This window comes from Pinus tabuliformis, chromosome 1_1 (assembly GCF_031772625.1).
Source record: "Pinus tabuliformis cultivar Carrire ecotype Pingquan chromosome 1_1, CPIR1, whole genome shotgun sequence".
Classification (NCBI taxonomy): Eukaryota; Viridiplantae; Streptophyta; class Pinopsida; order Pinales; family Pinaceae; genus Pinus; species Pinus tabuliformis.
Genome location: NC_142297.1, coordinates 844,707,886 through 844,779,974, shown reverse-complemented (window position 1 = coordinate 844,779,974; position 72,089 = coordinate 844,707,886). Strand labels below are relative to the sequence as shown.

Genomic DNA, 72,089 nt, shown 5'->3' with positions numbered 1-72,089 from the left:
GTGATATCCGTTGAATCTGGAGAAGTGAGATCAATGACGTAGATTGAAGCGCTTGATAAAAGGAGAAGTCAACGAGGGACCGATAGTGATTGGTTAGATAAGTGGGACCCTCGGGGGGAAAATCCGCGTACATAACCGGATTTAATCACAACTGATTGGTTATAAAGTTGACCAGTAGTCGAATTACAGACTACCACCTCATTTTCATCAACCTCATGTGTCATTTTTTTTACTAGCAGAAGAGCGATTTTCTTTTACACAGTACATATTTTAAAAATGCACTCATTGATATCTGTTGTGGGAGCGGTTCTCAATGGGAAGGAGAACTATCCTGAGTGGTCTCCAAAAATCAAACACACTCTCATTTATAATGAGTTGTGGAAAGGAGTGTGCATTGGAAACAGAGACAAAGATCCAAAACAGCCTACCTCAGACAATGAATTCGCCATTTGGGAAAATAAGAACAGCAAGGCTTCTGCATTGATTGCAACATCAGTAAATGAAGAGGCGAGTCGCCATATTTTTCCATTTTCAAATGCTTTCGAAGCCTTACAAAAACTGAAGGAACTCTATGACTCACACTCTGCACTTGAAGTTATTCAACTCATGATTAAATTGTTCACACTTGAATTACAAAATAATCATCCTCTTGCTCTTGCATCAGAAGTCAAATCTATTATGCATGATATCAAAGTCACTTATGTTGAACTGGACATTCCTCTAATAGCTTTTCTCAAGGCACTTTATCCCACTTACTCAAATTATCTTGAGTCATTGCAAGAAAATGGAAACCTCAAAGATATTACCTTTAACTCCCTTGTGAAAAAAATTGCTAAAAGAGGGAAAGCTTTTGGGAAGAAGACAACTCCTCAGTCTTCTAAAGAGGTTGTGTGCCTTGCACATAGAGAAGAATCTTGCTCAAGATTATTTGAGAGGAAGAGGTGGTCGAAGAGGAAGAGGAAGAAATTTCAGAGGCAAGGGGGGCAGACACTCTCAAGGAGAAAAGTCAGATTTGCACTGCATATGTTGCAAAAGAGATGGATCACATGATGCATCCACATGCAAGTTGTCTTGGGACATAATTGAGCATGAAGAAACCAACCCAAAGGCAAAACTAATGACAAAGAGAGAGGTATAGCACCTGAATCTGCTCACTATATTGTGGCACTCTGTAATATTGGAGTAAATGAAGACTTATTTAATGCTTCACTTGCTTCTTGGAAAAATGATTGGTTGCTTGATTCAAGAGAAACTTACCACATGAATTTTAGAAGATATTTTTTTGAAGAATTTATTGACAATGCTGATGTAGCAGTATACTTTGTAGACAAATAAAAACTCAAGCCATCAGGGCTTGGTACAATCAGGCTTAAATTGCCTGGTCTTCCAGACTTTCTTCTACATCATGTTTTATATCTCCCACAACTGAGGAGAAACTTGCTATCCTTGGTCCACATCCACCAACAAGGACACTCCATTCATATGTTTGAGGGCAAGCTTGAGGTGAGAAAATCATTAGACCACTCAATTGTCATGACAGGGATAGAAGAAGAAAGGCTTCTCAAGTTGCATGGTACCTCTGCTCGTGCACAAAATTTCTCATACAATTCTCATTATGAAGAAGGTAAATTTCCATCAATTTTATTATGGCATGCTAGATTTGGACGAACTATGACAGCCTCCACTTGTTGAAGAAAAATGGTGTTACTGGTTTGCCTATAATTCCTAGGAAACCTAAGCAATGTGATGCTTGCATTCTAGGAAATCATAGAAAACAGTCTTTTCATGATTCACATTCTAGAGCACATAGAAAACTTGAACTCATTCATTCAGATTTATGTGGTCCAATGCCTTTTCCTTCTGCAAATGGAAATAAATATATGATGACATTTATTGATGACTACACCAGAATGTGTTGGGTTTATTTATTGAAGAACAAATCTGATGCTTTTCAAACATTCAAGAACTTTCATACATGGATTGAAAATGATGCACAATCTCATATTGGCTCTATTCACATTGATAATGGAAAAGAGTACACTTCAAATGAATTTGAAAACTATCTTTGCCAACATGGGATCAAACATCAAACGACCGTGCCTTATAATCCACAATAGAATGGAGTAGCTGAAAGAATGAATAGGACAATCTTAAATATGGTGTGCTCCATGATGTTTTTCAAAAATGTAAAAATGATGTTTTGGGCTGATGTAGTTCTATGTGCTGTATATGTAAAGAATAAATGTCCATCTAATGCTATTAGAAACAAGACTCCTTATGAAATGTGGTATGGACACATTCCTTCGGTAAAGCATCTTAGGGTCTTCGGTTCCACATGTTATGTCTTGATACCAAATGTACATAGAAACAAATTTGGTGCAAGAAGTCGTAAGTGTATCTTCCTGGGGTATTCAAACACCTCCAAAGCATACTATCTCTATGATGAAGTCAATAAAAATTTTGTTGTATCTAGAGATGTAATCTTTATTGAGTCATCCAAAACTGACAATGTTTTTGAGCGGCAACTTGATTGCTTGGATAGATTCACAAATGCAAAATCATTTCAATAATTTGATAATCAAATTCCACATCTTGAAGGGGGGATTCCTATACTAGATCAACTTGTGGAATCTTCTTCTGAAGAACTCTCTCCCCCACATGAAACTCCAACAATGAATGATACTTTGAGTGATGTGATTGATAGAATTGGGAGACTCAATCTTGATTCAGTCCCAACTCAATCAACGGAGCAGCCGGACCATCTCAGAAAGGTCCCACATAGTGGTTGACAAAGACACTTGAAAGTGTTCATCCTTATGAGGTTGGAAAGATAGGAACTAGAAATTCAACCCGACAAAATGGAGGTGATGTAGATGACTATGATTCACTTGTTGATATGGATGTTTCTTATGATTGTGAATTGAATTTGTCTACAGATTTTGAACCAACTTCCTTCAAAGAAGATGTTTCTCATGATGAATGGAAAGAAGCAATGCAAAAGGAGTATGATGCCTTGATAAAGAATGGAACTTGGAAGTTGGTTGATCCTCCATTGGGAACCAAACCAATTGGCTGCAAGTGGGTCTACAAGAACAAGTATAAAGTTGATGGCTCACTTGACAAGCACAAATATAGGCTTGTGGCAAAAGGTTTTGCACAAAAGGAAGGGGTCGATTATGAGGAGACTTTTTCCCCCACAACAAAATGGGCTACCATCCAGACACTCTTTGCCCTAGCAGCTCAGAACAGTTGGAAAGTCCATCAAATGGATGTAAAAACTGCTTTCTTGAATGGAGATCTAAAAGAGAATATTTTTATGTCTCAGCCTGAAGGATTTGTTGTAGAAGGACATGAACATAAAGTATGCAAACTTTTTAAATCCTTGTATGGCCTCAAAAAAGCACCGCGATCCTGGTATGAAAAACTAACTGAGCATCTTCTGAAACACAATTTCAAACATTATGATCTTGATGATGAAACTTTGTTTGTCAAGAAGGTTGGAAAAACAATTGTATATCTTGTGGTATATGTAGATTATCTTTTGATGACAGGGAACAATGAGAGCTACATTGCATCCATAAAGAAGGAATTGAGGAAAGGTTTTGAAATGACTGATTTGGGCTATGTTCATTACTATCTTGGTATTGAAGTAACTCAACATCCGAAGTCCATATTCCTTTCTCAAAAGAAGTACATTGGAGATCTATTGAATAGGTTTGGCATGACTAAATTCAATCCTTTGACTACTCCAATGGAACAAAACTTAAAGCTCACGCCCATTGAAGGAAAATAATTTGAGGATGCAACAAAGTATAGACATCTTGTAGGAAGTCTCAAGTACCTAACTACTACCAGACCAGACATTTTGTTTGTTGTTGGGATCCTCTCCAGGTTTATGTAAAAGCCTTGTGAGGGACATTGATCTGCTGCAAAAAGAGTTCTAAAGTACTTGAAGGGAACTCAAGACTTTGGAATCAAGTATACATTGGTGGGAAACTTTAGCTTGATTGGATACTCTGATTCAGACTTCGATGGAGACAAAGAAACTATGGTATCTACTTCAGGTTATGCTATGAGTCTTGGATCAGGAGCTGTATCCTGGAGATCACGCAAACAATCAGTTCTAGCAAATTGCACAACAAAGGCAGAATATGTGGTAGTAGCTGAGGAAACAAAAGAAATTGTGTGGCTCAGGAAAATTATGGAATATTCACAGGTAAAACAAGTGCAATTGATTGCACTCATGATTGAAAATACCTCGGCAATAAAGTTGGCCAAGAACCCAAAGTTCCATGATCAAACGATGCACATCAATACAAAATATCATCTCATTCAACATCATGTTGAGGCCAAAACAATCCATCTTCACCATTGTTCCATTAATGAGTAGATTGCAGACATCTTCACCAAAGTGCTTGGAAGAGAAAAGCTTGAAAGATTCATAACGATGCTTGGACTCACCAACATCCCTTCAGATTAAGGGGGGGGAATGTTGACACCTAATCATACGGATTGGGTGAACAACTGTAATTAGTGTAAATAAATAATAGAGAAAATGGAGAGTCATCGAGAGATGAACTGAACAGTCACTCCCTCTTGTATATAATAATGAACAAGTGAATGAATAATACAATTACATTTGAGGAGTTACCTCCTGGTCTGACAGGAATTACCTTGTTGTCTAATATGTATAAGAGACATTAAATTTATTTGAAATTGTGGAATGCAAAGGACATCCTATAGAACATAATTTGCAAGCTTTGATATCTTCAAACGAATGGATCCAATTCCAGAAGGCTTAATTAGAGATGTGTCAGCAAAATATACTACTCCATCAACTTGGTCACTGAACGTTTCAAAAAAATATCTCCTAAAATTCATACGGCACGTGGCACCTTAATCCAAAATCCAACTGTCTTGCCAAGAAGAAAACGTTGTACTAAAAATAGCATTAATATTAAAATTGCAATGAGAAACAATGTAATGTGCAAACTCTGATGATTTTCCTTTATCTGGTGGTGGTTGATTTTTCTTTTCATTCAATTGTTCTCTTCTTTCACTGACTTTCTCCCAAGGAATTCTATAATTCGTAGCAGCGTGACTGATTTTAGCACATCTAAAACATTTGATAGCTATTTTATCATTAAAATTTCTTTGTTGTCTATCTCCCTGATTATTCCCCCCACCCTCCACCTTTATAATTTCTTCTACCATGACCTCTAGTAATTTAATCACCTCTAGAAGTTTCACCATGAGATTTCTGATCATTTTGTGCAAGGTATAAAGTTTCTACGTTGGAATTGGTTGGAGTTTCTTTATTTCCAAAGGCCTTTTCTCTCTCAACTATTTCGATTACTAGTTTATCAAATGTAATGTCTTTTAACTGCCCACTAGCTTGGAGAAATTCTAAGTAGTGTGAATAGATAGGGTGAAGGACTTTTATAAAAAATGTAAGTTGTAAATCGACTTCAATTCCAATGGATTTTATATCATGAAAAATGGATTTTATTTCAGAGGCACTCTTCAAAGGATCATTATCCTTCATCTCCAAATTAAACAACTTCAACAAAAACTGAATAATTTTTAGTTCTGAATGCGAATCATAAAGTTCTTTCAAATTTTGTAACACTTTAAATGTTGAATCACAAGCAACGATATATCATCTCACCCCCTCTGTTATTGATGCAGTGATTAATGCATATGCCTTGTTGTCTTTTGTCTCCCAACGTTGTTTTTCACTTTCAGGTGACTCTGACTCAATTTTTTTCGTCATTATCTTTCTTTCCTTGATATACTTCCCATAAATCATTAAAAACAAGGGCACTTTTAAGATTGTGAAACCACTCTTGATAGTTCTCTTTTCCGTTAAGCACAACTCCAACTATGGAAACTATTGAAGTCATGATGACAGAAATATTTTACAGTCAAAAGTAAAAAATAAAAATAATCTCTGTAAATTTTCTTTTACCTCTGTGAGTCTTGTTGTGCTTCTTTCACCACACTAGGGTTCTCTAAGAAAAAATATCAACAAGCCAAAAAAAAATCTGTCTCCTTTATAAACGTATATCTCTACAATAAACTTATCTCTCCTCATTCACAAATTCACTTCAAAAGATCAAAAAATGTTCCTTTAAATAATATTATTAATATCTATTTTTTGGCTTGCTCTTAATGTCTGTGATATATATATATATAACAAATCGTCATGATTTTGGCTTTCCTCACAACTTATATTCCTTGCCTTTGAAAGGATTATTGTAGCAACATTGGTAGTTGCAGCGACACCAACAAGAACAATGATAGCCCCTGTGAAAAAAAATTGATTCTAAATGCATGTAGTTTTGGAGACAGTAGATTCCTTCTCAGCCCACTGACTAGTCATTGATGCCTCTTCTAGAGATCACAATTTTCTACTTCGATATAACTTATCGAGAAGCACCGAGATCCATATCAAAAAGGGAACAATTTACACAACATCAAAACACTAAGCCTAGGGACAGTTACGATCAACAGAATCATTACAGAACCAAAACATAAGACTACTTGCAGACAAAAATAAACCCTAGCACAACATTAAATAGTTTATCTCATCCAACCACTTCAGTATGATCCCTCATTACTCATCTTAAGTCCACAATTCGCCACTACCGTAATGGGCACCACCGCATCGGAACCACGCCTCACTTGACTGACAGGGATTTGAATATGATAACATCTCCTTAAAAAAACCACAACGACATGGTCCACAGACTAGGATAGGACACAACCCTCCTCTGTGCCTAAGTTTGTGCAAATGGAAACGGTTCTCCTCAAGCAATTTCTGACAGGAACTTCTTGACAACGTCTTCTCTCAACGTTCACGTCCTTAATAAATCATGGAGTTTATAAACAACTCAATTGGGTTATGATACCACTGTGTAGGCCCATGTAAACTACACAATAATAAATTTGATACCTTATTGATGAAAGAAACAAATATTTATACCATCATAATCTCGGTACCAAATAGTTATGTCTGGATGGTAATAAAACAAAATCTAAAACTAACTATTTACATTTATAATCCCAAAGGATTAGTTAACAGGTTGAATGAAGTTTATATGTGGTAGAATTTATTAGAAGGTTAATTTTGGGAATATTTTGAATCATATAGATATACATTTTATTTATTTCAATTATTTTTTAAATTGACAATCAAAATAAGAAAATTACAAATTATTAATGCATCAAAGTTTGCAATTGGAGTCTGAAATGAAACCATGATCACGTTGAGAAAAATCTTACTGCAAGATACGACATGACGATAACTAATAACCATGGCATGCCATTTTGAAATATTGAACCTACAACTAAAGTTTGAAACGAAACCATGATCGTGTTGAGAAAAATATTACTACAAAATGGGACATGGTGAGGACAAATAACCATGGCCTGCCATTTTGACACAATGAGAATTAACAAGCATGGATTTCCATTTTGAATTATTGAGAACTGTGGAAAGAATGAAGCATCTTCCAAATGTGTGAACAAATAATTAGGTATATGAGTGTACTAAGTTATTCAAGGAGTAATGGTAGAGTGCCATAATGAAAATTACATACAAATCAAGACTAAATGATGTAACTACAAATTTAAAAAATTGAAATAAATAAATAATACTAATATTCATAACTTTTAATACAAAAAATGATGTTTTATAAACCAATATTCAAACATAATATCACAATAAATCATAATTCAAACTTAAAACGTCAAGTTATTCGCAATTTATTTATTACAGAGGATAATTCATCTCTCAGATATTTGGAGGAAGTTGAGAGAAAACCTTTTTATTTTAGGATCCTAGTTTCTAAATATATCGTTTCTAGAATTTTTAATAATCTTAGGAGCCTACTTTCTAAATATAATTAGTTTTCATTATATAGATTTTCTAGAAATTTACATAATCTAGAAATTTTATAGACTTCCTAGACTTATAAAATTACATTTTGAAGATCCCCGGCTACAAAAATTTCAATGATTCTTGTCCATGAGTCTCCATCCTTGTTTCGTTTTACTTGGATCCATACTTTATGTTGTCGGTATCCACATGCCTTGCTTACATAATTCCTTTTATCCATTTGTATCTCTTCTTTACCTCATTGTACCTCCACCTAGGGATATTCAACAAAATCTTTCATAACTCACCCAACTCATTATCCAATTTTATTATTTGTCAGTTTATACTACTATCCTACAATTGTTGCTTCATTCCTATGTAAAAACTCATCATGGTTGTTGCCATGGATTCATCCTCTGCATCCTTTGTCAATTGCTTAATCATGTTATCTTATTCATTTATTGCATCTTCCCTTATGTTATAATTTTCATCTATCTTGGGTTTTGTTATCCACTCTTCTAGAAGCTTTAATTCCTTATCATAATCAATTGCCATTATATATGAGTGTTGTTCTTTTGCTTCAATATTGACATTCTTTTTCTTTGTCAAAAGTTGTTACCTTTCATTCCATATGCTAAGATATTATTACCTCTGTCCTTTTCACTTTTGCCTACTTGAGACAATTCTACATTTTTCTCTTCCTTTATGATAGCCTTTAGTGGTTATCCATATTCATAACCTGCATATACACATAAATAATTAGTTTCAAAATCATGAAACTCCTTTGTGTTTGGTGATGCCTCTAGCATCTCTTCCTTGTGTTGGTCTAAATCCTCCCAACACTCCATAAAACTTTCATCAAGCCTCTCATCTTATTTGTCATCTTCTCCTAGCATTGCTCTCTGCTCTAGTTCACATATCAAAACTCCTTCCATTTTCATGGATCTTTGTCTGTATGCATCTCTATTAAGTCTTTTCTTTATTTTAGCCCATGTTTTCCCCATGTATGTCACCTTTATTGCATATAATTGCACAATAATTCATTTAACTCTTGTTTTAAAGAATCTAACCATGATTTAGGCTCTCTCTTGGTAGCTTCATCAAAATACTAAGTCTCTCCTTCAAATCAATGATTTCTTTTTCCAATTCTTCATCACTCATATTCTTCCTAGCAACTACCTTGGCACCTTCACTCATCTTGCTACTACCTATATGTCACTTTCTCTCATCTCGTTGCTACCTATACGTCACACAAAAACACACATCATTTTTTATCCACAATCTCTTATCTACTTCAAGATAGTATTGTCCCGCTTTGAAACCAAAATGATCAACATAAGCTACACACAAATCAAAACTAAATTATACAACTATAAACAAAAAATTTAAAACAGATAATAATACTATTTAGGACCTATGATACAAAAAATAATGTCCTACAAGCCAATATTCAAACATAAAATCACAATAAACCATAATTTAGACTTAAAACACCAAAGTATTCAAGATTTTCTTCATTGAGAAGATTGGGACCTTTGCCCCTGCTTGCTTAGCACAAAAAATGCATTACATTCCTATTTATATTTAGAGAATGAAAAATCTAGAATTTCTCAAGGGGTAATACCTCTCTTAGATATTTGAAGAAAGTTGAGAGAAAACCTCCTGATTTTATGAACTTACTTTCTAAATATATAATTTCTAGAATTCTTCAAAATAGTAAGAGTACTTTCTAAATCCAATTAGTTTCTATTATATATAGTTTCTAGAAATTTTCATAATATAGAAATTCTAGAGACTTTCTAGATACCCATGAAAATGTCCATGCATCATAGAATGATTCCCATGACATTGTGAGTTGATTAATTAAGAATTTGAGATGAATGGTGGGTAGCGTTCTGATGGTCATCACATAGATTTAACAAATATAACTATCTCTACATATCAATTTAAAATACAAATTTGATTAAAAAATACTATTAAGTACGGGACAATTGAAAATGTTTCTAAAACAAGGGGAAGTATTTCAGACCTAAAACATTCATTAAAATTTTATTTTATTTTATTTTTTTATTTTTTATTTTTTAATTTCAAACCTAAAAAATTCATTGAACTTAATATTTTTTACAATTTAATGTCGAATCAATTATTTTAACAAAATTACAAATTACTAATGATAAATATTTTACTATCAAAATATATCCCTGATCTAAATGGACAACCATTTATCGAATCATATCAAAGAGCTCAATTTTCGAGGACCAACGTTAGTCGATTGTCCTCTGGTGCCTTATCTATCATGTTCATGCAACAACATTGGTCCACATGAAAATTTAATTCGAAGGTCTATAATTCATTTGATCATATGGTGGAAACTTGAAAAGCATCCAATCGATGAATATTAAGGCCAAAATACTTCTTTCTCATAGGCCTAATGCATTGATAGGCATATGGGTGAGATCTAGTTAGGAAAAAGCATATTCTTCTCATGGTTATAAATCGAGAGTTAAGATTACAGTTAGCAACTCCCAAAATGTAATTGAAAATGTTTGACTAAATGTCCATCCGTCCATTTAGATTTTTAGGAATCACATGATAGACACATAAATTGTTTCAATTCAGGTTTTGATGGATGCTTGATTGGATGGCTTGATCACACATTCCTTTGTTCTACTTCTTCACACAAGTTTGATCCTTATCAGACAGCTGAATAGAGTTGTGCCCAACGAGCTCAAGATGATCTTGACAATGCTGCCCATGCTAAGGGAATCAACCTACCATTAGAGGAAATCTTAGCCTAAAAGTGACCTCGTAAGGAAACATAATAAAATAATAGTTAAAATAATAAAATAAGAGTTATGAATTTTGGAAGGAAAAGAACAAAACTACTTTTTTTTTTTTACTTGTATTTTTGGCTTATCTCCTTATCGATTTTACTCAAATTTTAAGTGTAGACACTCATTGCATGCAGAATAAAATTCCACATCAAACAAGTATCCATTATGTATACTTTTGAGAAGACCCACATTGATTAAAAAAAAATATAAGATACATTAAAAAAACACGTTCAACGCGTTTTTTAATGTATCTTCAATTTTTTTTAATCAATGTGGGTCTTCTTAAAAGTATGCATAATGGGTACTCGTTGGATGTGGAATTTAATTCCACATCCAATGAGTGTCTACAATTGAAATTTGGGTAAATCTATAAGGAGATAAGCTAAAAATACAAGTAAAAAATGTAATTTTTTTTTTCCTTTTTCTTCCAAAATTTTTACATGTACCTTTTTTAAATTGAAAGGATTTTGATTGGTTTACATATTATGACATGGAAGTTACGTGAACATTTCATGGGCACTTTTAGGCTGAAATTTCCTCTATTGTACTAGAAAGAGAATGTTTTAGTAATGGCGTTGTCTTTGTTGTTGTTATCCTTTGTTATGATGGTTGTGATGAGATTCTATCTCTGTCTTGTCTAGTATGTTTCATTGCACTATTGAATGCCAGAAAGAAGAAGAGTGAAGAGTGGACTTCACAACACAAAGGCAAGGAGCGCAACTGGGTGGTATGCCTCGAGCAATTCTAGATCAGTGATTGGTGCTAGGTGATCTTTTCATGCAACTGCAATTTCCATGTGTTGGGTGCCAATGTGTGGCTCTCACTGAGCTCGGTTTGTCGAAACATGTGCTGAGAGCAGACGTCAGAACAAAGTCATATCAGGATGAGCATGTGACCAAGAGTTGGAGCACTCGATGTTTGAGTCATCAATGGTGGAGGATTAACCAGTGAATGAACAACAGGGATCACATTGCACGATCCCCTTTGTGATGTCAACGGGGAGCGGGTAGCGTTATTGCACATGGACCGTAGGATGATCAGGACAAGGGAGAATCGTCAGATGAGTGCTTAGATTTTTATACCTGCCTTTATAAATTGTGATTATTTTATAGTCAAAATGGTTTGACTTTCAATTAGTTCTTAAAATTTAAAAAAAACTATTAAATTGAATATTTTGAAAATTAGAAATAATTTTTGAAACTTGAATTTCTATTTGCTTATTGGCTCATATAGGTGAAATGAATAATTTTATGGTGTCATAAATAGAATTTGTCATATATATATATATATATATATATATATATATATATATATATAGATATATGCTACAAAGTCTCATAATAATACACACATCAAATCTCAATATTTATGCAAATTTTATTTCTAGGTAAGTTTCAAACTCATGTTTGACGTTTAATTAATGTTTAACTGTTGAAAATCATTTCCAAAGATTACTCAAGTTTTTAAACTTTTTAACGATCACATTTTTATTATATATATATATATATATATATATATATATATATATATATATATATATATATATATATATATGATATTTTAAATGTGGAATCACTTTATATATAATATTGACATATATAATCTACTTAATATAAGAAAAACATCTAAAATTATTATGTCACTACTTAAATAAAATATTCCTAAATTATAATGGGAAATCTTTAACAAAATCTCTTTTAAGCCTTACTACTAGGATTCCAATACTATTGCAACAACTACAAAAAATTTCCAACAAACACATTTATGATATTCTATCACTTCCTATATCAATATAGAGATATTTTTGAAAATGCAATCTAAGTTCTTCCTCTAAACTCTTGCTACATTTGAGTCCCTTCCTACATTAATACAACTTCTTTAGATTGATGATCAACATTTGAGTTGAATTATATATATATATATATATCATCATCATCATCATCATCATCATAATTGCTTTTTATCTTTATATATTGATTTCTAATTGGAGCTAATATTATACTCTCAATTTTACATTTATTGCATATCTAATCTATTAATAACTTAAAGTATCCCAATACTTATAAATATTTTTCTATTGTTTTTCATAAAATATAAAATGCCTAAAACTTAACTATTCATTTACTAACAACATATTTAAAAATAATATAATGTATTGACAAGAAAAATCAATGTCCAATTTTTATAGTTCTTTGGTATGCCCCTAAGTCAACATGTATTTTCATAATTAATTATGTGTTCCTTTAATATTATATAATTCTTTTCTTTCAAACATTTTTACCTAACTTGGCTAGAGTCATATAAGCCATGGAATATCAAGTTGTCAAATAACGCAATGTAAATACCTATAAGCATTTATAGATGTATTAGTTATTTAAGAATATAGACATCAAACAAAAGTCAATTGATGCCATTTGTTGTGGAAATTTTTGTTATAAATGATTTTAATGCAAAATAAAATTTTCATTGTTAACTAAATGCTTTTGAATCTTAATCTTTGTCAATTCAACTATAAAAATTTCCCTACTTAAAAACTTTAACAATTCTATTTGTTTTAATATTTTGAAAATTTGTTTTAATCTTTTGAAGTAGAAACCTAAATCCAAAATTTGAAAAAGATCTAGACTATTATAATTGGTCTACAAAATGGAACCTTGCAAATCACAAGTTTTAATAATTAAAGTTTATGCTTTTGAATCTTAAACTTTGTGAATTCAACTATAAAAATTTCCCTAATTAAAAACTTTAACAATTCTATTTGTTTTAATATTTTGAAAATACGTTTTAATATTTTGATGTAGAAACCTAAATTCAAAAATTGAAAAAGATCTAAAGTATTATAATGTGGTCTACAAAATGGAACATTGCAAATTACAAGTTTTAATAATTATTTTTTATAAAGAATTTTATAGGAATTTTTATCTTTCAATAATAACTTTTGCTAGCATAAAAAACAGGTACTAAACAACAACGTTACATATTACACTTGTTTATTTTGTATTTTTAACATAAAAAACAGGTACTAAACAATAATGCTACATATTACACTTGTTTATTTTGTATTTGAATTTGAATATTAATTTTTATTATTAAAAAAATTAGTATTTTTTTATTAAAAAATAAAAATAAAAATTTGTATAAACATAAAATTGATAAATTTTATAAATTTTTATTTATGTTTCAAAACCGTAGTAAATTAATACCTATAATATTTAAATTCATAAATGCCATGTTTTATAAATATTTTTAATTTTTAATTTTATAAATCACTATTATAAATTTATATGAAATTAATACTATAATATTTGAGATTATGAATTGTAGTATAAACAAACACTTTTAATTTTTTTAATTTAAAAGCAATGCTATAAATTTATATAAAATTAATATTCATAGCATTTGGTGTGAGAGTTTCTTTATATATTTTGTCATATATATATATATATATAAATAATTAAATTTGTATGAAAAAAATCAATATGTATAATCTATGTGATTCCAAATTATAATTTTTATATATATACACATATATATAAAATCAAAATTAAAATTAAAATTATAGGAAAAAATCAATATGTATGATCTATGCAATTCCAAATTATAATTTTCCTATTTAATAAATAGTGCGTAAAAATTAAATTTCAATCTCGAAATTCAATATCAATAGTAAATTATTAAATTTAAAAGTGATGAAACTCTAACCCCCTGAAAAAAACCACCTGTGAAATTACTACTACGTGACTATTGTTTTAAATGACATAATTTTCTTAAATAATGAAAATGATTTAGCATATACATTTAACAATAGCAACAACCACCCATTGGAATTTAACTAATGATAAGTACAAGAAAGAGTCCTAGCCCACTTTTTTAGATTCGTTCGTATAAAATTACGTGCATTCCAACACAATCCACTTAGATATTGTCCGAAGTGTACTCGTCACTCCGCTGCTGGTCAAATAAATTGGTTGGATGAAGAATTTGTATGAAATTGTTATAGTTGGTGTAATAGCGAAAATTGATATTTCCAAGTTTTTAATTTTTTAATTATTATTTTAAAATAACAGTAAAATTAATATATATATATTTTTTCATAAAATAATTTTTTTATTATACATATATTTTTTTTTAATTTAAATATTAAATTCAATTATATATTTGTTCTTTCTGTGTTCAAGTTTCTGTAATCCATAATGAATTAAGCTAAGTAAAGTCTTTCGGTAGAAATTAGGTAAGAGAAATTTTTGGCCAAAACTTTTTGAACCAACAAGTGTGGAGGCTTTTCTAACCAATAAATATGATTCATCATCAAAACCAGATAAAAAGACAAACCATGCTTAAAACAGCTCTCTCAAATTATATATAATTAAATATTTAATTTTGTTATTTATATTTTTATATAACAAATTTATAGATTACATTTTTGGACAATCTCACCTCCTTAAATATCAAGTGAAGATGAATGATTTTCAAAAACAACCCATAAAGAGAATAACATACTTCTAATTATACCTCATTAAATAATAATAATATATTATATAATTGATCATTGTATAATAAACAATTATTAATATCAATATGTAATATTAAGCTGGTAAATATATATAATTTAAATATATATCAATATAGATTTATTTAGATTTATTTAAATTTTATCATTCTAATAAATATTAATATTTAAAAAAAAATTACATTTCAAGAGATTTAATGTTTAATTATATTAATTTTAATTATTAATGGATAGTTTTTATATTTAGAAAACGAAAAATTTAAAATTTCTCAAAAAATAATTCCTCTCCTTTGGTGAATATTTGAAGAAAATTGAGAGAAAACTTTTTGATTTTATGAATTTACTTTCTATTGATATTTAAATAATTATAAGTGAAAGAAGAAGTCATAGCCCACTTTTTAGATTTATGCGCATAAAAAGCGGAAGTGCCGCGTCAGAGTCACGACATAATTCCCGCGTCAGAGGACGATGTGCCCCGTCAAATACGTTGGAAAAGTCAAAACATAATAATTATACACCATAATTATCAATTTCAATATGTAAATATATATAATTTAAATATATGATATACATTGTATAAGTCAAAACATAATACCGGCCTGGAGTATGCCGTAAAACTGCTTCTGCTTGTCTAAGAGCTCGTCTTCCTCGGACGTAAGGAAACAGGTTAACGGCCCAAGACCCAGAGGCATCTGGCAGGAGTGAAAGCCTGCTCCCTTACGGACCACCAGCGGGTTATTACAGGTGGCGTGGTTTTCCTTGATAACAGTGATGAGTCAAACCAACATTCGCGGATAGCAGCCAGAGATGGCTGTCCTCACTGTTGATTTGACACCTGAGTTTGATAGGTTTTGCCACCTTCGGAAAAAAAAAAAAAAAAAGTCAAAACATAATACACCTGAGTTTGATAGGTTTTGCCACCTTCGGAAAAAAAGTCAAAACATAATATCTTTGTATATATATTAGCATGGTTTTATTTAAATTTTAGGTTTAGGTACAGAAAGTGTTCAATTTTTTATTTTTAGAAGCTTGATAAATTTAAAACTAAAATGAATTAGAATAAATTTTATTATTAATTATAATTATTAATATTATTTTTTTATTTAATTTTATATCATTTTATGAAGTAGAAATATTTTATAAAACAACATATTTATTGGATTTCAGAGATCTGTGGCTTGAATCTTTTGAATCATTGACCGGAGAATCCACAGTTTTAACATTTTTGTACCAACGTTTCAAATCCCAAATGGGATCCATCATCAAGATATGAGAATGATGATGACAGAAGAGCAACAAAGAAATAATAAATAGTGATGAGGATAAAAAAAATTTAGAATAACAAATTGTCGGCTGAAATAATTTTTAGAATAACAAACTGTCGGCTGAAATAATTTTTAATTAATTTTAATTAATTTTATATAATTTAATATTAATTAATTTTTTTAATTAATTTAATTAATTTTATATAATTTAATATTAATTTGTTTTTAAAATTTTTAATAAATTAATTTGATTTATTAATATTATATATATAATATTAATTTGTTTTAATATATAGTATTAATTTGTTTTAATATTAAATTGTTTTATTAATTTGTTTTATTAATTTGTAAAAATATTAATTTGCTTTATTATACCTAGATCTAAATGAAATTAATATTAATTCTAATATGAAATTAATTTTAGCCAGGGAAATATTAATCCTAATAAATTAATTTGCTTTATTAATATTATATATAATATATTAATTTGTTTTAATATTAATTTGTTTTAATATATAGAATTAATTTGATTTAATATTAATTTGTTTTATTAATATGTTTTATTAATTTGTTATAATATTAATTTGATTTATTAATTTTATACCTAGATGTAAATGAAATAATATTAATTCTAATAAGAAATTAATATTAACTTAGGGAAATATTAATTCTAATATATTAATTTGCTTTATTAATATTATATATAATATATTAATTTGTTTTAATATTGATTTGTTTTAATATATAGTATTAATTTGTTTTAATATTAATTTGTTTTATTAAATTTGTTTTATTAATTTGTTATAATATTAATTTGTTTTATTAATTTTGTACCCAGGGAAATATTAATTCTAATATGAAAATGATTTTATACCCAGGGAATATTAATACTAGAATGAAATTAATTTTATATAATATTAATTCCTAAATAATTTAATTAAATTATTATTATTATTATTAATATTAATTATATTATATTATATTAACTATTATAATAAGAACAAGGCTCCAGGTCCGGATGGTTATACAGTTGAATTCTTCCAGGCAAGCTGGCACTTTATAGGCAAAGAGGTATTGGAGGCGGTGGAAGAATCAAGAATGAGACAGCGCATATGGCCAGGTATTAACTCAACTTTTTTGACCTTGATTCCTAAAAGTAATACCTCGGAAGAACCACAGGGCTTTAGGCCCATCGCATTGTGTAATGTCATCTATAAGATTATCTCTACCATGATTGTGAAACGGCTGAAACATATTCTACCCAATTTAATATCGCCTGAACAGACTGGTTTTGTGGAAGGGCGGCAAATATTAGATGGTATAGTGGTCTCTCAGGAAGTGATACATTCTCTAAAAGTGAGGAAAAAGAAAGGGATGCTTATGAAGTTGGATTTGTCTAAGGCCTATGATCGATTGAACTGGCATTATCTCAGAGAGGTTTTGGGAGCTTTTGGATTTGATAACAGATGGATAGTATGGATAACTAGCATGATTTCTACTCCGAATTTCTCAATTTTGGTCAATGGTATTCCTACAGATCCGTTTAACGCCACCAGGGGCATTCGGCAGGGGGATCCAATCTCTCCGTTTTTATTCATCTTGGCTATGGAAGGATTAAGCCGAAAGCTCAAGAAGGAAGTAAGCGAAAGAAGAATCAAAGGTATTAGATTGTGGGGGAATAATTTAGTCATCACACATCAACAGTTTGTTGATGATTTGATGCTATTTGGAGAAGCGTCGCTTAGAGAGGTGAGAAGTTTCAAGAATGTTCTAGCAGGTTTTATGAATGCTTCAGGTATGGCGATAAATAGTGATAAGTCTTGTACTTTTATTTTTAATACACCTGAAATTGTCAAAGCTCATTTAACCAGAGTATTAGGCTTTAGACAGGGTGAATTACCGACTAAATATCTGGGCATTCAACTAGATATAAACTCACACCGCATAAAGAATTGGCAGAGCTTGTTGGAAAGGATCAGAAAACGATTAGCTAACTGGTCGTTCAGATTGTTGAATTTAGCCAGTCGTGTTGTCCTCTTAAAATCGGTATTATTGTCTATTCCCATCTATTCATTGTCTATTATGGCTGCTCCCAAAGGCGTTGTCTCTAAACTGAGGGAACTATTTGGAAAATTTCTTTGGGGAGGTCCTCAACAACAGAAAAAATGGACTCTAGTTTCATGGAAGAAGGTAATCCAGCGGAAAGAGGAAGGAGGTTTGGGAGTACGAGATCCGGAAGTCATAAATCAGGTTTTAGGGGCGAAATTATGGTGGAGATGGGTGCAGGGGGGTACTGATCTGTGGAAAAGAATCTGGAATCAAAAATATGACATGCCAGGTACAATTGAAGAACGCTTAAGAATAGCAGAAACTCCTCGAGGATCACAAATATGGGACTTTGCAAGAAGTAATAAAGATATAGTTAGGAACTTAGCATTCTGGGAAATTCGTGAAGGCAGTACAGCAAGATTTTGGGAGGAAGGGTGGCAGCAACGTGATAAGCTGAATGGGAACCAATATCTTCATGAGGTTCAAGTGTTAGCGCAAAGAGCAGGAATGGAATATGTGAGAGATTATTGGCACAGAGGGGCCTTAAACGATATATGGCGAGTGTGGAAAAGGCCTCAGGAATGGGCAGATCGTATCAGTTTGGAGATAGGGCAACGGTATTCCTAGGAAATTGAATCGAGGAAAATTAAGATCAGAGACGGTAAGGACATTCTCAGATGGGGTAAAACGATGAAGGGGATGTTTACAGTCAAAGAAGCATATTACTAGAAAACGAAAGAGGAAAGGGAAGATGATATAATGGACTGGAAAAAGATTTGGGAAGGAAAATGGTGGCCTAAAATAACATATTTTGCGTGGTTGGTCTGCAGAGGACGGATCTTGACTTGGGAAAATATTCAGAAACGAGGAATGCATGGACCTTCACGATGCTATTTGTGTAGTAAAGAGACAGAGAATCAGGAGCACCTACTCAATCGTTGTATCTACACTCAAAGTTTATGGGAAGAAATTAGGGTGCTCTTTGGTCAAACGAATAGGGATCCAACTAGCCTTCGGAATACATTATTTCACTGGGGAAAGGGGAATTTTCAAAGTAAAGTTATAAGGAGACTATGGAATTTGGTGGTTGGTTTTGTAATATGGGAAGTTTGGAAAGAGCGAAATCGAAGGATCTTTAGAGATAAAAGCTGCCAAGAATCAAGAATTTGGGAAGAAATATGTAAGTCGATAAAGGAAACGGTTTTGTCTGAAGCATGGGATGAGGATGATTGGAAACTGACCCCGGAGGAATAGCGAATAATCTCAAAGTTGAATATTGACTATACAATGATCTTCCCCAATATCGACAGGCGCAATAGATATCATGTGCAAAGTCCAAATCATTTCAGAATTCCAGGGGACAGGCGGATCAAACTGAATTTCGATGGGGCATCAAAGGGTAATCCTGGACAAGCAGGTTGGGGAGGCATTTTTCGAGATAATACAGGTAGTACACGGTGGGTGTATGCTGAATGGGGAGGAGACATGACAAACAACGAAGCGGAATTATGGGGAGTATATAATGGACTTCGAATTGCAGTTCAAAATGGATACAGGAATCTTGAGATTGAAGGCGACTCCAAGATTACGATTGATATACTAAGAAAATTACGAAATGGCAAATGGTGGGATCACGTGGCGACGAGTTGGAGGACAGCAGCGATCATACAAGACATAGAAGGGCTGCTGAGTAGGATAGATTATGCAATGATAAATCATGTCCTGCGCAATGGCAACCAGGCAGCGGATTTATTAGCCAATTGGGGCAGTGAAGCGCCGAACAGAGTAATTGATGGGAGCTGGGTATCATATCAGGATGACCCAAGGTGGAACACACTACAAACCATACTTCGACAGGATTATGATGAGGCGACTGCATCACACGGGAATGATTAATTGCCTCCTTATTATGGATAGGAGGGGAAAAGACAGGGTAATTAATGTTGGACAGGGGATTACGAAGCGCGTGGATGGAATTAACCTTAGGGGCGGCGAGTTTAACCAAGATATGGGTGGAATGTTCGTCCCAAGGACGAATATGGGTAAGCTTTTGAGGACGAGAGGTAGCTGCGTCAGAGAGACTGGGTACGTTTCACATCATGACCCAGCAAGTGAGGCAAGTGTTAATGAAGTCGACAGGCGGAAACGAAGCTTTATGAAGAAAGGGTGGCGGATTAGAGAGTTATTATGGTTTGCATGCGATCGAGCGGAGAGAAGGAAGAAATTCGGGGTGAATTGCTGTAAACAGAGGAAGCGAGATATGAGTATGCAGCAGTCTATGACACCAAGCATGGCTGTGAATCAAGAGCAGAGAGAAGGACGCTGGACGCGGAGCAAGGGGATGCCTGTAGATCAGAAAGGAAAGGGTCTTGCAAAGGTAGATATGAAAGGAAAGAGTGTTGCAGAGGAATCCTTACTGTGGATTTATCTGGATATCACGGATGAATCAGAGCAGGAGTTTGATATAAGAGACTACTTGGCAGAGCAGGAACCGCGTCGGGCAACAGGCGGGAAAGTAGGTAAGTGGAGGTGCAGTAGCAATGAAACGGAGGATTCGGAAGAGAAGCTTGAGGACCAGGAGGGTAATGAAGAGGAAGCGGGTGGAAGGCGCGGAAGAAGCAGACGAACGAGAGGATGTGGGAAACAGAGGGGTAGAGGAAGGAATGGTGGAGGAGGTGGTAGAGGGAGCAGGACCCACAGAACCGACGTTGAGGAAGGATTAGCTAGTGAAAGCAGAGGCAGGAAAAGAGGGAAGCGAGACATGAGGAAGAAATTGCATGAAGCAGAGGACGCATATATTCAAGAGACAAACCCCCACATTAGAAGAATTATAGATCACTTAGAAGAGGAGGCTATGCAGGAAGCTTCTGACCCTGAAATGGAGGACTGGGAGAGGTTTATCCCTGATCCAGGGCACACAAGAGGGAGAATGTCGCTGTACAAGCAGTCTTTGCATGCTTACTGGGGTATGAAGCGACTATTGGCTAAAGCCATGGAACAGGTAGCCATAGAGATGGTGGAATTGGCTCAAGGTTTCCCCACCTTCAAAAGGGAACTAAAGAACATCCAGATGACTCTGATTATGCAGGATAGAAAGATGGACAAAATTCTGCAGCTGTTTAAAGCAAACGGAATGGAGATCAAGACAGAAAGCGGACCCACGCCAGACACCCTGAATAAGTAGGATATGGAAACTGCTGCAACGAGGTTTTTATCGTTTTCTTTTTGACTTTTTTGTAATCTTGAATGGTAATGTCTCAAAGGCGAAATAGTTTGCTTATAGGCCCAATAGCTGGAATTTTTGTAAGGTTAGATAGACTGGATATGTATTTTTTGTGGATGGCTGTTAAAAACTATCGGTGGACACCCGGTTTCCCTTAAGGGCGGGTTGTGACCTGCCTCTGGTTGTATATTCCTCTTATTTGAAGTAATAGAATCTTGCCTTAGTTTACAAAAAAAAAACTATTATAAATAATTAATATTTATAATAAATTAATATAATGACTAATATATTACTCAATAGTAATAAAGAAATTAATAAATCCTAGAATTTAATGGAAATTCTATACCTAGATCTAAATGAAAACAAAGACTGAAGACATCAGAAAGGAGAGGGATAACTTACCTGCTGAGGCCTTTACCAGGGGATGTGCTTGCGATTTTTATTTCCTTGATCAAGGGAAGCCAGCTCCCGCTAATCTCCACGCCATTATCTTTGTTCAGATTATGAGGATGTTTGATAATTTCAAGCGCTTCTCTGATCTTTCGTCTCTGATGTTGCTCTTCCCTAGCGATAATTGATGCGCTTTCCAGACAGATATGGTGTTTAGTTTTTAAGGAGTGCTCTGCCAGGGCTGAGGTACGAGATCTTCCGTTCTTAATATCCGTGCCATGTTCCTTGAGTCTAGTCTGGAGGGAGCGACCTGTTTCACCAATGTAGCTTTTTCCACAGGAACACTCTATTTTATAAACTCCTTTAAGCTGATGATTGTCGATATCATCTTTAACAGACCTCAAACTCTGTCTGATAGTACCTGGAGCTGAGAAATGAGTGATAATGTTTTTCTTTTTTAGGATTTTAGCGATTTTGTCCGTAATCCCATGGATATACGGTAGAAAAACAATACCACAATTAGGCTGGTCTTGAGCCTTAGGCATAATATTGATGATTCTTTTTAAATTTAAAATAAACATATATTTAAAATTTAAAATAATATGTCAAAATTAATAATCTATATATGTGAAAAAGATAATTGTATTAATCATAGTCTTTCGGTAGAAATCACATAAAATAATTTTTTGGCCAAAGCTTTTCGAATCAACAAGTGTGGTTCATCATTAGGACCAGATAATTGTATTTAAAATTTTAAAAAAATCATATATCATTAAATATAAAAATTGTTTTCAATTAGTCTATATAATTTGTTGTTGAAGTATTTGTTAAAAAATCTTTCATGTGATTTCTATTGAAAGACTTTGTTTAATTCATTATGGATCACAGAAGCTTGAATAAAAAAAAAAAAAAAAAACTCTTTTTAATTAATCTATATGATTTTTTTGTTGATGTATTCTGTCAGTAAATTATTATAAGTTAGATGATACACTTAAAATAGGTGTAGTCTAAAGACACTGCTTTTGATGGTGCTCAATACATTTCCACCACTTAATTTAAAAACTGCCTCTAGAAGAGCTTTTGAATTTTTTTTTTATCCAGATTCCTATCACTTTTGACAGTCAAATCAATTCAGAGCAATTCCTCCATCTGACATACAATAATTTAATATTTTATTCACTTATATATAAAAATAATATTTACTCGACTGCTTTAGCTACCACTCTACATTTAAGTAAAAAACACATCACCGTATCTTTCTATTATATTACTGTATATATCGAGTTATAGGAATGGGCACTGTGCATTAAAAAAATAATACATCACCTATTTTTTCAGGGCTATATATTAATTATTCTTAGTTTTGTCATAAAATGAGGAAAATATGAGAATTACCTCAACTAATGTATGAGCCTTGATCGCCGCCCTGGGCACGTGAAAATGAAATGGTAATATTCAGTGTTAGTGTGTGTATATATATAACCGATGGTCTCACCTTGATAGGAAACTTAGGCCCAGAACTGGATACAAGATTTCAGACGATCCAACGCAATTGAGATGGAGAGATCCAAGCATGAGCATTATGGAATATTCAGGTCCGTGAGGCCACCACTGAATTTTTCAGAGAGATCCAGGTATGGGAAAGATGGAATATTCAGGTCCCTGAGGCCACCATTGAAATTTCCAGAGGATGAGAATACCAACATGGTCTCTTTCATGTTCAGAAATTTGGAATCCTATTCTCAGAGATTAGCTCTGGCAGATGCAGATTCCGGGGAGAAACTGAGTTTCAGGGAATTCAAAGACAAGGTAAGCATGGTGGGTAGTGGATTAAACCAGTTGGATATTAGAAAGGGAGACGTTGTGCTGTTACTTTCTCCTAATTCCATTCATGTACCCGTTTGTTTCTTTGGGATTGTTTCAACTGGGGCTGTGGCAACCACTGTGAATCCATTGTATACTGCCATGGAAGTGGCTAAACAAGTCAGGGATTCAAAACCCAAGCTCATCATTACTGTCACAGAGCTCTGGGATAAAGTTGAGGGTCTGAATTTACCTGCAGTAGTCATTGGGGAAGATCTATGTCACAAGAGGTTCCCCAACTCACCCATTATTTCATTTTCTGAGTTCTTAACCATGGGTGCCCAGAAGAACCCACCTGATGTCATTATCAAGCAGACAGAGACAGCTGCACTGCTGTTTTCTTCTGGGACTACTGGGGCAAGCAAAGGGGTGGTTTTAACCCATAGGAATTTCATTGCGACTGCTTTGATGGTGACCAGTGACCAGGAAAGGAAGGGTGAGAGGCATACAGTCTTATGTGTCCTTCCCATGTTTCATGTCTTTGGGTTGGCTGTGATAACGAATGCGCAGCTTCAGAGAGGAAATACTGTGGTTTCAGTGGGGAAATTTACTATGGAGAGGATGCTGAAGGCCATAGAAGAGTACAAGGTGACCTATTTCCCTGTGGTGCCACCCATTGTGATTGCCATTGCGAAAGAGAAGATGGTGGCACGATATGATCTGTCTTCTCTGAAGGAGGTTGTCAATGGAGCAGCGCCCCTGGGAAAGGATATCATGGAGGAGTGCGCCAAAATAATCCCGCATGCTGCAATACTTCAGGTACACATCCAGCTCCATCTTTTTCCAATGCATAGAATCCAGCGTGATATTAAGTATTAGTAAATTTATGTGGTTTTTTTAATTACGCCGTAAGGCGTTCCGTCTGAGAGGAACTCCCCTCCGTGCCGCGGTGTCTCGTTATGGGCCCTTAGATCGATTGTTAGACGATGGAATAAACTCCAATCGGCCTTTTTAGAAACGAAGCGTCAGCGAAGAGAGGCCAAGCGATGGATGAGAGAGGACAGCAATCTGAGGCGCCTCGATCCCCTTCGATCTGAACATCAGGGAGCTCTATGAAGCGGATCATGTCCCTTGACGAAGATGGCAGGGTGTGGTGAGGAGAATACCGGCTCAGGGCGAGTCATTTCTCTGCATCTTCATCAGCTTCTGGCTCTTCTGTTTCATCTTCTGCATTGCCGCCCTTAGCTTCACCCTTCAGGTCTGCATGGGCAGGTTATGGAAAGACAGGTGGCCTGCGGCTTTCATCGTCTCTCCAAGACTTCTCAACATACCGCAAGGTTGGTTCTGAAGAAGGGGATTTAGCCTTGAGCGGTGCTGGTATTCTTCGAACAAAACCTTCATCGATAAGGGAGGGCACAGGAGGAGGCACTAGCTTTTCAAAGGAGAAGGGCCTACCTTCAACACCATTGAGAAAACAATGCTGGTTAAAGGTGGCTGTTGGGTTTTTACTTCTCTTAATGCTTTTAATTCTGATCATTGCGGGATTTGGTTGGTTAAAATCTTATCGGAGTACAGAGTTATCACATTTTTCTATAGTTTTGGACTGTGGGAGCACTGGTACCCGAGTTTATGTGTATGAGTGGGTGCGGAATGATGGCAAGCATCAAGGGAGTCTTCCAATGGTGCTGCGCCCATTTCCTGAAGGTACTGATGGCAAGTCAAGGCAACAGAATGGTCGAGCTTATCATCGCATGGAAACTGAACCTGGTTTTGATAAACTTTTACACAATGAATCAGGGTTGAGGTTAGCCATGGAACCACTGCTCCAGTGGGCTGAAAAGCAAATACCGGCTCATGCTCATAAAAATAGCCCTCTTTTCCTTTTGGCCACAGCAGGGCTTTGCAGGATGCCAAGTTCAGATTCAGAATGGATCCTGGACAAGGCATGGTCAATTCTAGAAGAATCTCCATTTATGTGTCGAAGAAACTGGGTTAGGATAATTACTGGGGTAGAAGAGGCTTACTATGGATGGGTAGCTCTTAATTATATGATGGGTAGATTGCAGAATATGCCGATTCTGGAGACGTTTGGTGCACTTGACTTAGGGGGTTCCTCATTACAGGTGACATTTGAATCTAAATATGGCTTGAATCTGACCATTGGAACAATGGAACGCCATCTAAATGCATATTCTCTTACATGTTATGGCCTAAATGATGCCTTTGAAAAGTCCGTTGTACTTCTACTCAGAAAAAATTTAAAAACTGACAGTGGGAAATTCTCTGGTGGTCAGTTGCATCTCAATCATCCTTGCATACATGCTGGTTATAGACAGCAATACTCATGTTCTCAGTGTTCTTTCTTACTCCAGAATGGAAGTCCTCTGGTTGGTGGAAGAGACATAAGTAAAGAAGAATCTCGAGTAGGGCTTGAGTTGATTGGTGAGCCCAACTGGGAAGAATGTGAAGCTCTAGCGAAATCAACCATAAATGCCTCTGAATGGTCACATTCGGGGGCAGGGACAGACTGCAAACAACATCCTTGTGCTATCAGTGATCAGCAGCAACAATCTCAAGGGCAATTCTATGCTATGTCAGGTTTCTTTGTTGTGTTCAAGTTTTTTAATCTATCTGCTGCTGCTTCATTTAATGATGTTCTAGAGAAGGGTCGGGAGTTCTGCACTAAAACTTGGCAAGATGCTGAGCGGAGTGTTGTTCCACAGCCTTTTATAGAACAATATTGTTTTCGTGCTCCATATATAGTATCACTCCTGAGAGATGGTTTGCAATTGAAGGAGCAACAAGTAGTTGTGGGGTCTGGTAGCATTACTTGGACTTTAGGTGCTGCATTGTTCCATCGGTAATGGAATTTCTCCAAGTCGTTCTGGTAAGCTCTGTAACTGAAACTTTAAATTATTCATCTTCAACAGTTTTTTGGCCATTTTGATTAAATTCTTCCAGATCCATCACAGTGAGTTTTTTGAGTTGACATTTTGATCCAGCCAGAGTGGCTCACCATCAGGACTCAAAAAACACTTGCTGGCTCGAAGCCTCCAAATATCAACTCAAAAAACTCAGTGTGATGGATCCAAAAAAAAATAATCAAAGTTATTCACATCACAGAAGCCTTAACTCAGAAAAAACTTATTTTACCAATTGAATAATCTTGATTGATCATTTTTCTTTTCCTTCACTCACTTGACAATCTGCCTCTATATGTTTGTGTTTATGTTGCCTTTTAATTCTCTTTTCTTTCAGAGGCTATGCATTTATTACTCTTCACTGCATCTTATGCTTATGTCAAGTTTTTAACCTCCGTGGTTACAGAAATGTTGATTCCCCTGCTTTTTCCACAAGTCCGCTGCATATGTTTGCATAAAATTTTCACTTAAGTTTCTTATTGAATTTACAAGTGTTTGTTGCTTGAGTGCCATGCTTGGTTGTCTTTGGTTTGCCAAAGGTTTTGAGAAGATTAATACGATTAGTTTGGACTAGTGCTTAGCTGAGTATTAGCAATAGTTTATAATTTCTGTAACTATACTCATGATGATGATTTGTTCCATGAAAAAATAACACACAACAAAGGATCTGTACATGTGAACCTGTAGTATGTGGAATAAAGTCAGCTCACTCCCGTTGAGGATGTCAATTAATTTTCTCATGTTCCACTAATCTCAACAAGGGTAAAACCACAGAAGAGGCATCCTCAGGTCATGAGCTGTTCAAGACTAAAAGCTCATGGGCTCTTGATATGTTTGGCTATTGCTGTTCCACATTTTTCATTTTTGTGATTACTACACAATTAAATGCAGAACAGGTTCAAAGTCTATGAAGTGTTTCAGATGATTGGGAACACCTATGGCAGTATTGTGTGGAAAATGGGTATATTATAATGTGGCATTGTGGCTGCATCTAATGTTTCCTCATAATCAGGTTTCTGGGATTCCAAGTGAGCTGAGGTGCCTCCCTTCCTGGATGCTTTGTTCACAAGGATGAAACCAAGTGCCTTTGATGCACCATTTGCGTGAGTCAAGAACTGTGGATATGAAGAATGGGATACTCGATGACATTCTACATGATATCGTTGACGTTGTTGGATTATGTCAAACAGTCAAAGTGGACAATGAAACATTTGGAGATTCCATGAATTTCAAAAAGCATGCCTTCCTTAAAGCAAATATAAAAGATTTAACACTGTACACAGGATACTTCCCAAAGCTTGTTTAATTATAAAACACATATATTTCTCAAATGTAGAAGTCATACCCTGTGTGTGTTCCTTAATAAACCTTATAATAGAGTTTATAGAGCTGATCTTTTCTACGGACGAGATAGTCATTTAGGAAAAGAGGCTAACTTGAATTTGAAATGTTGTGTGGTCATTAGTATGTGTCGTAACTATGTTAAAGAAGCGACCAAATTGAAGAAACAGCAAGTGTATTTCCCTGGAGGTACCTTGTAGTACTGAGAAATTATTAATGATATGTTTTTCACCCCTTGTATTTAATATGCAAACAGGAATCTAGCAATTAGTTATTTCGTTTTTTCTATTCAAGACCAGATCCATAGTGCCTAAATTTGCTACTGGGCTAACCTGCATAGCCATGACTCTTTTCAGCATCTGGTCACAAAGGAGTGTCCTCTCTAGTTCTGTTTTCACACCAACACGTTTCTTGGCAAGTGCCTTAGGGCATCTTAGTTGACCCTTGTTTCTGGTCATATGCTCAGGATTCTTTCCTTGTTCCCTGCTTGTGAAATGTGTCAAAAAGATCTGAGCTATAACATCAATTGTAACATTGCAGATCATGCTTGTCACTATTTTTTTTATGCTCCTCTTCATTGGCCACTGATCCATGGCAATGCATTCCTTTTCTGATGAGTGACATTCAGAAGAAGTTTTTAACATTAGAATAGTTTGATTCCAATTTTGGTTATAATTTAATACAATGCATACTTCTTCGATCCTGGAAATTGAGGGAAAATTTTACATGCAAGAGATATCGAAGACAGTGCACCTTCGTAGGTAGTTAATCCAGGGGATAACCATCAACATGGTGACAAACTCAAGTTGAATGTGTTTCCCGTGTGATCTAGGCTTAACTTTCCCCAACCTCTTACATGCTCATTATTTGCTTATCATTTCCTTTTTTCTCCAAAGGCATTGCTCTAAGTTACTCTTGACAAACGGAGTTATATGGGGAAGTTGTTCATATCATGGACAGAATTAGCAAGGATCGAATAGAAGTTCACCACTTTTGCATCTCTCCAAAAGCTTTAGCTTTGTTTACACATACTGTAAACATGGATACGTTTTGGATCTGATTGGATTTCTTTTTTTATGGGCTTGGTTCTGATGCAACTGACATTTATTTACAATGAGGAATTTCATCTCTTCTTTTCCATTTTCCTAAAGTTGTTTGAACTCATTTCCAGAATTGCTAACTGGTGTGGTTGAAGCTACTATAAAAAACTAAAAAAGGATCAAATAAGGCAATTCTAGGGGATGGGCTGACATCCATTGTAGGAGGTAGGCTGCATGTTCTACTCTTCTCATGTATTATCATTGAACTGAAATTTAAGTCCAGGACTACAGTTTGTAGATCTGTTTCTATTGTCTTTGGTGCTTTGATCCTTCAACTAGTTTCCCCCATTTTATTCTGTCTCATGTGTTGTGAAACTGCCTTCCCTATAAGTGGTTCGGGGGAGAAGCTTTGCTTCTTTTAATAACATGCTCAGTCTACTAATCCTGATTGGATGGGATAGAAATTCATGTGGTCGCCATTAAGATTTCTATTGTTTAGTTTTACTTTACAAGAAGGATTTTGTATCTACTTTATTGATCTCATCACAGGAAACCTTCCAAATTCATTTGTCATGTAATTCTAATAATGTTGTTTATTCTTCCTTGAAATGAAATTAAAACAGTTAAGAATCATGATGTTGCAAATTGTATATGATTTCTGTCTCTGTTTTCCCAAGCATCATATTCTGTAATGTAACTGGAATTATTTTTCTTCATTATTTTCAGGGGATGGAAGAGCAAAGATACCACTTAGCCCTTCAAATTCAGGGTGTCAGCAACCATTTGGACTTGCGCAAAGCCTTGCGGGTGGAAGTGTGCAACATGCTGATTCTCTCAAGCACCAGTCAACTGTGTCAGTTGGATTGTGTTTTCCAAGCAATTTGGGGCAAATACAAACTGATACTGGACCCTTGTGGACGCCTCACAGAGGTCAAATGCGGTTGCAGAGTCGACGATCACAATCAAGAGAAGATCTCAGTTTATCAGTTTTAGAGAGCCATGTCGTCAAGTTGTGATGGCTAGAAGCTGTATATAGATTTTAGAGAAAGGCTGTGCTTTTCTCAAAAGTGTACATTACAGGAGAATCTGGAATATCAACTTGTTAAGCGAGTGTAGCTTTATGCAGCATCTCTCGGCTGGTTCTTTATGTATTGAGGGGAGATCCCTACAGCACAACTGAAATATATACTAAAATATTGCGAATTGTATTTTTGGTCTCTCCACATTTTGGCGGATGGTTGGATCTTGTTAATTTTATCTGTAATGTTAGAATATTCATCTCGCTTAGCGTCTTTGATGGATATTTGTAACATAAATGCATTTTAAATTATTTCAACTTCAGGTCGCTGACAGCCAAATGTCATATTATAGAGTTATCATTTTATTCTTTTTGGAAATTTCGAAATCTCTTGGGACTCGTGTTGTTTCCTGGCAGTGTAAAGTTTCTTTACTTTTCAGAGGTTAAAAGGAAGCTTCTGAACACAGTTCATTGGCAGTTCATTCATGTGTTATCTTTAATAGTCAAACTCCAAGTTCATAGGATTCAATTAGTCTCCAAACCTTTTAGACTATTTAAATTTATACCAATTGCAAATAATTATTACAACAATGTACTTGATTTATATCATTCAATTTTTTAATCAGGAAAGAAAATTGATCTTAAATTTAGGAAATGTCATTTTTCGGAGCCAAAATGGCAGAAAATAGTGGTTGGAATACCGTAATTACGCCGTAAGGCATTCCCTCTGAGAGGAACTCCCCTCCGTGCCGCGGTGTCTCGTTATGGGCCCTTAGATCGATTGTTAGACGATGGAATAAACTCCAACCATTAGATCATCCGCCTTTTTAGAAACCAAGCGTCAGCGAAGAGAGGCCAAGCGTCTGTGGATGGATGAGAGAGGACAGCAATCTGAGGCGCCTCGATCCCCTTCGATCTGAACATCAGGGAGCTCTATGAAGCGGATCATGTCCCTTGACGAAGATGGCAGGGTGTGGTGAGGAGAGCCGTCCATCCATTCGGCGGTGAAAAAGGTGACAGAAAACCCATGGTACACAGTCAGCCGAATATTCACACCAGTTCACACCAGTTCTTCACTTGATCGCTCTACTTTGTGGTCACTCAGTTCATGGCTCCTCGGCATTCTCGTTCTCTGTTGGCGAAAGCTTTCTTATTCTTTATTCTTATTCTTTCCCCGTTGCAATTTCCACAGGGCTTTGCATTGCAATCAGCCATGCAATTCAAAGAAAAACCAAATATTCTTGCAGCAGATGTCTTCCCTGTACCTCTGGGCCCATGAAAAAGATAAAAGGGTGCAATCTTATCTTTGTTAATTGCACTGGAAAGAGCTTGAGCAATAATGCTCTGCCCAACCAGTTCCTCGAAAGACTTGGGACTGTACTTTTGACTCAAGCTTCTATTCACTAACATGTTTTCGTTAGTCCTCATCTGTAAGGATTCCTCCTCTGTCTCATATTCACTAATCCCTGACTTTCTGGTCCTGTGATGAGTTTTGATGAGAGGATGGAGATCTAGCTCACTGAAACGTCTGTTGTTTACATGGGGAGAATCACCATAATCGTCCAGAGGCGAGTCCAAGGTTAAAACATTCGTGTGGGGGGATATGACCAATGGGGTTTCATCCTTTGAATAGGAGCAATCCGAGGAAGAAAAATCTGTAACATATTCAAATTGAATAGGTTCTTGATAGTGCAGAGTACTAGCAGAATCAGAGAGTGATTTTCTCCTATTGGCAACCAACACACCACATGAAAACCTCTTCCCTCTAATGCCCTTCAATTTTTTACCTCTACCATTTCGCCTTCCAAACCAGGACCAAGGAAGTCTGCATCCATTTTTTGAAATTGTTTGACAACCCCCAAACTCTTCAACATTTCTTTGTATATCGATGTTGTTTTGCAGATTTTCCTCCCTTAAAGTTTTATGATCATAAGGCCCAATGTAAGGGTCTATAGTATAAGCCCCATTGTCATCTAAAACAAGTTTGAAGCTTTCTTCTTTGCAAGTATTAGCGGGAGAACTAATCAATGAAAAATCATCTTCATCTACAGGCAGTGTAAACTCATGGAAGGAATTCAGAGCTGCAGGATGGTTTTCATCGGTAAATCCCTGGTATATTTTGAATGATCTTGAAGATGTAGATTTGCTCTTTCCAGCAACAAGTTTTCTTTTCTGAAAGTACTTGGGATTTTTTCGGTTGCTTTTCCTTCTATGATATTTGAGTGCACCTTCAGCATCGAGATCCTCTACCAGAGTACTTCCACCAACAAATTCTCTTTTTGAACTCTTAATATTTTGTATGATTTTCTGTACTGTATCATGTATGCTGTTTTTATCAGAAGTTGTCAAGTTGGTATCAGACACTTTTCCTTCTTGTAAGGCCATGGAACTCATTTATATTGAAGCAGTTAAAGATAATTTTGCATAGGTTATTCACATTAAGGATTGTAGCCTTTCAATTGTTCATCACAGACCAACATTATCAGAATTCAGTCACAAGTCTGGTGTCGAGATAAATTTGCCACGTCACCTGATTTTTCAAATACAAAAACAGATATCTTAGAATACCCAAAATAGGAAAGCTTATTTCCATTCCAAAATCTACTGTGCTTTTTGGCTTCTCTAAGCTCAGGTTTCTACTTTATGCCTGCAAGTTTCGTCATTCACTCAGTTTTATCTACGTTAAGATACCCATGAGTTCATGGACTCTCATTATGATGTTTTGATCTATTAATTCGTCACAGAAATCCATCTTGTTTTATCTTACTTAGTGGTACAATTCCATCTTTACTTCGTAAAATTCCTGGATATACCAATTTCAATGATTTTGAATAATTAAGACTGACACATCAAGGAGTTCTGGTTCAAAATCTCTCAAGTTAGACTCAGTTTCAGAATTCCAAGTCATATAATACGCACACCTAAACAGTTTAAAAGCATTAAAGTTTTATCGGAAATTTAAGGTTGAAAAGGCTTTCTGATGAGATTCTAGCTTTAGGAAAATCTGTGCGAAGATAGAATTTCAGTGCCATGGATGGAGAAAGTCAAAGTTATCCTCTACCGCCAGCTTAGACGCCATCAAATATTCCAAAAATTGAGGACTTCCTGTGAAAGTTCACGCTTTCCCTTCATCATTAATAGAGCAAGCAGCAAGAGCTTATCATTTCCCATGCACATGTACATATTATTCATAATGATCCCTATCCATGATTAATACATAGCAGTTACGATGACTCTACCACTCAATATAACTTCCAATTGCAGGGAACAACACTAAGAAAAGAAAAGAAAAAAACCCTGCAACATAGAAATTGGACGAAAAATTCTATTATCTATAATAAACTCTTTGTGAGTTCATAACACAGATTATCCTTGAAATGAGAAAAAACCAATAACTTCCCTTTTTGATTCGGAAAGAGTAGGCAGGTTGCTTACTTGAATTTTGAATTTGAATGATGATATTCTCAAAATCAATGCCCAAACCAGCACCATTGAATTATAATTGCTAATGTGACTAACTATATATATATATATATATATATATATATATATATATATATATATATATATATATATATATATATATATATATATATATATATATATATATATATATATATATATATTATATATATTTATAGCACGATTTCCATCTCTACGACTTAATATAAGATTTGGAAATGGTGGCCATCAACTACTCCATCACCATTAGCAGGCCTGCATTTAATAATATTCAAATTAAATTTTGTGCAGGCCTAATGGAATGGAGTCATGCAGTTTAAATAAACAAGAGAGAACTCTTGTTAAATTAATTAATAGAAAATGCTGGTTGGTGGCAGAATGCAAGGTCATTTTAAGATCAGGAAGGTGACTTTCGTTGTATTGTGGATTTGTGTTGGTTTATTAATCACTTATTCTGATTCATATATGTTGATCTCATTATCTATATGATCCGAATATAAAAAGCAGAGGATTCCTGAGAATAGAGAATATATTTATTAGTTTATAATTTATGTTCTAGCATTATTTGGCTAGCTGACCAAGTCATTTGGACATGGCTTTGCCCTGGTTGTAGGTATTCTTCAAAGTGATCCACTAGTGCAAGTGTTTATCATAGATCTCCACAAAAACAGTGAAGTGTTTATCATAGATCTTTATCATAGATCTCCACAAAAACAGTGAAGTGTTTATCATAGATCTTTATCATAGATCTCCACAAAAACAGTGAAGTGTTTATCATAGATCTTCACAAAAACTATTAACAGTTAATCCATATGGATATAATTTCGAAAACAGTTTGGGATACAAAATTCAATTCATTATGCCGTAAGGCGTTTCCCTTTGAAATGAATTGCCCCAGTCGATGCCGTGTCTTATTGTTGACCGAGTTTGGGATACAAAATTCAATTCATTACGCCGTAAGGCGTTTCCCTTTGAAATGAATTGCCCCAGCCGATGCCGTGTCTTATTGTTGACCGTAGATTTGTGGTGTTAGACGATTGAAGGAAGTTTGGTCGTTGATCCTCACACTGTCCTTTTGTCTCCCAACCCAATGGCCTATGTGTCTTCTGAGTTATTGTTCGGGCGGTGGCAGATTAAGCATTTCTTGCTATCGAGCCTCGCACGGACACTGGAGGCCTTTCCTACGATGGTCATGATTTTCGCCGACTATGAACCCCATTGGCATTGCAATGGAGGGAAAACTCCAGAGGATTTCCTTTCCGTGAAGCCAAGGTTCGAATCCTTCAGCTCGACGAGATCTATATGCTCCATGGACCCGGCCTCATGGGACTGGGACGGAGGCCCCGGGGTTTCGACGGTCTGCGGATGGGATCTCGCCTGCGGCCAGAAATACAAAGTTAGGTTTCTGCAGTCTGCGTTCTTTGTTGGGTGTTTGCTCAGTAATTGATATTTTCAGCCCCTGTGCGCTTTTATATCTGACGGCTGATCGCCATTAAGATTTTCTTTCAGTTTCTGATTTATTTTTTGATACAGGTGCAGGGATATCTGGGCATCTATCGGATTCTTCGCTGGGGCGTGAGGGTGTCCTGAAGTTGGTCTGCATCTGCAATGCCATTTTTTGGTTTCTTGACGGCAATGTCGCCGAATTTCTGGGTTTATATAATTCTCCGTCTATTGACGGGAATTAGCAATGGTGGCCTGGGGTTGTCGTCGTTCGTCTTGGCGACGGAAGCCGTCGGACCGTCCAAGAGAGCACCGGTTGGCATGTCGAGTTTCTACTTCTTTTCTCTTGGCATAGCAGTGCTGCCGGCTCTGTCCTACTTTTCCAGCAACTGGAGATATATGTACGTCGCGGGTTCGATTCCCTCGGCCGTGTATTGCATCTTCGTTCTGCCATTCGTTTGGGAGTCCCCGCGGTGGTACCTGGTGAAGGGCAGGCTGAAAGAAGCCATGGGCATCATGAGATAATAATCATCATCCCTCCATGATTCACATTATAGAAATAATAATTGACATTATCCACATACACAACTCTTGTGATGCATCTTTCTCATATGCTCAGGTCATTTTTTGAAATAAGTGTACTCATCCAATGATGGAGACTCAACACGCATGAGGTACATTAGTCATTTATCCATAAGAATATTTTTCATTTAGTATATTGGGATGTAAAGATTGTGGGTTGAAGTTGGAAATGAATCATGATGCTTGGAAGTTATACTTGTTGCATTATTTCATTTTTGTGGTTATATCCTCCTTCTAGTGAAGTGTAACCATATAGGGACTTGTCCAACCTCATTAAGAATAATAAGCCTAAATAAATTAAAATAGAGTGGCTATATCATTTCATACTCAACACCTTCCATGCATCCCTTTTTTCCATTCTCCTGTCTTTTAACTTACTTAGTGTCATTAGTTTACAAGTTTCTTACTTGTCTCATTAAACCGATCGAGTATGATGTGTAAGGGTGTCCCTCCATCATCAAAGTTGAAATTTTGCTCATATCCACCAAAATAAAATAAAAAATAAAACTTTACAAAAACAAAAATAAAAAAAATAACCACACAAAACATTAAAATAATATTTGTTAAATAAATTAAATCCCTCTAAACTCATGTTAGATTTATATTTGAAATAAATCTAAATTAATTCTATTGGAAAAAATGGTGTCCATTTTCCCTGCAGTTCAACCTCACACTTTATTTCATTTCATAAAAAATGAACACCACTCCATTCAAGTACAGCCTTTGACATGTTACAAAAATTGAAAGATCCATATAACCAGCATCCATATGCTCTTAATCCGTGCTGCTATGAAGCCTTCACATGGGTCCCCTCGACCTAAAATTATTTAATGAGAAAGTTCAAAGGGGAGGTGCATTTCGAACGGGCTCGCCTTTTAACAACCTGCGGATCCTCACTTGATTGTCCGTGCTGCACTAATTTGTTTATCCTGTCGCACAAAAATTCTGTTTTCAATGACAAATTTTACAAGTAATAATAATTTTTTAAGATACAGTGAGCGTTTACAATGATTCAGTGCATGGTTTAACGACGTTTTAGGAGCTAGCCATGGGAGATTTCAGAAGACTATGCTGCTGCTGATGCCTAGAGAGGTTTGTCTATTTTGTTCATGTGTGAAGTCTCGAGGAGACTGCATTTGTAGTTGGGACACTGTTGCCTGCACCTTAAAGGCCTGCTTAGACCTTCATAAACTAAGTTACATTCAAATGAAGCATGCCAACCGAGCCAACATACTAAATAAGTAGCTTCCACTAGGTATTTAGTCATATATTCTCTGTTTGATATGTGCTTATTTATTTTTTATTTTTCAACTTGAAAGGGTGTACCTAATGTCTGTGCATATCCTTCTTACTTCCAGAACACCTAGAATAGGTTACATCATTTGCATTATCAAAAGTAGAATCACAACACACGCAAACAAATACATACGCCCACCAAGCACAAGAAAATAGTGTGATGGCTATCAACTTTTTTAAATCAAACTTGTAATAATCTCAATAATAAATCTAGTGTTCTTTAGAGAAGACCTGCTACTCTAGTTTTTGTTGGGTTTCGTACAGCTTATAGTGTATCATAAGGAAATACATTTCTTGAAGGGATTGCATCAGAAGGCTCAACGGACCTTTGAGCATTTTTGTAGGGGTTTATGTTATCCAATCATTAAAATTTTTGATAAAATTAGTCTGGACTATCCACATGCCTATTTTTTTCAATAAATTTGAAGAAGTGCATGTTTTTGCTTTAATAATATGTATACTCCTAAAATTTTCTGAACTGTAGTTTTGTGGGCCAATTGTTTTCTGTATTGTACGGTATCCACATTTGAATTCAGATTCTATCTTGATAACTATCATTTCTTAGTATGTTTTTATGAATATATTGCATTGTAAGTGTTCTCTCTTCTTACATTGGACAAGAGAATAAGGCTGTCTTTGACAATGTGAAGTTGTGGAAGATGCAAAACTTCCCTTGCTTTACATGAGCCAACTTGACCTTCAATAGAAATGTTGCTGAACACAATGAGAAGTTTCATGCTTCTTTAGAGAGCATCCCGAAAGGCTTGTGTAATTCCTGCTTTGTTTTGGTTGATGCCTTGCTGAGGAATCATTGAGACTCATCATGGTTTTGTGGTCCAATCAGAACCTATTCAATACTCACCTTCGTTGACTATATTAGTCGAACACAAACCCTGTCAAAACTCTCAAGCCAGTAGGGCTCGGGCACAATGTTAGTTCCTCAATATGGTGATCAAAGTCTGTCTTCAACATTACAATTGTCTTCACGCATCCTTTTTCTAAATGAATCTATATTACATGCGCTTGAAGAACTAGCTTTGAAGTCTCTATTCTCAGGCAATGTTCAGGTCTAAGTTCATGTAGGCAATTCTATGTTGAAATTATACTTGCATACCAGAATCTTATATTGGCGGAAGACCGTTACTCAAATGTCTGCCAAAAAGAGAACCCATTTTGACACACCACCTATGCAGAGGAAGAAGCTTCACAAGTGTTTGGGCTCCTTTTCTCTATCATCGCTGGGGAAGTAGCCAAGAGTAAATATCTCTACAGGCATGAAGTCCAATAAAAATAATGTATAAGACATATTTGACAACCAAAAATTGCATCTAAAATGAAAAATATGTTCCCGGCCTTTCAGAAAATGTGGAGTCTAGCAGAATGTGAGGCCGTCATTATCATCGAAATTCCAACCAGATATGAATCTTTCAGTCTTATGGTATTATGGGACAATAACATCACTGATATATGAACTATATATCAAGCTTTTAATCCTAAAATATAAGTGATGGATGCTTCATTACAAAGCCTAGAAGTCTTCTTTCAAATGTAACAATTGGATGATGCACAGAAGTTGATGCTAATAGAAGTCCGTATGGAGTGACCAACCCATAACATGGTGGTGGGCTCTTGTACGAGAAGCCTTCTTTCAAATATAACAACTGAATGATGCATAGAAGTTGATGCTAAAAGAAGTCAGTATGGAGCGACCAACCCTTAACATGGCGGTGGGCTCTTGTACGAGACTTAGTCAACTCAAATTCACCTCCTACACAAACTTTGATATGCTTCAAGCAAGAAATGCAAGATAGGTTATACCTGAAGGGGAAAGCAGACGAAATCATGAAGCAGTGGATTCATGTAAGGCAAGTACCTAGTCAAAGGCATCAAACAATATTTTTGATGGCTTCAAGTCCATGGTGACGAATTGGAAGTTCCTCGACTCACTTCTCAGAGGACTCTCAACCAAAATATCCAAAGAAAAATGAACCTGCTTAGTATAAATGCTTTGGAGAATGCTTTACAAGTAGCTTTCGAGTTTGAGGCCAAAGCTTCAGAAGAAAATGTACTAAGCCTCCACCAACTAAAGTAAGGTTCTCGAAGCCTTATCTTTTAGAACCGTCTCTATTAGTAACTCAGAGCAGCCTTTAAATCAGGGAAATGATTACACAATAGATAAAATTGGCCAGCGCTTATCAAAAATTCCATCCAGCCAGATAGTCGATGCTCAATCCTACTTTATATTTTCTAAGTGCAACCAATAACTCCACGAGGATAACATGATCCCTATTTAGCAAATACACCCCCTGCCTGCTCAAATGGTTGGTACCTATAATCATAGCCCTGTATGGATAAAAATGATGACTACGAGTTACATTGGCTCTATACATTGATGGCAGTTTCTTTAACTTTGCCAACAATAATTGTACTCTAGTATAGACTAAATGGACACTGGAATTTCCGTTATCCAGAAGATCGAATCTTACCCAAGGAATTCACAAAAGTTGTTGCCAACCCACAATTGGTTGAAAATAATCTCCATCATCATAACCAACTTTATGCCCATAATATGCACAAATGGTAACACATGATACATCTCCCAAACCAACGGAGTCCAACTAAAGTCTAATCCGAGATCCTCCATTCTCAACACTTTATACATAAAAAAACTTGTTTGTAATCGACCTCTCTTTGCACTTTTTGGGGCAATTGCTAGTTATATTAAGTTACTTGAAAAATCGGTCTCCTACAATGTATTTTAGGTATTAGAGGAGGGAAATGGTTATTTCCATTAATTGAGGAATCATTTAGGCAATTTCAGTCTTGTAGAAAAGATTTGTGTTGGTTCAACCTGGGCTCGAAACTTTTTTGTTGTCATCTAATTAATGAATGCATTAGGTTGACCATAACAAAATATCCATTTTCAGAATACACATTATTGTCCACCCTTGCTTTCAACAATGCCCATTCACATGTCGCTATTCTTCCCCACTCTATGCCTTACCACTCTATGCCTTACGGCGTTTCCTTTGCAACATAAGGTGCAAATGCTAGTTTAATTTTTTGTGATTCATAATCAATTAAGTAGATTTTTTGTTTTTTGAGTGTAGAAATCACATAATTTTTTTTTAACCATGCTTAAATTTATGTAGTGTTTTTGTATTTTATTTATTAAATTTTATATTATTTTTATAAATAAATTAGATGAAAAAATAATAAGTTAATCAGTGATTTTTCATTTTATTTATTGCATTTTAGTTAGTTTATTGCATTTCTATCAATAAATTTATGTAGTTTTATTGATACACATCCAGCTCCATCATTTTCTGCAATACTTCAGGCGCACATCCAGCTCCATCTTTTTCCATTGCATTGAATTCGGCGATATTAAGTATTAATAAATTTATGTAGTTTTTTATTTAATTTTTTGTGATCTATAATTCATTATGTAAGGTGTTTTTAATGTTTTTTTTTTTTTTTAATAAGAAATCACATAAAATAATTTTTTGACAAATGCTTATATTTATGTAGTGTTTTTATATTTTATTTATTAAATTTTATATTATTTTTATAAATAGATTAGATGAAAAAATAATAAGTTAATCAGTGGTTTTTCATTTTATTTATTACATTTTAATTAGTTTAATATCTATCAATTAAATATATTTTAGTATTTTATAATTTCATTTATCAACATTTTATTATATTTATATTATTTCTATTAAATAGATGAAAAAATAATAAGTAAAGTATCCATTTTTTTTTTATATTTAATATGTAAGGTATTTTTTTAATCTGTTAAATTTCATATTACATTTATTAAACTAGAAGATGAAAAAGGTAGTCATATCTAATGTTTAATATTTATTAATTAAATAATTTTACAATTTAACTTTTGAAATTTTATTTATCACCATCTTATAAAATTAAATAAATAAGTTAAAAAGATAATAAGTTAATCATTTATTTACTTAATACTAAATACATAATTATTATTTTTTTTATTACATTAAAATTTTATATTATTTCTATTAAATAGATTAGATAAACAGTCAATTATTTATTTATTTAATATTAAATAAAGATAATGGCTTTGTATTTTATTTATTAAAGTCTATATTATAAATCACTGGCTCACTTATTATACCTATGGTTTCATATTTACATTTAAATATATTTTATAATTTTATAATATAATTTTCAAAATTCCATCTATCTAACATTTTTTGAATTGTTAATCTCTATATATTGTTTGTACACTGCATTCTATGACTTGAAATATGAGTGGCACTCTTCATTCGATGACTTTGAAATACGAGCAACGTTGATTTATACCGGCATAGATTTCCGCTCTTCATTATATGACATTAAATGTGTAGTGTGGGTTTATGGATTTCTGTATCTATTAAAGATGTGAAGGGATGCAAAATGAATTGTTTAAAAAATATAAAATAAAGATAAGTGATGTTAATTAATTTATTGTTTATATGAATGTTTCTTCCATTTTATTTAATGAATTTTTACATAAAAACCATTTTAAAAAACAAAGTGTTTAAATGAATTCATATTTATTCAGATGAATATGTGAATTATGAAAATTATTTCTTTAATGAGCATATTTCCAAAGGTATTTTTCCTCTCTATTTAGAAGCAATCGTTCTCTTTTATATTGAAAAGTACCTTAAATGGCCCTTGCAAGTAAACCTTAAATGTTCAAGGGAGGCATGGGACTACGAGGAGGTACATTATTATGTTTTACAAGAAGTAGCCAAGGGCTTTTGCTATGGTAACGTATACGGCAAGGGTTAATCTTACTGGATTGATATAAAGTGACCAATTTCTTCAAACTTAGGATGATTAACGAAAATACATGTGATGGTTTTTGAGAAAAAGGTTTTCACCACTTTAACAAAGAAAGGTCAAAACCCCAAAATCTTTAATGTTACAATCATCAACCACCACTCAACCTAAACATATGCATTTTCAAAATCAAATTTAATGAGTAAGGAATCTAGCCTTGGCCTCACTCTCCATTCAATACCATCCCAACCTATGATTACACATCTATAATAAATCATTCACTTAAGGACGTATACCATCCCAACCTATGATTACACATCTATAATAAATCATTCACTTAAGGACGTTAGTCTACAAAGGCTTGATAATATTCAACAAATATGCTTTAGTGTGAAGGAAAGGATCTTGTCCAAAATTTTATATGAAACATTAATAAGAGTCATTAAAAAAATAGTGAGGTTAAAAAAGAGTCTCAAAACAAAAAATGTGCTTTCAACATCAACCTTAAAATAACCAATAGGATTCAAGATGATGGTCTTAACTATAAGGCTAAATAGTTTTGGAAGGGAAAACAACTACCTTTTTAATCATATGTTTAACATATCTTCTTACATGTTTACTCAAATTTCAAGTGTAGGCACTTGTTGGATGTGGACTTTACATACTTTTGATAGAACCATAATAAGAAAAAATTGAAATACATGAAAAAAATGTTTCTTTTGTTATGTATTTTAAGTTCATATCTTTGTGAGTCTATCAAACATATCTAAAGTGCTTGAGCTTTAAATTTGAGTAAATGAGTAAATATAAGGAGATAAGTCAAAGTAATGATGAAAAAATAGTATTCTTTTTACCTTATAAAAATCAATTTCTTATTTTAATACTTTAACTGTTATTTTATTATTTGCCTTAGGAGGATCACATTTACGCCTCAAAATTTCTCTAATGTATCAAGTTTAGTTCATGATTAGCTTAGTATCCCCGAGGTTTGAGATGAAATTAATCTAACGCCTTATTGATGTGATCCCTCAATGGTTGAGACTAAATGGATTCTTTACATAATTAGAGCAAATTAAGGCCCACAAAATCCCATGTCACTTTGTAAAACTCACATTGTTAGCCATGAAGACCTAGAGACTTGTCATCAACAATTTCCTTCAAGGTAGTCCAATTTTGGTTACATAAGTTTTACACTTTATTTGTCAACTTTCGAGGGACTACATCAATACAAGTTTGCATGTCCACCCTCTTTTCATTTTTCATCCCTTTAGTATGGAACACTATATATTGTAATGACTAACAAATTCCCTTTCCATTTCAAATTGGTTTGTAATTCTTCCTTTAAAGGGTGTTAAGGGCTTGATTCATTTGACCATTTATTTTGAGGTTATAGCTTTAAAGAAGTCATTCATTGACTTGCCACCCATCTTTAGCCAGTGCATATGAGCTCATATTTGAAACCCCCTTGCTTTGTATGATTCTTTGACTATTAGAAAATGTACAAACTTGGTTGCTCTAGATTATAACTACTTATTGTAGGGATAAGGTGCAACTTTTTTTCTTGTAAGCTTGGTAGGACTACATCTTCATCATGTCCAACTTCTCACCCTGATTGGGGGGGATAGCACAAGATTTGAACCCAAGACTTCTGGTTCGGTGAGTCTTCATTTTGACAACCATTTCCAATTGAGCTACCCAAAGTGGACAAGGTGCAAGTTCTTTGAAACCAACACCATATTCTCTATTTTTATTTTATGTAATGCGCATATAGGGGAAACCCACTAGGAATTTCCCCTCATTTCAAAGATGGAACCCAAGGTAAATCGACTATTTGTAGTTTCGGCAACCTAACCTAATAGGGACATTGAGTGAGGCCCATAATATTTATAGAGGAAGTCGTTCCAAAATCTTGACCCTACAGCTTCCTACTTTTAATTCATAGCACTCGACCACTTGATCTAACCCACTAGGCTCCATATCCTCTATTATAGCCTTAATATTTATTCTTATGAATGTTTCTTGTTGCTTCCCATAGACACGAAGAAAGGTAGTGACATGTTGAATGACATCTTACCAACTACATTACCCATCCTCTATCACCTCTAGGAAAATGCATCGAATTCCAAATCCTTTTGATAACTTCAATGCAAGATGCTTGCTTTGAAAGAGACATGTTTAATAGAAGTCTTGTGTTTTTCATCCTGGGTTTGGCTAAGCCCTCAAAAGTTGAGAAAAAAATGGGTTGGTGATTAGAAAGGGTGGGCTCACCCAGTACTTGCATCGACATTCTACCCTTATGCTAAAAAAAGAAGTAGCTTTACTTCGACAACATGGTTTTATCTATTTTTTTCAAGATTCTTTTGTCACCCTTTTAGAAACTAAGGAAGGCGAACCATAATTAAAGAGAATTGTTGTTGCAAAATTTATTCGGGTTACACATTTTAAATTTGGCCTTAAGGTTGTTCTAAGCTATTTGCTGCCTTGGGGGAATGGGGAAGATAAAAAAAAACCTACTTATGTTCTTGAGATTCAACATTGTTAAAATCTCCACAAATCAATGGAGAGGCTTCATGAAGCTTATTAACCACCCATTTCCATAATGCCACTCTTTGTCTACATCATGAATTGTGTAACCCTCACATTATGCACTTTGCTCTTACATTATGCTCATGAATTGACGCCTTCTTACTATTGTGTTGGTCAATTTGACTTTTAAGTTTTAACCTACTTTGTAAAACTCGGGTTCTATGAAAATGTACCTAGTTTGAAAATTTTGTCGAGGGAACATTTGTGAATTTTTATTTTGTAGTTTAGGTCTCTATTGCAATCTTTCTTGATTTTGTACGTTATTTACTCTTTTTTTACTTTTTTTTCTTTTTTACATCTAATCAGTTCCAACATCTTTGCATTAAGTTTTCTATGAAAACCTAAGGTTTCACTAGAAAGAAGAAGAATGCATTATCTAAGTACTTAAACATGCTACAACTAGAAAATCATCTCTCTTTTGAATCAACCATTATGTTTTATGTTTATGTATCCCACAAGTAGTTATCCTTGTGTTCTTTGTAAATTTATATCTTCTAAAATTCATATTGTTTTCTAAAATTGACTTTTTTTCTAAGCGGTGGAAGAAATAATGAAGAAGTTTATATCTTTGATGCGAAATTTCCTATTGCCAAAATATCAATACCATTATGAAAATATTGTGTTGCTGCAAAATAGTAGTTAATAATAATTAGTGAATATGAACCATCAACTCTACATAAGTGAACCAACGAGGCCCTAAATCAATATTCAATAATGTGATACCAAGATGTTTATCTAATTAGTAAAATCTATAGGATGATGAGAGAAACTTATTTTCCCTTTACTTGGTTGGCTTGTTTGGTATATATTTGAAAAGAATATTTCAAAAATTATTTTGAATTTTTAATGAATCAAATGTGATGTTGCAACAGGGTTATGCCCTAACTGAATCTTGTGGCATTGCAACATTGGGAATTCAAAAAGAAAGGAACATTCACTTTGGATCAGGTGGAATATTAGCTCCAGGGATTGAAGCAAAAGTTGTAAGTCTAAAAACAGGGAGGCCTCTTCCTCCTAATCAACGAGGAGAGTTGTGGTTTCGTGGGCCTAATATTATGCCGGGTAAATACATTTCAAACACAAATTTGCATGTCCATATTATATTGATGCAATATTGATTATGGCCTTTCATATTTCTTATAGTTTATGAAATATTTTACCTCTTCAAGTTTTTCCCTATTATCATTTTAGATGTTTAGAGGAGATACTCCCAATATGTTGCCAGCTTTAAATTTGTTTGAAAATATTTGATGTTATCTCCAGCTCAACTTAAAATTACAATATTATTATATTATAATATCCTTTTAATATATAATATCTGAATCAGCTATAACCTTAAAATTAAACCGTCATATAATGTTTTGCTTTGCATTAGGTGTCATGAGGCTTGTAAACCTTAGCTGTTGTAAGGAGAACAAACGGACAAGAAAAAAGGGTGTAGGCACTGACAATAAAAATGTAAACGGTCTAGAGTCATCCAATTCTGTTTTGAATCCTGGGAAGCAGACGAATATATTCCCTTCCATACAACAAAAGATTTTCAATGCTGGATTTTCTGAGGACATCTCTTGTCATTCCTCGAGATTATTGGCTACAGATTTTCAATCGCAGGGTTTCGTACAACAAGGTATTTACTCTGTTATTTCTCATGCGGATAGCGGACTCAACCATCATTCTTTCAGCTCCGGCGAGGTTGCTTTGTATGGGCCTGAGTGTTCATGTTTGGTGCTTTTTTATCCCTGCTGCCATTCTGCTTTAAGTTGTCGCAGGCGCGTCATGGATTGCGACTGTGGGCACTGAAGGGTTAGCTAAGCTTTCCGCTGATCATCGCGTTTGGTAGGTGGAAATTTTCTGGTGTTCAAGCTTCGAGTGTGCTGTCTGTCTTGGTTGGTTTTCACAGGTCATATTTTTAATAGGCTGTACCAAGTTGTTGGTTCTGCAAGTGTAGGATTGCCCTACCTGCCTTTCCCCCCGAGTCTTATGCCCCATTTTATTGTCGTGTCCAGGTCTATTGTCGGTGACTTGCTTACAAAATTCTCCTATGTCACCCCTTTCTTGCTGGGATTGCCAATTGGCCTGCTTATAGGGTCATGGTGACTTCCCTGCGATGTTTGCCCCCCAGATTTATTCTTTTTCCAAGATCTGCCCCCAACAATCAGAAGTGTGAACCAGGGGTTTTAATGAGAAGTGAGTAGGTACACCAACATATTCTACTGGTTAAACACTATTACACTTTCTTCCTGTAATTGACTTGCCTTTATAACCCTTAATAATTTTCCTCGATAATTTTCCACCTTTAGTACTCTAGAATAATTATAGCAGGGTCTTTCGGGTTTTTTTTTTGCATTTCAATGTCAATTTTTCAGAGGATATGCAGGGAGGCTGAGGTGGTCTCAATGATCCCAAAAATTGCTCTAGAATTGTCATCTTGACATTTATTTAGCAGATGCATCTAGGAGAATCCACAGATCCGACTTTTGAGGATGCTTACAATCTAGATTCAGGAGATCCATTAACTGTGTTTAACCTAGTCAAGAATTATAAAATAATTAGCACTGTTATCCTTCTCAAGTTTACTATTTTGACTTACATATACGATAATTACAATTCACTATTAATGCTACAGTAACGTATTAAAGATAATTGCAACTTAAACTCCATGAAGAGTTTCTGTGACTAAAACAATTGTTCATGTCACGACGAACATGGCATTTGCTGCTGATGCTCCCTGTACACAGGGTCATCTCCTTTCTCTTATATTAACAATTTCATCTGACTGATACATGGATTATAAATATTGTTGAACAAGGTATCATGGACTGCAGAAATTTTTAAACAGGCAGATTTTATATTTGAGTGTACATTACAAACTGGAGGCATGATTACAAATTGAATGTGTATATCAAACTCTGAAATCATAATAGGAGGACAAGCTTACCGAAAAATAAAACATTTTGGAGTACATCATGAAAGCATCAACAAAAGTCTCACATATAGCACCCATCTTGATTTAAAAATTCATGGCATGAAAATTTGAGATCAGGGTCCAAAAGGAGGCAGTACAAATGTATCAATCTCCATCCAAAAACCCACCAGCTGATACCAATTATGCAAATCTGCTGTTCATCCTATGCAAACTCTATCTACAACCGACTGAAAATTGTCATGGGGGACAAAGTTTGTACTACTGTCTTCAAAATCCTTCAAATATACATAACATAAATCTTTGTTATGAACCCAAGAAAAGCCATGATCAGGCACTGGTCAAAATGTTAGGTTTCATGTTGATCAAACAACCATGCAATCATCACTGAAAATTGCTAAAACAAAAGTCACCTGACTTGCAGATCAAACGGGCTCCTAAAAGTCACTTTGCTTGGATGTCAGCAACCTTATCCTGACCTCAAACCTTGGTATCAAGCAAATTTCTCACTTGTGATAAATCCTCGACTGTGAAGTTCGCAGATGCAGAAAACTTAAAAGTTAACAATATCTCCATGTAGGGTTTAATTTCTCAATATCGCATTCAAACTCAATGGAAGAATTTCTCAACAGATGTGAGGATTTTATTTAGTAGGCAATCTAATTTTAAGTTTTGTTTCACGACCTGCCCATATCTAAAAATTGCACCACTCACTACCTTTCTAACAAATGCAAAAGTCTAATATTTGAAACTACATTATTCTTGCAAGAGTGATATTGGAATCTACATTATTCTTGCAACAGTGACTTATATGTCATCCATATGCTCTTTTATGTCATTCTGCAGTTGGCTTTGAGATTTTTTTAGATCAAATTTTCTTTTAAAACTCTTCTGACTTGTTCAATTATTTGGTGGGTTACTGTGGTTTTTTGAATTTGTATATTTATCTTTCATTATTTCACCCTTATGGCATCCAAAAGCAACATAAGATGAACATGGAAACATGTGGTTTTAAATGAATTTTTTAAGTATCGCCCCTTGATTTTTTTTATTTTTTATTTTTTTTTTTTTTTTTTTTGTGTGTTATGGATAGGTTGAATGAGCTTTTAGTTGGTTTATATATATATATATATATGGATTTTGAAAATCTACATATAATAACTTTTTGTTGTTTTTCAGTGAGCTTTTGTGCCATCAAAAATTAAAATCAAGTGGGACTTGGACTTGGCCTCATCCACACCTAGGGAGATTTTAACCAAGGTCTCAATGTTAACACAAGTTTGATCCCCTGGCATTTGCCACTAGACCATATACCCATGGGAAGTGGTTATATTTTCTTTTGTCTTTCCTTCAACTGCAAACTTGTTAACCCATATGTATTCTTTCTCACGCTTCGAAAAGTCAAATTATCAACTTAGAGAATAATTTGAACCACATTAATGAGCACTTATAAACTTATTCAAATAACATTTTATCTCTAGTGTGCAACTTGAGTGAGCCTAATGGTTAAGAAATCTATTTTCTTTTAAGAGATCACAAGTTCAAATTCAAAAGATAAGACATGTACACCTTCATAAACTTTAGTAGTCAAATCATTATACGAGAAAGTTTAAACATCATTTTAGTGTCAAGCTTGAGTGTGACTTAAAAATTAGATTATTATTATTTTTATTGTTATCAATATATGATGTTTATCCAAGAAATACCTTTATTCCATTGGTATTTTAGCATTTTTAAAAGCTAAAGATGTTAAATTACAATGCTTCGCGTATCGCTCTAGTGAAATGCTCATTGCCCAAGTGGCAGACATTCATTCTAACAATGTTATTTTGATGAAGATCGTGTGCATTATGATAAAATATATAAAATGTAGTCTAACCATGTTGGTTGCAATTCAAGAATGTTATTTAGGTTGAACTACTCTACATATAAGTTCGTATTTTAGCCAGTGTAGTGTTTTTAAAATTCTAACATTTTGAAAAGCATCAAATTCGAAAATATCTGAGATAAGTTATGTAACTTGCAGGATACTTTAACAATCCTAGTGCAACTAAAAGTACACTTGATGAGGAAGGTTGGCTACATACTGGAGATATGGGTTACTTTGATGAGGATGGAGGCTTATATATTGTGGATCGTATCAAAGAAATAATCAAAGTCAAAGGTTACCAGGTAATCACTATATTCTTAAGTGTAAAATATGGAAAACATTACAATGTGTGAATAGAATATACTTGATATTGATCTTGGAGGCATTATCTAGTTCTGCGATTAATATTTTTTTTCTAGTAATTGTCATATGTGGAAGAAATTATATGTTTAATATTATTTTCCCAACTTGCACTTAATAATAAAAGGCTTTGCAAGGTGCAACCCAAGGGCAACCATTAATATAATCGCCACTGCCACCTAAACAATTTATTCTCACTTTTGGTGAGCTCTTCTCCAACTAACATGAGTATCCCTGGCAATTAGGATTATGAAAGTTGCAACAATGAAGCTCAAAGGTAATGTTAAGAGAAAATTCTAACAAAATCATGTTTTCGTGTCTTTTTGTAGTATAATGAGAACAAAGGAGAGATAGGAAGATTAGGAACTAGTGACGATTCAATTTTGGGCCAACAGTGTCAAGAGCCCAATTCACTAAACGAATGGTTAAGACACATAGAATTGTTATACATGTTGCATTACTCCCGAACTTGTTAAATGATAAAAAAACTACTTGAAAGGGCCCTTAAAAACATCATACTCAACCATGTTATAAAAGTGAGTCTTACAATAAAATATTGTTTCAACCACTTTCAATAACATAATAGATAAAAAAAACTAAATTAAAAAATTACACTTAAAAAGTATGATCTCTCATAGAGATATATATAAAGTTCCATTATCTCCATCTTTTCAAACCACACCTATAAAACACCCAAATTATACAATTTTCCTTTGTCATTGTTGGAGGTCTCCCATACCCAAAACAAATTTACACTTGAAGAAGTAAGTCTGAATTTTCTAATAACAAAACACTCACATATATAATGGGTTGAGCATTATACTTTGTAATAGGACCTTTGTGTTGGGGTAGGGAGGTAGTTTATATATATATATATATATATATATATATATATATATATATATATATATATACTTTTCAGGTTTATGGTGACTTTTGAGTTGTTCTTTACAAGTAATTTTAGTTGTATGATTTGTTCATGGCTTTAATATATATGAAAATCTATTTAGTTTTCTAGAGGCACGTGAAGCTAACGATCACATTTGATTGGTTTGTTATTAGGTTGCCCCTGCTGAGTTGGAGGCATTGTTGTTGACACATTCCCAAATTGTAGATGCTGGAGTTATTCCGTATGTGAAATTTTAAGTTTCCATTGATACCTTCATGTTTTTAATATTTTTAATATGGTGTTTGAGTTACATTTAGACATGTAGAAGGAAAAACAATGGCATAAAAATTTGTAAATTACTTTGTAATGTGAGTTCCTTGATGCAGCTTTCCTGATCCAAACTTTGGAGAGGTTCCAATAGCATATGTTGTGCGCAGCCCTAGAAGCTCTTTGACAGAGAAAGATGTCATGGATTACGTTGCCAAGCAGGTAATAAGAAAATAAGATGTGAATAATCAAATGGCATTTATAATCATATTTTAATATGTAGGTTTTCTCAGACTGACATGCTGTAAGCCTTTTTGTTTAGTTAAAATTACCTAATATAATTTTGCCAATTTTACCAAATCAAATGTTACCAGAGATTTTATATTTAATACTACTCAGGGTAAGATTGTAACATAATTCAATTTCTTATGCAGGTAGCGCCATACAAAAGGTTGCATGGCATAAATTTTGTAAACTCTATACCCAAATCTTCTGCAGGGAAGATTCTACGATGAGAGCTTATTGCAAAGGGAAAATCAAAGTTATAACCATAAAAAAACTATAAGATTCAAGAATGGTTGTAACAATAATGTAAATCCCATTTGTTGCAAAGGCGAAATCAAAGTTATAACCATAAAAAGCTATAAGATTCGAGGATGGTTGTAACATTAATGTAAATCCCATTTTAAAGTCTCATCTGCATAAATGCCCCATTTTTATGGTTCTCAATAACATTCCCTATATTGATATAATTAAACTAGCGATGTATATGCAAATTTAAATGTTGGAGTTAAGATTTGTCAATGTCCTCTTGGCCTCTCTATTCTTGCAGAGCATTAACCTAATAAATAGTTGTATTGTTTATGAATGTATATGGAAAATGCAATCAATTGCGTACTTTTTTTAAATGTTAAATATTAAATAATTTCTTATATTACTCTCCATTAAAAATGAATAGATTTAGTATTAATAAATATGATTTATATTAAATATAGAAAATGTAATTATGGTATTTGATAAAAAATAGTTTTCCGTATAAAGGAATTTCAACCAACTTAAAAATTATTAAGAATTATTAAAAATATGATTTCAATATTGTAAATATTATAGTTATATTTTCCTTGTTTAAGTTAATGTTTTTTAATATAAAAGTAATTGTTATAGAAAACATAATTTTGCAAATTATTAAGGATATGATTTTAAGTAGTGTAAACAAAATTATTTACATGTGGTCTTCTTTATTATTAAATTGGAGGATGCATGAGTAAAATGATAAAGGGGACAACATCCAATGAGGAGAGATCTCATTACAATATATTTTAAAAGACATCTTATTACATGGCTTTTATAGTTCCATCTACCTCTTAGGAACATTCTAAAGAGTAAATTTTTTAGTAGGTGGAACCTTCTAGTAAGCACTTTTACAAATATTGCTTTCACATTTACATATTTCTTTCTTAATATAAATGACCTCTATACATAGCAATCTATTTTATCTATTTATGGGGTTAGGTAGGACGTTAACATGCCCTCCTTAAAAACAAACAACGTTCTCAAGGTTGGAGGTGAGGGAATTGCATATTGATCTTAATTGATTTCCTTTTGGCATCTTTAGATTACTATATTGAAATATCTTTAACAATGCACATGTAAGGATGATAGTCTTTTTGTTGAGGACAATGTTTGGTTGCAACCAAATGGAACATTCCTCATCTAGTTTTAGAATCTAGTTTGAACACAACAATTAAATCCAACCATTTTCTTGAAGCAAGAGACATAAACAATTGGATGGATTTTAGAGTGCCATAGAAGTTCCAATTTGAAAGCCACTAGCCCAATATGTTTGAGGACCTTATAAGGGCCATAAAACTTGAGAGAAATCTTATAATGGTGATTTTCTTTGATGTATTTTTTCTTATAAGAATATAGACAAGGAACACCTTATCCCCTTCTTCAGAATGACATTCAAACAATGCTAATCAACCTATTGCTTCATCTTGTTCTAGGCGATGACAAATTATTTTTGAGAGTGTAGAGCATGTTGACTTGAGTTGTGAGGGTTTTGGTTACCTCCTACACATTTGAGATGCCTAGTAAATAGGGTATTATTGATGGGAGTTGTTGGCCATAGATAGCTTCAAAGGGATTCATTCTAGGTGCAACATGATAACTTGTATTCTATCGACATTTTGCTACATATAATCACTAGATCCATGGGGATTGTCGCTTTGAAGTAAAGCACCTCAAATATAATTCCAATCATTTTTTGCTAGAGGTAACCACAAAACCCATATGGATTGTCATTATGAAGTAATGCACATCAAATATACTTTCAAGCATTTGTTGATAGCTTTAGCCTAAGCATCTAATTTGGTGTGATAGGAAATATTAAGATTCAATAGAGTGCTCTAGAGCCAAAATAGCTATTGCAAACATTGCTAGTAAATGTGGGGTCATGGTCTTTAATAATAGAGTGTGTCACACTATAGAGTTTAAAGATATTATCCGAAAATACTTGAGTCACAGTGGAGGCTTTAAAGGAGTGTTGTAAAGCACAAAAATGACCATTTTGGAAAGATGATCAACCACAATCATGATGGTGAATTTATTTCTAGTCTATTTGGGAAACCCCACAATAAAGTCCATAGAAATGTTAGTCTGTATAGTTGGTACAATGGGTAAATATTATTGTGTGACTAGAGGTTTCACTATCTCTCCTTGTGTTGTTGGAAAATGTCACATTTTTCCACAGTGGTACAGTGGATGTCCTTCTTGATTCCCTCCCAAAAGAATGAACATTTGATCATTTCATATGTTTTATGAAATCTTGAATGACCCGTTATTGCAGAGGCATGGTGTTTAAATAACACTATTAATTTAAAGGATGATTATTTTTTAAAATAAATATGCCCTTTATAGCAAACCTCGTCGGTGTGCCAAGTGTAGCCTTGATATGCATGGGGTTCCATATGAAGTTGTATCAAGTGAGTAGCCTTGGTATTTGTCAACAATTCTTTGTGGGAGTCATTCAAGTAGCCTTGTGCTATGAAAAAGAGCGAAAAAAGGGACTCACCCTCTTCATACTTTTGAGAGAGAGAATTTGCTATGACACCTTCCATGCCCTTCTTGCAAATGATCTCATAGTGATATCCCAACATTTTGGTGACCCATGTCCATTGCTCTGGGAATGGATTCCTTTACTCTCGGAAGTATTTCAGGCTACAATGTTTTATTTTAATCTAGAAACATTGCTTGAATAGGCATGGATGCCAAATATCTACAGCATGCAATATAGGCAACATTTATTTTTCATAAGTCGATTTTCGTAGATTCCTTTCACAATTTTTTTCATTGGTAAAGGCTAATGGGTGTCCCTCTTGCATGTGTATTGCTGCCATGCCTTTATTGAAGGCATCACATTTTAAGACAAAGGTCTTAATGAAGTTTTATAGAGTGAGTACTGGGGTTTTACACATAACATTCTTCAAATCTTGAAAGGCTATTCTATGACATCATTCCAACTAAAAGCTATTTTTTTTAATAAGGCTATGAGGGGAGCTACAATATTACCATAGGATTCAGTGAAATTTTGATAGTAATCAATGAAACCAAGTAAACCTTTTAAAATTGAAAGATTTTTGGGATGGGGCTAATCCTTCATTACTTTAATTTTCTTAGGATTCACACATACCATTTTGACTAATAATATGCTGAAATATTCTATTTGAGAGACACCAAAGGCACATTTGGACCTTTTGAGAAAGAGTTAATGATTAACAAGCAATTGTAAGATTCAATTCACATAGGTAACATGGGGATGCCAAGCTTTACTATAGGTCAAGATGTCATAACAAGGGGCAAGGAAAAATGTGATAGAAAGGGTTGAAATATTTTGTTCAAGAGACTCTAGAAGGTAGAAGGTGCATTACAAAGGCCAAAAGACGTCAACAAAACTTTTAATGGCTAGCATGAATGCAAAAAGTCATTTTGAGAACATTTGCCTCCATGCAAATTTGGTGATAAGTTAAGTGGAGATCAAGTTTGGTGAAGAATTGAATGCCTTTGAGCTCATATAAAAGATTATTAATGACTAGAATAGGGAACTTATCCTTGACTATTATTTGATTGATAGCATGAAAGTAGGGACACATGCCAAGTTCCATTTTCTTTAGGACCATGAAAACTAGTGACGAATAAGGACTAGTGACTAGGGTGGATAACATGAACACCTCGCAATTTTTTACCTTTCTTTAATAAAAAAAAATGAAAAATGGATGAGAAATATGGTTGTGTAGGAGGTGGGTGATCCAAATGGATATTGGTGGCCACCCACCTATTCCACTTGGACCCTCACTATTGTTTCTTTTAGTTTCCTTAATTGTAGCACAATTTACTATTTTTGGTAGTTTTTCAGGTCTTGAACTTATAGAGCCATTTGAGCCCCTAAATGACGTTTATTTTGAAAACGGGCAAACTCAATGTATACATCAAGGGTTTGCAGTCGAAAGTTGTAGTACTCAGATATATTTTTTTAACGAGGCATCATAGACATCAAACAAAGATCATATGCCAAAGTTATGACCTCGGGAAGTTGATGTACCAATTTACCCGAATGGGGCCCACAAAGTTTTGGTGCTTCATCTCCTAGGGTTAGGTTTTGTATTTTTAGGGTTTTCCATTGTTTATTAATAATAAATAGGACTTCAAGCCTAATTGTAACACATTTTAGAAGGCATGTAGCCGCCACATCTCTTCTCAGAGATAAGCTACCATCACCTAAGCTAGTTTATTTCTGTTATGCATGTAAACAATTTTCAGTACTTTGTTATTAATGAATTTTATTTTATTTTATTGTATCTTTGTGTCTCTATGTTTATGTGTATATCTTTATTTCATTTTGTTCCTTCAAAAAACTGGATCAATTGAAGTTTTGTTTCATTGTATCTTTGTGTCTCTATGTATATCTGTATTTCATTTCGTCCTTCATAAATATGGATCAGTGGTATCAGAGAGGTTTGCTATTTCTCTGCCTTTTTGTGCATGTTCCCAATGAGATTGAGGTATAAGGATTTAGGGCTCAAACTAGTTGAACCTTTGCAATACTGGCCTCACCGACCCCGACGACCTGCCATGGCAGAAGATAAGAAAGATGAGGGAGTAGGATATCCTTTCAAAATATTTCTCGAAGAAGCCCTTGAGTCACAAAGGAACGTGATGATGGACAACTTTTCCCATGTCCTTCGACGCATGCCCACGAGCGACGCATCTTCATCCAACAACTACACTCTAGGGGCCACCCTCTTTAAGGTACAAGTCAACTTTGACATTCCCATATTTGAAGGCCAGATAGATGAAAATGCCATAGATAAATGGTTAAATATGTTGGAAGGATATTTATCAATTCATGAATTTTCCAATAGGGAAAATATTACTTTTTCATTCCTCAAATCCGCCCCCCACATCAAGGATTTGTGGGAAACCTACTGTGAGCAAAGGGACAAGAGGGAACCCTCACTATTTTTAGCTGCACCCACTTGGAATTCTTTTCGAGACGCCGTCAAGGAACAATATTACCTTGTTGGAAGATGTGCAGATAAGTACATAAAGTGGGCCACAGAACGACAGTGAAGGGACCAAGACGTCCCAGAGTTCACAAATATTTTTCATACCCTTCACACAAATTTGGGTATCAAGGATTCTGAGCGACATCTTGTAGTCAAGTATCACGACTTTCTACACAAATACTTCTAGCATGAGATGGAGTTCCTGGACATCTCTTCACTTGGCGTCGCCTATCAATACCCTATCAAGATCGAGAAAAAATTTAAACATAAGAAGTGAGACTTTGGATATGCAAATCCTAAGCTAGGGAAAGGAACCCCCAAACCTTAGAACAAAGGACAAAGCCAAGGCGGGGTAACCTTGGATAACCCATCGAAGCCACAAGAAAAGAATAACACCACGAAGACAAAGAAGGACACCTAAAAGTGGCGGTAGTTCCATAAGAGCCCCACTCACAACACAAGTGAGTGTTGAGCCAAGTAGTCATTGGTGGCTGAGATGAATGCTTCAGATTCAAATACTTGTTCTAACTCTGAGTCAGAACCTAACAAGAGGAATGATAGAGGGAAGCAGATGATTGATGTGGAGCCTAGCGCCACTGTTTCCATCACCAAGGTCCAGAAGATTAAGCCCAAAGATCCAGAGGAGGGGGAGCGTCTCTTCCACTCACGGATGTGGGTGAAGGGTTCTTCGTTACAGTTCATTGTTGATAGCAAGAGCCAAAAGAACCTCATTTCAGCAGAAGCCGTTAAGCGGTTGGACCTACCAACCACACCAAACCCAAAATTTTTCACCATCGGGTGGCTTCACCAAGGATGAGATCTTTGTGTCAGCCAGCAATGTCGCCTTCCATACAACATCAAGCCCTTTAGTGATGAGGTACTATGTGATATTGCTCCTCTTGAAGTTTGACATTTATTATTAGGCCAACCATACTTGTGGAAGCATCATACTATGTATGGGTCTAGGCCTTGCACCGTTATTATTAATTTTGACAATAAGTTATACAGGATACTGAAGGTATCCCCATTTACCACCATCTCTTTGATTTCTACTAAGCAATGTAGTAAGATCATCTCCTAGACCAGGAAATTTGTTTTCTTTCTTATTTTCTCTCAAAATAAGAGGAATATTATGGCCACATCCATGGCCCCTGGGGAGGGTTCCTCCATGAAGCAAAAGAAGGTGGATAAGGTCGTGGAAGAATATAGGGACATCTTATCTTCACCCACAGGGGTACCCTTACACTGTGAGGTCAAGCATTCAATCAATTTGACTCCTAGAGCATCTCTTTTCAATGATTCGATACATCGTTGCTCCATTCTAGAAAATGAAGAGATGAAGCGACAAATCTAGGAGTTGTTGCAAAAAGGGGACATCCGATGAAGTTCCCCACCCTGTGGGAGCTCGATTGAACTTATATAGCAGAAGGATGGGACATAGAGTCTCTGCTTTGATTATCAGGAAGTAAACAAAATCATTATCAGGAACAAGTATCAATCCCACAGATTGATGAACTTTTGGATCAGCTCAAGGGGGCCAAGTATTTCAACAAGATCGATTTGAAGTTCGACTATCACCAGGTTCCAATAGAGCCCATAGATGTATGGAAGATCTCCTTCAAATCAAAGGAAGGCCTTTTTGAATAGTTGGTCATGCACTTTGGGTTGAAAAATTCCCCTGCTACTTTTATGAGGTTGATGGATGACATTTTGTGGTCCTTCACCAACTCAGTCGTGGTTGTTTATCTGGACAACATCCTCATCTTCAACAAGAGTTTCGAGGAGAACTTGAAACACATTCGATAGGTCCATCAAACCCTGGGGTAGCACAAACTGTGTGCGAACTTGAAGAAATGCACCTTTGGCATGAGCCAAGTCTAGTATCTAGGTTACGTCATAGATGAGCAAGGCGTGCATGTGGATCTGGCTAAGATCCAAGTCATTCTAGATTGGACAGCCCCGACCACTCTAATAGAGCTTCACAACTTTTTGGGCCTTGCCAAGTTTCATCGGAGGTTCATGTTGGGAGTCTCCCATATCACTTGGCCTTTGAGTCAAATTACCAAGGGTGGAGCGAAAACAAATTTTTCCTGGTCTAAGTCCCAAAATAAGGCATTCATTGAAATAAAACACCGCCTCTAATTTGCACTTGTACTCACATTGTCTGACCTGCAACAACTATTTGAAATTGAGACATACACCTCTGACTATGATATTGGTGCAGTCCTCACCCAACACAGGCATCCGATGCCCTATCATAGTGAGACAATTTCTGATACAATTCAGAAGTACCCCACCTATGATAAAGAGATGTATTTTATCGTGCAAGCTTTCCGACAATGGAAACATTACATTCTAGGGTAGGAGACAGTCATCCACACTGATCATTGACCTCTTCAGTTTATACAGACATAAGGGAAGTTATAGAATGATCACCATCAAAAGTGGCTACATATCTGCAACAATTCCACTTGAAAATTAAATACAAAAAGCGCAACACCAATAATGTTGTAGATTGTCTCAGTCAACCCCCAGTTGGAGCTCTGACTACTGTTCTCAACTCTTATGGCCACGTGACCTTTAGATGGATACAATTGTACAAAAATGATCGAGAGTTCGCCACCACATACCAGATGCTAGTGGATGGCAAGCAAGTTCTTGATTTACACCTCCATGATGCATTATGCTACTTGGGCCACCTTTTTGTTCCTTCAAGTGAGCATGCCAATCTAATTTGGGAGGCGACTATAGTCGGGTTGTAGGACACTTTTGTGTGGATAAAACTATGGTCGTAATCTAGAAGTACTTTTATTGGCCAAAACTCAGATATGATGTTGGAAAATATATTAGATCTTGAACTACCCGTGCCATTGCCAAGCCAACCATCAAGAAGAAAGGCTTGTACACTCCTCTTCCTACTACCAGCCAACCCTCAGAATCAATCTCCATGGACTATCTATCTAGCCTCCCTTTTACCAAGTATGGTAATGACCATGTATTTGTAGACATGGACAAATTTTCTAAAATGGTTATATTGGTAGCATCCAAGAAAGTATCACAGTAGAGGACACTGCCAAACTCTTCTTTGAACGAGTGTGGGTACATTTTGGGATCCTGTAGAACATTATATCAGATTGGGGATAGAAGGTTCTTGAGCACATTCTGGTCAAGCCTCTGGACACTATTGGACACAAAGCTCAACAAGTCGACTGCATTCCATCCCCAGACTAATGGCCAGACAAAAGTCGTCAACATGATGATATTGCACATAATGTGAATGTACAACACCAAGCATCCATGAACATGGGATGAGATTCTTCCCTATTTGCAACACATATATAACAAACCTCTCCATAGCTTGACTGGTCGTAATCCCTTTCAAGTGGGTATGGGATATTAACCATTATGTCTAATTGTTGTTGCCATGCCTCATGTGACTACATAGACATAATCCACACATGTATAGTTTGAGGTTGATAAAGAAACCAAGTTTATTGAACACATCTATCACATCTTCCAACACATTCATGAAATTTTGGAGAAGTCCAATGCCAAGTACAAGCAACGACATGATCAACATCAGGTGTTGCACAAGTTTTAGGTGGGCAATTTTTTTGTTGTTGCATTTACAGATAAAACACCTTACTAAAGGCCATCGAAAGCTAAGAACAATATGAAATTGGATATACACCATCACCAAGGTTGTGTGATATAATTATTTTGATATCAACATTCCCCATTCCTTGACCTGCACCCAATGTTCAATGTGAACCGCCTTTGGCCATACTTTCCACCATTACTAGACACGTCAAACATTGTAGAAAAACTCACACCAACAAAGTTAAACCCAGATGACATGGAACATGCCATAGTTAATTAAATCATGGACATGTAGATCAAGAACACTCACCAGTAGAAGATTCAACTGTATAAGTTTGTCAAAGTTGGCCAACTGCTACACCAAGGCAAGTGGCTCACCAGGGACCAAGTTGAACAGAAGTTTCCCCATCTCATGGACGAATTCAACGCAATGAGGACCATTTCTTCCTGAGGGGGGAGGAATGATCTAGGTGAATATTGGTGGCCACCCTCCTATTCCACTTGGACCCCCACCATTGTTTCTTTTAGTTTCCTTAATTGTATCACAATTTACTATTTTTGGCAGTTTTTTCGGGAACCGAAGTTCTAGAGCTATTTTGAGGCTATCAACTATGTTTATTTGGAAAATAGGAAAACCCATATCCTTTAATATAGGTTTTCAGTCAAAATTTGTAGTCCTTGGATAGATATTTCTAACAACGCATCATACGCCTAAAACAAAGATTGTATACCAAAGTTATGATCTTGGGAAGTTGATGTACCAATTTACCCCAACAAGGTCCACATACTTTTGGCACTTCATCTCCTAGGGTTAGGTTTTTTGATGTTTAGGGTTTTTCATTGTTTCCCAATAATAAATAGGCATTTGAGCCTCATTGTAACACGGTTCAAAAGGCATGTAGCTTCCACATCTCTTCTCAGAGATAAACTACCATCGCCTAAGCTAGTTTATTTCCATTCTGCATGTAAATAGATTTTAGTACTTTGTTATTAATTAATTGAATTTTTGTTTCATTGTATATTTGTGTATTTGTGTTTCTTTGTATATCTATATTTCATTTTGTTCATTCATAAATCTGGATCAATTGAAGTTCTGTTTTGTTGTATCTCTGTGTCTCTATGTTTATGTGTATATTTGTATTTCATTTCGTTCCTTCATAAATCTAGATCAGTGGGAGGCTACCTAGTATGAGTGGAATATGATGATCATGCCCACCTCTAGAGGGTGGTAGGTATTGTGGTGTTTCAAAGATGGAGTGGTGTTTTGCTAAGAACACTCTCATGTTAGGATGGATGTATTGACAAGGTGTCTCAAAGGCTTCAATGCCATGGATCCGAGAAACAATGTTTGATCCATTTTAAGAATGTTTTCCATATGATGGGAGTTGATGATCTCTAGTGAACTGACTATAATTACTTTGAACACATAGTGATGTCCCTTCTGGTATAAATTCATGTATGGCTCACAAAAATCCATGGCCCTAATGTCCTTAATCATTTTGCACCCAAGACAATATCACAATCACTTATTTCAATAAAAAACTTGCAGGTTTTAAAGGGATAATCACCCATTTGAAGCCAGAAACTTTCACAACAATCATTGAATTTGATGGAACCCCCATCAACAATCATAATATGGAAATTTTTCATAGAATGGATGTATCAATGCATTTCTTGGACTACATGTTGGTGAATGAAGTTATGGGTACTACCATACCAATTAAGATAATGAATTTGAGATGTTTGATGTAGCCAATCAATTTGAGTGTTTGGGGAGTAGCAATAATTGTCAAGGGATGTTGGAATTTATGTGGTTCCACATATTATGGAGTGGATGAGGAATTCTATCAATGGGTGGAGGAAGAGTCTTTGGATGTATAATTTAGCTTATTCAATTGAAATATCCTCTATAATTTCCATAGTTTTTTTGCTCACATTTATTCCATGAAAATAATTCTCATCATAGTTGTAGCATAGATATTTAAGTTGGTTCTTTGGGATTTCACCATGGATTAACTTATAGATCTCAAGGGGTGGGGAGGATAGGGAGGGATTGGTGGGGGAGAGATAATACAATGGGGTCGGGGAATAAAATATGTCTTTTTAGTTTGAGCATTTACCACCTTTTATGGTCTATATAAGCTCTTTGAGAGGATTTAAACCAGGTAGTAGGATGGGCCATTAATATCAATGCTATTAGAACCAAAATAGTCATTGAACTAATCAACCCAAAAACCTAAACTAGAAAAAAACTATACAAAAAAACTGGTTGACCAAAAAATAATAGAATATTCAAATTTAATAAAAGGAAAAAGAAAAGAAAAGAACATATGTTCATGTGAATCCCTATGAAACCAAACTGCTATATAGAAATATGTAAGGATTGTCATGTATAAAGAAAGTAAGAGTTCATATAAACCAAAATAACATTGGTTGGAATCGATATCTAAACCAAAATACATCAACAAAGAGGCCCTAAATGGTCTATAGAGTCTCAAAAGAGTCATGCTATGATAAATAACTACATGCCATCAAAATCATTACCTATATTGGTGTCCTCATTATGAGTATCGCCTTGTAGGCATTAAAATTGTTAGACACCTAATTCTCAGGGGCTGGGTGAGAAAAAATGTACATACGCAAATAAAGGAAAACGAAATCTTAGAATAGGAAGAGACCTTGGAATATGAATCCCAAAGGTCACTCCAACTCATGTTATGTAATCTTGTTTACATTAATGAAAATACAATTAAGGAGTTACCATATTTTCATGACATGTTATTAGAGCGAGTTTAGTTTTTTTTTTCAACCCTCTCCTTGTAACTCTCTGCTGAGGTTGTGTTGAATTTTCTACAAGATGCATTGTAGAATAAAATTTTCTACTAGATAATTAATTCCTAATGATTTCCACACACAATATTCTCTTTAATATCTTTTAGCTACTACACTTTAGAAAAATTCAAAAGTAAATGCATGGAAACAATAAAGATTAGAGAAAAACAAACATGCATAATACAACTAATAAATTTACCATGGGAAACCCAACCTTGGGAGAAAACCCAACAACTTTTCTTTAGGAGAAATTATTCTTCAACAAGGTTTACAAATCAATAATTTGTCTAGGAATTTGTTCCAATAATCCGAGTCAATTACCAGTCAAACTCATACTAGTCAACCTTGGTCAACTTTGTTAAAATCAGGCCCATGGCCTCTGCATTTGTGCAGTCTGTGACCCCTATGTTTATGTAGTCTATGGTCTACGAACTCTATGGAATTTACATCATGTGGCCTACTCAATGACTAAACAAGTCACTTGGTCAACTTCAGGTAGAATTATGCCTTCTTCTGTCACATGTGCGACTACTTTAAGAGAGAAAAGTTGTTGATTGATTGATAATCAAAATGGAATGTCACATCATGTATATACACTTGAAAAATGGATTGAATTTTGACCAAGGAACACACCCTTTCATGGTGGGGCCCTATTTTCCTTCTTTTGCCTACATGATGCCAAAAAAAAAAAATCACAAATCTTCTAGGTCGACTTAGGTGATCTTGTTGGCATTATGGATAATTTGTTGTCCTTGAAGGAAGCCTACTTGAAAAATATGTACTTGATGTCAATATTGTGATAATATGATTATTGTGGAACTGATGAAAATTGGTACAAATGTTATGGGCAAAGAAATGATAGTTCAGTGACAGATGGATGACAAAATTGAAGTTTAAGAAAGTATACATGGTTCCTGTGAAATAGGGTTACATACACACATAGGTCTTGTGAGCAAAAGTCGCATATATAATATGAACCATGGAAATATGGATACCAAAGGAAATTACCATGGTATTTTCCCATAGTAATTGGTGTGATAATGTTTATTTTATCCTGTCAAATATTACTAAAGACATTACCCTCAAAGATATCCTAGTTGGCATCACTGGATGTGATTATGGCTAAGGGAAACTGGACAAGGCAATGACAAAGGCATTAAAAAGGAAAAAAAGTATTTTTGCACATTTATTTATGAAAATAAAGGAAAATAAGAGAAAAGGAAGGTGAAAGGTTACAGGTTGCATGTGAGGAGAAAATTGAAGGAAAATAATGGAAAATGAAGAAAATAGAGACCTCATTGATAAAAAGGCTTATGAGGATCAATTCATGGATTTTTTTTCAGTTCAGTTTTGGAGCTATCACATTATTCTCTCTCTCTCTCTCTCACTCTTGGACATTTAGAGTTTTCATGTAACATTCTAGATTTAGAGCAAGGAAAGGATAAGAAAGAAAAGGAAGGACAAGGAAAGAAAAGGAAAGAAAAGATCAAGCCAAGAAGAGCAGGATCAATTAGCTTAAACAGGAATGCTTAGCCATAAACACATCCAGTGATGCACACTCTGTAACATACTCCTCCTACATCTACCCAAGTAACCAAACAACCGGGGTAAACATGTGACGAGAAGTTACTATGATATGATTCGACTCCCTATGTGTTAGTTGAGGAAGTGGAATTGATGGAAACCCACAACAAAAACCTTCTTCACCTGCTACAGGACTACCGTAATGCACCGCAGTCATTCCCTTGACCAGCCCTTGGGTTCCATTGAGCTTTTAGACCACTAAACCCCCAGACTCTCCCTTGATATGGACAAGGGTGTGTTTGGAAACCTCCGGACACACACACAAGATGGGTAACCATGCGTATGGGGAATTTTATTCTCAGACTTGTGCCTACGACTCTAGGATTTGTGCCACTTTTTAAGCCCATAATCCAAGTCACTGCCTAGAAACCCCTATAGCTTTCAAAGTCCATAATTTACAGAATGACAATACTTAAAATAAAAAACTGGCTCTAGGACTAGGTCTGACCATCCCCAACTAGGACTATCATTCTGTCAAACACTTGGTATCAATGCAATCTATAGGAAATGAATACAAGATAGAGCATAAATCACTGATAACTCATATGGAACTTGACAAGAAGGATCACCACCCTCTTCCCTTAACTATTTTGATATCAATTAGGTATTGCATCCATTAACCTTTTAGTTACAAGTAAATACATGAAATAACCAGTCATATAACCATGCTTATAACCAACATTAAACCATGAAAATAACAATGAGATAACAACCATTAAAGCCAAAATAATAAAGATAACTTAGCTTTTATTAAACATAGGCAAATATGACTATGTTTGGGACTTACATGTACCACCCAACCATAGACATGGCAGAACTAAATCTTTCTTTCAGCTAGTCACCCCTGTGCCATATCCCAAGCATGAATGTGGGATCTCATGGATAAACCAATCCAAAAATAACCAATGGAATCCAAAGGTTAAAACACATCCACCCTCACCAAACCATGTATCACCAAAGCTGACACCGAGATCTCAAAACCAAACCGAGCTTGCAATTCCTTTAGACTCCATCACTATCCTTGAGGAATTTTCCATCTCCATATATCTTAGGCTTTACCGCAATCCACACTGAATGACTTGTCCCTAAAATGAGACACTAGTATCTCAGGATTTACCACAAACCACACCGGATCACTAGGCCCTAAATCGAGACACCACCCTCAGGCTTTATCATTTATCCTGCCAAAACTGGTCAAGGGATTCCTAGGCCTTTGGGAATTTTCGTGAGACCACCTCTTCCTTGGATTCTGAAGCCATCCAGCAATTCCAAAGCTCAAAACTAAGAAAACGATCCCATCACACCATGGCTATATGGAAAAAGGCAAGGCAAGTTTGAAAACCACTATCATAACCCGGAAAAACCATGCCACCGATAGCAAGAGAACCATATATCAACGTGCAAAGCCATGCATGTCAAAACTAGCTAGGAAATCACACATGGAATATGTTACCTGTAAGTGTTCCCGTTGAAGCTACTTTATCCTACTTTTCCTAGCTTGATCTTTGCTTTTCTTTCCTTTCCTTGTCCTTCCTTTGCTTTCTTATCCCTTCCTTGCTCCAAATCTAGAATTCTCCAAGAAAACTCTAAGTGTCCAAGAGTGTGTGTGAGAGAGAGAATAATGAGATAGCTCCAAAACCGAACTGAAAAAAATCCATGAACTGATCCTCTGAAGCCTTTTTATCAATGAGGCCTTTATTTTCTTCTTTTTCCATTATTTTCCTTCATTTTCCTCCTCATGTGCAACTTGTGACCTTTCACCTTCCGTTTCTCCTATTTTACTTTATTTTTCATAAACAAATGTGTCAAAAAATACCTTTGTGCCTTTTTAATGCCTTATCCATTGCCTTTTCCAAATTCCCTTCACCATAAACACATCTAGTGATGCCCACTAGGATATCTTTTCCCAACATTCAGCTTGGAATAAGTTTCCCTTAACCGTGGTCTTACTTTTACTTGTATTAAGTTTTATTACATGAACTTTTAACCAGGGTTGTTAGAGTATTTGCCCATAGTAATTAGTGCAACAATGTTTATTTGATCACGTCAAAGAATACTAATGACAATACCAAGGGATTTACCTTAGGTATTGGCTAAGGCAAAAACTACATAAGGAGATGGAGATCAAGGTGTTGGGTGTGAAAGTGAATAGTTATTCATGTGTGATCTGATCTAAAACAGGTGTGCACTAGGAAGAAAGGAGAAGACTCAGATCTGAAAGATCTGAAGATATGTTGAAATATATGATTGATTGATTTACTAGCAAAGATAGAATTATTAAGGAATTTAGGCTTCTGTGATCCATAACATTGTTTAGATAATCTTCGGAAAAATCACATAACCAATCTTTTGTCGACGCGTTTCGAACCAACCAGTGTGGTTCATCGTCAGGACAAGTTCAGAGTGTGGAGTCTCTGCACACTCTATTTAATCAAGCATAAGCCGGATTGGTTCTTCAACTTGTCCTGACGATGAACCACACTGGTTGGTTCGAAACGCGTCGACAAAAGATTGGTTATGTGATTTTGCCGAAGATTATCTAAACAAAGATAGAATTGTTTAAATGAATTTGACGTTCTCTGTAATTTGACAATAATATATGCACAATATGTGTTGTGTTTGCAATGAAGGATTGATTCAATGATTTAATATCTATGCGTGAGTTTTATTCAGTAATGTCATGTAAATACACAAATGTGGTTCAATATTGTTGTGTATAAATTATGTGATAACGTATTCAGTGTGTTGAAATATATACGCAGGTGCTTTGCATGGTAATGATGTACATACACTAATTCGTTTTATGGATGTCATGTATATGCACTAGGGTTTGAGTAGCTAATTGATGATTTTTTATGTTATCTATTATATTTGTTGTATGTCAGTTATGTCCTAATAATCATCGTCTATATTTGGCAGTGTTGATTGGGTTGATTTGATTATGGCTTGGTATATTGATCAGTGATGATGCTTCATTTTGGTTGGGTTTTCATTGATTTAGTATTGATGTATCTATTGTGATTCAATTTTTCATTCATTCAATCACTAACATAAATATTCAATCTGATAGTGTTTTCATTAGTTAGTGATTTGAGATTTGTATGCAGATATTATGTAGAGGAAGTGCATATTTATGCATGTTATATTAAGAACAATCCTGTATATGTTATGAGGTTCATTTGTTCTGGTTTTCTTTTGTATTCACTAGCTTTTTTTCTTCAGGGATTCAGTTGATTTTTAGTGATTCGGTGATTTTATTTCAGATTCAGTATTCAATTTAGTTTGGGCATTGTTGATTTAGGTCAAGTATAAAAATTTGATGAAAGGTGGCCTACAAGTTGTTTGATATGTGGATCCAGTGTGAAACATTCTGAAATGTGGTCCACAACGTGTTTAGGGATGCAACGTTCAGTGAGAGGGTAGGAGCTCCCTTTCAGTAGGGGCTGGTGAATGAGATGTGGGGGTTGTAGCTCCCTTCCAGTGGGTGTTGGAGAACGAGTGGAGGTTGTAGCCTCCTACAGGTGGGCGCTTGCGCGCTGGTAAGAGTCTTCACCAGTACAATATGTAATTAATGCTTTCTTTATATAATAAGAAAGAAGACAAAGATGATGACAATAGTGGTTTTCTCCCATTTTGGGTTTCCACCTAAAATCTTGGTGTTCTATGTGTGTGTTGTCGCTGCAACAACAAACCTCCAAAATTTTTTCCTATGTTGATTTTGGAGTCTACATTATCTGTCGTTTCAATCCCCCTAGTGTCATCATGAGGTTTGATTTAATATTTATTTGTGTTTCTCCTAGTGTCACATCCTCCAAAGTCAATGTGTCTCAAGAATCGTCACTTAACCAGTAGAAGTGTTTGGGTTAGTAATTGTGTGGTTAAGTGAACTCATAATATTTCTTGACTTAGAAACTTTCCTTCTTGCTATTCACACTCTCAAAATGCACAAAAAAGAAGAAAAACAAGAAAATATCTCACAAAAGAAAAAGTTCACTTTGAGTTGATGAAGACATGCACTTGAGGTAAGAACACTCCTTTGGGCTGAAGATGTGTGCCCTACCTGGATGCATTCATTCAAATTGAGCAAATGCACGCCACCTGGGTGCACTACTTCATGTCGAAGACATGTGCCCTGTCCAATTGCATGCATGATCCAACTTGTTGCATGAGGAGCCACTCCTAGAAAATAGAACTGCCTTAACTCCTTCTTAACTAATCCTTTCATGCCATGACAAGTGTCACTCATGCATGAATCATTTTTGCATGTAAATTTCTTTAAATAAAATTACATAATCATTCTCTACATAATCATTTCATCTGATTTGAGCACACATCTGCGAAATCAAGAAGCTCTTCATCAACCATTGCAACAAGTAATTTTTCATGCTCAATTTGTTCATTACTTTTCATCATTTCACTACCAAATCTTCTTTTTCTTGCTTTCGATATCTTGTTTTATAGTTTTTTTTCTAGCATTTTTATTGAATATCCATCTTGCAAGTGTTAAACCATTGTCACATGTAACAAAATCTTCACATTCTTGAAACCCTCCATCTTCCATGATGCATGAAACAACAACTATAAATCCTTGCAGGGTCTTCTCTTTCTCATCTTATCACTGAATCATGTTAATTAAACTTGTTTATGAGCTCTTTACAGGCAGAGCACACTTCCTGAGCTCAAAGCTACTTAACCCTTGAAAAATTCATCGTGTGTGACAATGTTTTCTACCTAAATGCATGGGTGCATCACAAAGGCACAAATCAGTTCCCTTCGGCCCTTCAAAGTGTGACAATGCACCATGTCTATCTTAGAGTGCATGAGCACATCATGAAGGCATGAAGCATCACTCATTAAACCCTTCGGCATGTGACAGTATGCCCTCCTTTTCCTTGAGCACATAGGTGCACTTTGAAGATTCGAAGTTTGGTTTCCCTCATCCTTCGTCCCTTCGGAGTGGGACAGTGCACCATCCTTATCTCCTTGGGTGCATGGGTGCATAGGGAAGACCTGAAGGACCTTTTTCCTTTTCCTTCGACCCTTCAGCGTGCTACAGTGTGCTATGGCTTGTTTTTTCCTCTTTCTTAAGTGCATGAGTGCACAATGAAGCTACGAGTGACCATGCATTTCCCCTTCATGCTTTGAAAGTGTGCCCTCCCAGTTTGCATGTGTATTTTTGCTTGTATGTAAGTTATTTTTGGTTGTTGTTCATAGTTTTCATGATCTATCATCCATGATGACTCTTTGAACATGATTTACAAGTTATGTTGCATAGTTAGTTGTTTTAAGCTAATCTTGTCGTTATGAGTGTGATTCCATAAACATTTTCTCGCGCTACAAGTGTTGCCATTGTGTCACCATCTGTCGGAAACATGCCACCTCATAAAGTAGCCTCTAAAGAACTTTCAGAAGCAAGCACTAATGATCCTGTCAAAGTTGCAAAGCCAAATATTCCTATAGACACTCATTGTTTCATTGACAAGACTACAATGGTCACATGGAGCAAGATCTAGAACTCATTCATGCAAGAAAAGTTTTATGAGGACTTAGCAGATGTGCATGCATACATCAAAATTAATAAATCCAAGATGCATAGGATTGCATGCAGATTCCTAGTCATGCCATGTGTAGAAGCTATTGAATGGATCATCACACACATGGATGACTCTCACCTTGTGCTGTGTAGTGAGAGTGGAAAGTAGCTCGCCACATTTTATGGTGAGGATATGCATACATATTATATGATGCTCGAACCCAATTAATATGCAAATGAAAACTTCTACACAAGAAGGGCTACCCTTGACACAACTGATTTTATCAAATAATGGTGTTAAGATCCTACCAAGTTTCTCCATCGCCCATCAACAATTTATCGGACAAAGATCTTAAGAGGCGTATATCATTACTTGATGGCTATGTATTGTCAGATTTTTGGGCACAAAAGCGTTGAAGTGTTACAAGAGAATTGGATATATACACTTAATATGGTGGTTATATATGGAAAAGAGTTCAATTGCGCAGATATATTATCATACAAATTGCAATGTTAGGTGAGGCAGGCTAAAGCATATTTACAAGAAAATCAAGCACTAGATTTTACATGTTTTTATTTCTCCTTGATGGAATCTGTGCACAGTATGTGTTCCCAAAACTATATTTGATCTGGACTCCTAAAGAGAAGTTCCCAATTTATTTCCACTACAAGGTGTTATCAGAACGAACCTTTAGAGGAACATATGGCAGATTGTCCGAACACTTCTTTGCAACCATTTTTTGTATGATATTTGAGACTGATTCGCCATGCATGACTGATCAAGTGAAGGCGTCACTTCAATATATTGCAAAATGGTTTGTAGCTCCTGAAGGGCACATACATCAGATGCTTTGGATGTCAAAAATTCCCTCATCTTATGTCATAATATGTGACAAACAAGGTGGTCATGCAGGAGGTGACAAATCAAATAAACAAGGGGTTTTTGAGAACTCTTCATAGGAAGAGGAAAGCCCCTTGGCATACCTTTCCATTAAGGATCATATTGTATGAATTAAAGAGTCACAAGGAAATATTAGTCGAGATACAAGAGGTGAAGCGCATACACTTTGCCACCAAAGACTTCCATGGATATGATCCTGGGTGAATTGTCAGGAAACATTGTCAAAGGATCAGTCATAACACGAGGTATTCATCAATATGCACCAAAAGATGAAAAGATAAAGAATTGGTACAATGTTATAATGAAGACACATCCAGCCATGAATACCAATTCAACTCACGATCCATCATCTCAAGACTTGCAGGAGTAGGAAGAGGAGGAAACAATTCCTCAAGTAAAGAAGATGGCTCCTAGGAAAAGGATCAGGTATTCATCAGGTGAGAGCAGCAAGAAATGGAAGGTAAATCCTTTAAACATATAAGCTACAAAAATAGAGCCAAAGAGGAGAGAAGGGGAAGAACAATAAGAATAATAGGAGGAGGAGGAGAGTAGGAAGTAGGATGAGTTTCTTGAGAAGCAACACATAGAAGATGAAAGGATACACATAGAGCAAGAGTAGCAGAGGCAGTCCTAGGAGGAGGAAGAAACAAAGAGACTGGAAGAAGAACAAATAACTCAAGAGCTCAAGGAGTAGTTAGAGGAGGAAGATACCATCCATCCCAAGGATGATGAGCCCAATAGTCCAATTTAACAACCCTCACAAGAGGCCATCTTCCATTCAGATAGATGGGGATTACACCTCCACCAACAGATAGAGTCACAAACATTTGCAGCGTAACGTTTTATCAACTAAAGAATAGGATCATGCAACAAAGGCATAGGTACTCTCCCAATGATCCTTAGAACACAGTCTCAGTAGCAACAAAAAAGTTGATCACCTCCAACACCAGAATAAATCTGAGTCCAACAAATGTTGCATTTTTTGTAGAAATTTTGAATAATATGACACTTATTCATAGAGATTATCCCGATTATGCACTAATGTGGAATACATGCATAATACATAAACTCCTCTACGTTGATCATCAATTTTGCAGAATTAAAAACAATGAAACATCAATCACATGCGCACATTAACACAGTATGTAACCCGGGGAAAGAATACAGCTGAAAACCCCACACTATCTGTATATTATAATGATAGAGAACATGTAACAATACATAGTACAATACTCCTCACAAGTACTCAGTACTATCTCCACCTGTTACACACAAACTAGCTTAGATCTGATGCCTCAAATCTTCTCCACTGTTTGCCTGCCTC

At 35.1% G+C, this 72,089-nt stretch overlaps 1 protein-coding gene and 1 pseudogene across 1 annotated transcript; both read left to right on the top strand.

Annotated features, from left to right (window-relative positions):
- The first annotated feature begins 23,760 nt into the window (after window positions 1-23,760).
- Window positions 23,761-51,510, top strand: LOC149216890 (putative CoA ligase CCL7). Its single transcript, XM_089391282.1, has 6 exons — window positions 23,761-24,772; window positions 45,315-45,504; window positions 49,392-49,537; window positions 50,658-50,725; window positions 50,871-50,973; window positions 51,186-51,510. The coding sequence occupies exons 1-6, from the start codon at window positions 23,855-23,857 to the stop codon at window positions 51,264-51,266; spliced, it is 1,506 nt and encodes a 501-aa protein (XP_089247408.1). The 5' UTR covers window positions 23,761-23,854; the 3' UTR covers window positions 51,267-51,510.
- On the top strand, window positions 25,016-30,463 carry LOC149216891 (putative apyrase 7 pseudogene; annotated as a pseudogene).
- Window positions 51,511-72,089: the final 20,579 nt, after the last annotated feature.

Bases quoted from the DNA above. Each gene is read 5' to 3' on its own strand.
- LOC149216890 (XM_089391282.1), top strand. From the start codon at position 23,855: ATGGTCTCTTTCATGTTCAGAAATTTGGAATCCTATTCTCAGAGATTA. The intron at 45,505-49,391 runs GTAAATACATTT...TGTAACTTGCAG, and splicing joins TGGGCCTAATATTATGCCGG to GATACTTTAACAATCCTAGT. The intron at 50,726-50,870 runs GTATGTGAAATT...TCCTTGATGCAG, and splicing joins GTAGATGCTGGAGTTATTCC to CTTTCCTGATCCAAACTTTG.